We start from the raw sequence: 55,458 nt of genomic DNA, 5'->3' as shown, positions 1-55,458 counted from the left end.
TTCTTTTCAAGATACCTATATTTCTATCTACATCTGCATATCTAATTATCTATATCATTATATGTAGATAAAAAGCAAAGATATGTCATCAGAGACCCAGGCTAAGATCATCCACATCCTCCTATTCCCAATTACTATGTACAGATGTAAAAATTAGACAGTAAAGAAGACTGATGGGGAAAAAATTATTTATTTGGGCTATGGTGTTGGAGGAGAGCTCTGCAGATTCCTTGGTCTGCCAGAAAGACAAACAAGTAGGTCTTAGAGCAAATTAAGCCTGAAACATTACTGGAGGCAAAAATGACAAAACTGAGGCTGTCCTACTTTGGGCACATCATGAGAAGACAAGGTTCTTTGGAAGAGATAATGCTGGGAAAAGAGAAGGCAGCAGAAAAAGAGGAAGACCAAATATGAGATGGATTGACTCTGTAAAAGAAGCCACAGACGTGAGCCCACAGGAGCTGAGCAGGGCTGCTGAGGCAGATCATGTGGACATCACTCATTCACAGGGTCACCAGGAGTCGGAGCCACCTCCATGGCATGTAACACAGATATAAAGATATAAATAGGACAGGAGAGTAAGAAGCTAGGAAAATTTCTTGACAAGAGTAATAGAGAAACTGAGTCAGATAGCTGACATAATGGCTGAGCAATTTACAGCCAAATGCAGATGGTCACCAGGGAGAAGCATTCCCCCTCCCCCCAAGTACCTGACAGGGAGCAAAATGGAAAAACAAGGACCCCACCCCCAGGGTAACCTTTCCTCCCCTGGCCTTTCCTCCTCGGAGATAACATCTAGGCCTCCATTGTATTTCAGCCCCAGGCCTGGAAAAGCAGCAAAACCAGGTAGGTGACACTAGGACCAACTGGATGGCTAAAGAGCCCTGCCCTGTCACTGACCAATCAGTGGAGACCAGTGGAGACCCTGAAAGGGCACACCTGGAGAACTGATAAATATCCTACTGAAACTCTCCCCTGAGGCCAACCGTAAGATTCCTGCCTGCAAAAAAGAGATAAAAGCCTCAAGACCAAGGACCTAGGGCGCCTATACTCTCCCTCTGGGGAGCGTCCCCTACCATTTCCATCCTCTTCTTCTTCTCCCACTTCTTTCCCCACAAGCACACGTCTCCTAAACTGTAAGGCAATGGGCAGTTGGCAGCTTGTCCCAGGCTGATCCCCTGAACCTGTCCCCAAAGCCCCCTTTTCTCTGACTTCTCAGTGAGCCAAGGCAGCCCAGCCTAGGCTCTCCTGCTGCTTCTTCCCTGCTAAGCCCTTCCTTGTTTCACTGCCCCCAGGTTTAATAAATGTACTCTCATAGTCTCCTGGACTTGTGTTGTGAAATCTTTCCTACACAAAGTCAAGAACCCACACGCTACAGCTGGCCCTGGGCAGACCCTCTCTGGGCCAGGCCTTTTGTCCGGTAACATAATGATATACTTTGGGGAGAGGATCTGAACAAGCTACTTTTAAATGTACTCTAGAAAAAAAAAAAAAAAATGAATCTAAGAATATCCAGTAATCTTTAATAAAAGAAGGGCTATGAGAGAGAATAGAACTTTCAGATATTAAAGCATATTATACAGCTATAATAATTTTTTAAATATGATTATTTTATCAATAAATGAGATAGAGAACTGGTGGAATAGAAAACTCACAAATGCGTACATGAAGGTAGTTTATCATAAACATGGAATTTCAAATCATAGCAAAAAGAATTTTTCAACAGTGTCAGGACTACATTTGTGTAGCCATTTGGGGGATTAAAAAAAATAAAAGTCCTCAAGCATCTGGAGCCCAGCAGAGAAGGGAGGAGAGGCAGCTGAGGAGTGTTGCCCAGGGAGGCCAGGGAAGCAGTAGTTGTTCTGGGGGGGGTCCTGGCAGTGGGGTGCATGCAAGGAGGGGTTGATGCCTGTGGCTACAAACACAGCTGAAGTGAATTACAAGTGAGAATAGTTGGACCAGGGGGGGCCTAGAGGAAAAAAAAAAAATCCTCTTTTCAAAGATCCAAGAGGGAAATGGCTGAGGCTGAGGCTGGAACTGAGAAGCAAAGGAAGAAAGGTCTGGCTAGAAAGGACAGTGGGGCCAAGGACCTAATGGTAAGAGAAGGAGCCAGCCAGTCCAACAGCCACAGGGCTTGGGTCCATGTGGGCATGAGGAGAGCCCCAGGGAGGCAGCTGGAAGGAGTAAGAGCCGCAGGAGATTATGGGCCCCATGAGACCCTTTTCCCTTCCTTCTTCGTAGAATAATGAGCTGTAGCAGAGGTGGGCTCTGGACATCCATATGGCTCATAATGTCCTCCTCACAACTTAGCCTCCTTGGGAACTTCCTCTCAGAGCCACTGGGGTGAGGACGAAGCCAGAGAGGGGGCCCATCCTGGCTGTGCAAGGCAGGACACCGCAGATCTGGGCTGATCTGGGTGTCTCGTCTTGGGTGGACACCAGGGGGGTCTCTGGGACAGGTGGTTTCTGGAATGTCCATGCCCACAGGCAGCCAGTTCACAGTGGCCAACTGGGAGCAGCTGCTCAGCCTGTCCCCCTGCCAGGCAAAGCCTGTTCAGTTCTCTCCAGCCTCTGGGTCCACAAAGGCCTGTTTGAGGGACGGGGTGAACGTTCAGCCATAGGGAAATGGGAGAACTGGGCCCCAGGTGAAGGCAACAAATAACATCTCCTTCTTTGGGGGAGAAGGAGCCAGCTTTCCACACCCACCTGCTCTAAGGGTTCAGGTCCGAGCAGCCCCTTCCACCCCACCCCCCACCCCCACCCCCGCCCCTGCCAAAAGCTGTCATTCTAGGGAGGCCAGTAGAGAGGGCAAAGTGGAAGCTCTCTCCACAAGATAAGGGAAGGTGGGGTGAAAGGAACTCCCACAAACCATCTTGGAATGGAGCCACTCACCTTACCCAATGTCCCGAAAGTAATAAAATTTATGACTGCTTTCATTTGAAAGCACCTCCTGCGCAGCTGACACTTAGCTAAATCCCTAACTTAGCTCCTTGAAGTCAGGAGAGCACAATGGTCAAGAACTCAAATATAATCAGAACCAGTTGCTACAGGCATTGTGTGGCCTTGGGGGTTTCTCAACATCTCTAAGCCAAAGCTTCTTCATCTCATGCCTCTGATCCCAAACCCCACAGTATGTCCCCTGGGGTCACCTTGACTGCCTGGACCTAGCAGGGAGGAGCCAAGAGGACCAAGGAAGTGTTACACTTTTCAGGTCAGGTAACACAATCCCAGACAGAAGCCCTCTGGCCAGGAATAGGTCCTGGAGGGCCCAGGATCCTGGACTGGCCTGAAGCAGCCCCCTACACACACATCCCCTTGAACAAAGGTGGAGAGGAGGTGCCTGAGGTAGAAGCAGAAGTGGGATAGATCAGAGGTTTTAGAGATTATTGGTCTAGTGCTCCCTCCACTTAGGCCCTCAGGAGATCTGTGTTTTTTCTGACGCAGGCCACAAGAGACCAGTCTTTCCTCTTGGCTCTACCACCAGAATATCTAGAATAAGTAGATCCATAGAGACAAAAGGCAGATTGGCGGTTGCCTGGGCTGGGGAAAGATGGGAATGGGGAGTAACTGCTTAACAGGTATGGGGTTTCCTTTTGGGGTGATATTGTTGGAACTAGATAGAAGTGGTAGATGCACACATTGTCAATGTACTAAATGCCACAGAACTGTTCACTTTAAAATGGTTAATTCCATGTTAGGTGAATTTCACCTCAACTAAAAATAAGAGTACCTGTGGCTAAGAGATTAAAGGAATAAGAAGAGTGAGCAAGTGCCAAGTGGGAGAGGGAAGGTGAAGGAGGGGCTGAGGCTGGAGGCCTGAGGCGGGAGGAGGGCTTGTCAGTCTTCATTCAGCCTCTGAGCTGTTTGCTTCCTCTCCGACTTCATAGACTGAAAGCTCCTGGGGTGGGGGCAGGGACCTCATCTTTTTAGTTGTTTTTAATTTTCAAAGCAGAGTCATCACGGGTATATTCATTTTTTAAAACCTCTGGCCCACTGGAATGAAATCGAACATGTTGAGCAGTAGGAAGATTACCCACCGCCTACACTAGGGGAGTGAGGATGTCACTGGGCTGAGTTCGTGTGCTACCTCTGGGCAGCAAGGGGGCTGTCTGAGAATTCCCAGAGCAGAGTGGGCCTGCCCATCACCCCTTGCAGGCCCCAGCACCCCTAGAGGGCAGCACCCACCAGAGTCTGGGATGGGGAAGGGACTGGAGGAGCCCCATGGCTCCTTTGTCAGACCCAGGAAGGAGAGTGGGGCAGCTACAGGAAGTAGAGGGGTGAGGAGTTCCCTCCGGAATCTATCCCCCCACTTCCCTCCCCTCTGCTTGCACAGCTCCTGCACATGCTCAGTGTGCCCACGAATTGGGTTGGCTGGGGGAGGGCATTGACTGGCACCCCCACTTAAAGGGACAGTGCTACCCTTGCCTGCACCCAACAGAGGTAATGGGACCTGGCCACCCTCTTTCCTCATACTGAATTACTTCAAACACCCTCCCCCACTTCCTGGCAGCTTCTTCCTGTCCCCTAAGCTCCTCTGCCCACCTTACTACCTCTCCTCAATCCCTGACCCCATTGCCCACATGGTCTGTCTACTAAACACAGGAGTTTCCACCCGAGGTGGGGGAGTCTTGGGTGCGGAAGAAAGGGGGATCTCAGGGCAGAGTACGCAGAGGTGATGGGAAGCTTCTGCAACCACACCTGTGAAATAACTGCGTCTCTGGGCCTCCCTCCTCTGGCCCAGGTGACAAAGGTCCTGGAAAGCAAAAGGACATCAGAGAAGGAAGGCGCTGGGCATTTGCTCTAGAAAGGCCTGGGCAAAGAGTGGAGTATGTCCACCGCCACCTTCCCAGCTGAAGGGGGTGTATTTGTTGGAGGTGGGGGGCTGTGGTGGGTAGGGGAAGCTCGGGCCTCAGGACCAGGCAGTGGAGAGAGGAAAGGGGGAGGCAAAATGAACCTGGGCCTGGCCACCACCTGTAGCTGAGCCTGGAGACTCCCCAGCCCCACTGCGGTGGGGGTGGGGCACTGAGGTCAGGGAACCAGCTGGGGGAAGAGGACACACTGACTCTTTCTTCTTCATGCATCTCTTTCAGCCCCTTCTGACACTTTCCCAGCTCACACCCTTCTCCTTTGTTTCCTTCTTACCCCATCCTGTTGCCCACCAGCCTTGGGAACATTAACACACCTGGATACTGCCCTAACCAAGAGCTCTTCAGCCTTTGTGTGTGGGGGGTGTGTGTGTGTTTTGTGTTTTGGGGGTGGAGAGGGCCAGCTGGCAACTTTTCTGTCTCCAGGTTCCTCAGCTTCTAGGCCAAGAAAGGCTGAGCTTCTTACCTGCCCCCTCCCCTGGGTGAAGTTATTGCCTCCTCAGGGACTCACTGGCCCAAGCCACCTCCTGACACACCCCCACGCCCATCCCCCAACACCCCCACCCATAGCCCCCCCCCAGCAGCTTTCTGGAATCTTCTCTTCCCTTCTAGTTACTAACACACACACACACACACACACACACACTCACATCCCTCCAGGTAAACAGCCTTCTTCCTGGCCAGTGGCCTCCCCTGCTCCGCCTTCAGCTGAGGAATGCAGCAGCAGGGAGGCTGCCCAGCCTGCCCAGAGACCTGTAGGTCCCTGGCTAGCACCCCACAGCGGAAGGCAGGCCTTGGGTCAGCATTTCTGGAGCCCCAAAAGCCACTCCCTCCCTCTCTGAGCCTTAGGTTTCCCATCTGCAAAGTAGGGACAATCATTCCTCTGGCCCTTCCTGACAGAGCTGTCCCAGATAAATGAAAGGGGGCTGAAACCCTCCACCAGCGTTCCAGGGGCTGACCCCACAGGGAAGGGAGATTTTGTTCTCTTGAAACCCATTCCTTTTTCCTAGAATGTTTTTGCCTGGCTTCATTGTAAGAGGTGCTGGTGAGGCCTGGGTGTGGCAGGGCAGAAATGAACGTTGTCTTGGCAACATGCAGGATTCATCAACATTTCCATCTAGCAGGTCCCAGGCCTGAGCCCTTCTCTTGCCCAATGTAGCCTGTCAAGATGAGCTTCCCTGGAATGGGAGCTAAGCCAGGTCTCCACCCATCCCTGTGCACAGTGGCAGAGCCAACACAGGCTCATTGGTGATTTGAGTAACCTCCTCCTCCTGCACGACAGCCTGACATTCTGTGGGCCAACAAGGATGCTGGGAAAGTGATGGAAGAGGGACTGGAGTCTGCAGAAGGATGGGTCCAAGTGTGAGCTTGTTTCAGAGCCCAATATTGCTGGCATGTTGGCAGTATCCGCATCATCCAGGCTGACTCAGCCCTCTATGTGCAGACAGGTGAGGGGTTCACCAAAGAGGAAATTAACCATACAGGCGATTAGGCTAAGTGGGGCAGGATGCACAGATGCACACCCCTCTGCCTCTTGGGCTGATTTTCCATCAGGAGAAAACTTCCCTTTAGTGCTTACTTGTCAGCCCTTCTAGGAAGTAAGGGGGCAAATGAATAACTAACCTCCTATCCAATCCCTGACTGGGAGATGTGGGGGATGGGTGCCCTCAAGAACAAGGAGATACAAGGCACCCAGACCTCATCTACCTCAGCCCTCTAAACTGTGGGGGAGATGGGCAGAATACAGGGAGCCTGGGAAAAAATCCTACAGCTCCTCCCAGCAATCTGGCATCTTAAATTTGGGCTGAACCCAAGGGCTTCTAACTGGGCCCTGTCCCACCTCTGCATCCACCCTCTATAAAACTTTCAGACCGATCTGTCCCTGACACACAGAGCAGAATTCAGCCATCCTGGAGATCTTTTTTTTTTTTTTTAATCTTCACTTAAGAACATTTTTTCAATTTCTTTCAGAGAGAAAGGAACGGAAAAAGCGAAACTTAAATGCAAACATCAATGTGCGAGAAAGCACTGACTGGTTGCCTTTGTACAAGCCTAGACTGGAGATCGAACCCGCAACCCTTCGGTTATAGGGTAACACTCCAACTGAGTCACACTGGCCAGGGCCATACTGGAGATCTTGATAGGTCCCCAGTGCAGAGGTCTGTTGTCCTCCCGGGCTTGGGGCAAGGGGGCACTGGAACCTCAAGTCCCAAACCTAACCCAAATGAATGTGCTTTGAATTTCAGAGCCCTAGTAAAGTCAATCCCAGCTACTTACATTTGATTTGACCAAAACAGTTTATTTTCTTTGTGAAAAATAAGATGACATCAAAGAACAAATTGTGGAAATGACAAGGTGAAAGTCAAGCTGTTCTCAGAGGCATAGGGTTGCTGAGAGTGGTTTTCATCGGTCACCTGCCAACTTGAGACCCAGCTGGCCTGAGAGTGTATGAAATGGAACTGTCTCCTTGGGTTAACCTGGTTAAGGGGCACTCCTACGTGCCTGGCTCCCCAATGCCAAGGCTGCCCTCTCGGTTCCACATCTCATTTTCCTGCCGAAGCCGCTCGTTCTCTGTCCGGAGCCTCTCTACCTCTGCAGCCAGCTCCTCAACCAGGTGACAGGGCTGCCGGCTGGTGCACCCCTGCAGCTGCTGCAGCCTCCTGGTCTCCTCCTCGGCCAGGGACAGCCTCCGCTCCAGATCCAGGTAGTCTTGCACCAGCTCCTGCTTGCTGCGGCCCTGCAGGCTCTCTGTGTGGTAGCGCTCGTAGGCCTCGGAGAAATCCCGCTGCTGGAACTCACCATGAACTTGGCCCTGCCCATCACTGTCCCCTGCATCACTCTCCCCACTGGAGCCTGGGTGGGAGGCCCCATGGGGCACATCCAGGTCAGGCTCCTCAGGGTCTCGGTCATTCATCAGGAACTGGGTGGTGTTGTAGGGCGCCACAGGCTGGCCCTTGGCAAACATTTCCTCTCGGACCCGGGAGGCCCTCTGGCTCTGCCTCTCATCACGCTGTTGCTTCTCGGCCCAGCTCAGCTCCAGGTAGGGCTTCCAGTGCCGCTTGCGCTTTGAAGGCAGCCGGCGGTGCTTCTTCCTGCTCAGCACTGCCCCCACTGAGTAGCCCCTTGGGCTCTGGGTCTGAGGACCCCTACTATTCTGGCCCAGGCTACCATGATCTTCCTCCTTTGAGTGACTCTCCATCCTGGGTGTCAGGGGCAGGGAACTGTCAGGGTCATGAGGCTCAAGGGGTGTTTCTGGGCTCATAGAAGAGCCAGTGGTCTAAAGAGAGAACATGAGAAAGGATGGATAACAGCCAGCCTGTCCCTGGTGAAACCTTTCCTGCACCTCCACATCCCCATCCCCACCTGAAGCCAACCATCCCACACCCAGTTAACTAGGTCCCTCTCTCGTTCTCACCCTTCTGAGACCATTTATTTATGGCTTACCTGTCTCTCCCCCAACACATCCAAAACTCACAAGGAGAGCAGAAATTTCACCTGTGCATCTCACTCTGTAATTTCAGTGTGCTTCCCCATCAGAAAGGCCCCATGCTTTGCTGCCATTATCTTGAATTTTTTAATTTATTTTTTAAGATTTTATTTATTTTTGGAGAGAGGGGAAATGGGGGGTGGGGGGGAGAAACACCGATTTGAGAGAAACATAATTTGGCTGCTTCTCACATATGCCCCAACAAGGGAGCTGCCTGCAACCCAGGTATGTGCCTTGACTGGGAATTGAGCCTACGACTTTTCCCTTTGCAGGCCAACACTCAGCCAACTGAGCTGTGCTGGTTAAGGTGAATGTTTTTTAAGAGTTTATTTATTTTCAGAGAGAGGGGAAAGGAGGGAGAAAGAGAGGGAGAGAAACATAAATTAATTGCCTCTCGTACACCAACTGGGAACCTGGCCCAGGCATGTACCCTGACTGGGAATCGAACCTGCGACCTTTTGGTTCACAGACTGGTGCTCCCAGTGCTCAATCCATTCAGCCACACCAATCAGGGCTTGAACTGCTTTATGATTTTAGAATAAAGTGCCCTGTACAATGACCCCCACAAATTACGTAGCTGATCCTGCTTCCAGATATTTGGATAGCTGACTCTTTCATCCTTTAGGGCTTTGTTCCAATGCCACCTCTTCAGAGAGACCCTCCCTGACCCCCTATCTAAAGTAGCCCCTGCACCTCCCCTTCCGCTGATCCTTATCACATGAAACAGTTAACATCCCACGTTGCATTTAGTACGTTACCATTTACCATCTGTCTTCCTCCTATAAGAATGTGTCTTGTCTGTTCAGTTCACCACTGTGCCCCTATGCATGGCCCAACGTTAAGTGCTAGGTAAATATATGTTAAATGACATAAAACCCATAAGAGAGGGGGATCCAAAAATGGCACACAGGACTTTCCTGTCATCCGAGGGAGAAGAAGATGGAGTGCATTTATTCCAGGCAGAAGTTGGTATCATTCATCTACATGAAGGGCAGGAAAGAAGTCCTAACTAGGAAAAAGAAAGGTCAATCTCCAGTCTGCAGCTGAGAGAATTCTAGAACTTATCTAAGAGGTGCAAAGGATTCTGTCAAGAGTGTGTGTGTTCAGGGCATCTGGTTATCTCTGTCATGGTGAGGGTGGGGGTAGTGAGTGGGGAATGGGGAATGAGTTGCTCTATGTTTGTGGTTTGGGAATTCTAATAATAACTGCTATCACTGGTATGTTGTTTTATAATGTACAACATTGTTCAGACACATCTGAGCACAGATCCATACAAGTATAAGGTATGTATTGGGGGATGTATGCAGCCCTGTAAGAGTTGGAGGTGTGTTACGTGCGTTTTGGAGACCACGAAGAGAACTATAGGGAAAAGGAGGTATGCTGGAGTGCACGTGCTGTGTTATATTGTTACTTCACCTGCAAGGAGATCATTAATTAAGAGTGACAGGCCTTTTCCATCAGTGTCTTGGGCCAAATGAGACAGATCCGCCCCACATGGGAAGAGGCAGGCTGCTGGGAACTCTTGAGGCGGGGTGGCTTGTTTTGTGTGCACTGTAGTAACTCACCTGCTCCCAACCCTCAGAAAATACCCACTAATGATCTTTCCCCTCACCCAAGCCAGCCCTTCCCCTCAGCCCCACGTGCTGCATCCCTCCTAAAGGCTTGTCCCTCTATACCATTACCACTACTGTAGGTAAGCTGTGTGACCTGGGTGAGTCATTTGCCCTCTCTGAATCTTCTAGCCCTGGCATTCCATGAAATCCAAATTAAATAAATCCGGGGAACACTGAAAGTGGCTAGGTGAGTCAGAGGAGCTGAGTTCCCTCCTCACCTATAGGGAATTGGGGACTAGGGGAGAAAAATGGGCAAGGTGGGGTCAGGAGAGTGAGCATGGGCTGGGAGGGTTTGAGCTCCTGTTGTCAGATCAGAATGTGACATTCTGAGGGCCTGACATAATCTGTCTCTCCATCTCTCCTGGGTGATATCCACATCCCACCCCAACCGAAATTATGAACCAGTTGCTCAAACTCTTTTCCCTGCTTCAGACTTGGTTCTCACCCTGGACAAAACGCAAGGCAGGGTTCTGTCGTCAGAAGGCCCTAAGTTTAAACCCTGGATCTGTTGCTTGCTGGCTGCATGATTCTAGAAAAGGTATTCCTCTCAGAACCTTAGCTTTTGTGAAATGGAAATAATGTCCTACCTTGAAAAGCTACTAGGATGTCATGAGCTAGCAGATTTAGCACCTGGAATATTGCCCAGCGCATAGTAGGGACTCACTTAAAAAATACTGGTTTTCCAAATCTGCCAACACATCTGAGACAAGAAGCCAGGATCCCAGATGGCAGGATCCATGTTCAGGGCAAACAGGGGGTTGGGAGGGTGAGGCTTACCTTGGCCTCCTCCAGGGCTGCTGATGGCTGTATTACAGTTGGTCTGCTTCAGAGTGGCCTCCTTCTTCTGTTCCAAACCTCTCAGCAGATGCCTTTAACTAGTGACACCTGTTTTAAATAACAACAGAAACCTAAGTCCTAAAGAAGAGTCTTCAGAAGACTGGCTGTCCAGGGATTTTTCACCAAGGACGAGCAGCCATTTTGTAGCACCAGACCTCATTTTCAAATGAAGGCCCTGAAGGCGCCTCCACACCCTGTCTTTGACACCTCCAGCCAGCAAGGGGCCAAATGGGGATTAAGAAGCCATCTTCCCAGTCCTGTTTCTCAGGCTCCAGGGCCAGGCTTACACCCTGTACTGTTCTCCTGGAAGTTCCTGAGGCCCGGGCTGGTAACTAGGAAGACAGGACTAAATCTTTGTTCCCCCAACCAACGTGGGAAAGGAGGCTGCCTCGGGAGGCCCCTATATATACAGCGATGACCTGGAAAGACTCAAGAGTGGACTGGGTCAGTGGCTCCGACAAGAGGGGGTCCTTTCCACGGGCCTCGGTTTTAACTGCAGCCCCCTAAGTCTTCCCCAGGCTGGGCTCCATAAGTCAATGCCTCAAGAAACATGTCTGGGGTCTGGGCTGAGCCTGGGACTGAGGCCTTTTCTTCTACAGGGCCTGACCTGCCTCCCTCCTTCTTCTCAGGACGAGAAACAGAGGGAAAGGGGAAGAGGTCTTCACATTACATGCAGCTGGGAGGGAAACCCAACTGGGATAAGGATGGGTTCCTTGGACAAGAGGAAATGGTCCGGGAAAGGTTTTGTAAAGGCGGAACTGACCTATTTGCTGCCAAGGGCTATACACACGACTACATCAGTGTGTCTTTCTGTGCAATCGCCAGTCTGAGCAATTCCCAACGCCTCAGCCCTACCTCTTGCTGCATGCAGTTGCAGCAGCTCTCTAGTCAAGCCGCTCAGGCACTACGGTTGGGGGAAGGGAACAGCCTGACAGCGCGGTGCCTGCTGGGGATTGTAGTTCTTTTAGCCAGGGAAGGTGAACCAAAATCCTCTCACGTCAACAGCCATGCCGAGAACTTCAAAACCCATCTACCCTTGCGCGACAGTCATCCCGCGGTCACCTCTGCCTTTTTTCATTGGTCAATTCATCTGCCAATATTCCAGTTTTTGTCAACGTTTGCTGTGCGGAAGCACAATCGGCACCGCCTTCCACGCTCAATTAAAGAGTTCATTGATGGCGTTAATCTTTACTAGGCAGAAAATAGGTCCGGCTGAGAGGGGAGGGGTTGTGGGTGCGGAGGGATCCTCAGCTCTAGAGAAAGGCGAGGAGAAAGCTCGGTGGCCGTCGCCGCCATTTTGGGCTGGGAGGAGGCAGCGGAGGGACTCGCTGCACAGTGAGAGCACCCCATGGGGGGTGGTCCGGGAGTGGGGAGAGGCCGGGCCTAGTGGGTTGCCTGAAGTGGCGACGCCGGGAGACGGCGGGAAGTGGGACCGGGGGCCTGGGGTAGGGGGTGAAGGTTGGAGTCTCCCCGGCAGGGCCTGGTCCTCAAACCGTCCCGGCAGCCCTGCAGCCTCGCCTCTCACAGAGGGCGGGGTTCTTGGGTAATTACCGCGTGTTTCCCGAGACTCCATTTGGGGAGAGACCGGGTGAAATGACTCTCTGCGGCTCTCTTTCCCCTGGGGCGCACACGATGCGGCCGAGCTCTGCGAAGTCCTTTTCCCAGCGCCATTTGGCCTGGGTATAGCGGCGAGGCCCAGCGTAGCGGGAACCCCTCCCCAACTTCGACGGGCGGAGTGGGGAAGAGGCCAGATTCCAAAGACTGGCGCCGCTGGGGAGGGTGGAGGTCGTAGCTCCGGCCGTGTGTCTCCCGGGCCTGGCAATCAGCTGGAGGCTCCGAGGTCGGAGAGCCCGGTACATCCACCATCATCCCCTGCCTCTTCCGTACACCAAGGCTGTCTCGCAGCCTAGGCTGCGAAACAGCCTTCGTCCTACTGTGACAACTCCTAATTTCCCCGGGGACCAGCTGGATAAGGGGCACGTAGAAACCTTCACGAGCCCAATGCTTGAAAATCTCAGAGCGCTCTTGTCCTCAAGATGTATCCTATCAGCGCCCATTCTCTGAACGACCTGACCTCGCACGTCGCCAGCCACTTTGGGAAACTCCAAAAGTGTGCTGCTGCACTTCTCTTGAAAGTTTACAACAAAGGGGGATGGGTTTTTACCCTTTACAGGGTAAGAACACAACATAATTCAGAGTTGCCATAGCTCTGGAAATAAAGGGAGTGGCCCATTTCGGATGCTTCAGGAACATCTGTTTGCATTTTGAAATCTGAGCCATAATTTCTACCAAATCTTTTGAAGAAATGTTTGCCCTCCTAGAAAAAAACGAACGAATGCCAAAGTAATCTTTATAAGACTACAAATTCTTTCCAGTTTAACTTTTCTCCCACAAACTAAACTAAATGGAATATTTTGCCACTGGTGCATTGTTACTAGGGAACCTCTATTTTGAAATTCCAAGTAATTAAAAGTTTTCTTCTGTAGATACTAGATGCTACCAAAGTAGAAATTGCAGTTTGGAGGTAGGGGAGACCTGCTCTGAAATAAATAAATATTCAGCGTTGCCTTACAGCTGTAGTAGCTTCTTAAAGATTGAAGTTTGATGTGAAATTCTTTTTTGTGTTACAGATTAAACTATCTTGTTGCCTACTGCTGGAAATCTCAAGGGAGATTTATAGTTCAGGGATATCTTAATTCTGCAAAAATGTCAGTTAAAATTATATCTAGGTAGGTCTGGCTGTTGTGGCTCAGTGGGTTGAGTGCCAGTTCAGTTCCCAGCCAGGCACATGCCGGGGTTGCCAGCCAGGTGCCCAGCTGGGGGATGAGCAAGACACAACCACACATTGATGGCTCTCTCTCCCTCACTTTCCCCCTCTCTGAAAATAAATCTTTTTAAAAAATTATACCTAGGTAGATTATGAAGTAGGGGAGTGACTGGGCAGTGAACTTTCTCTTTGAGGGTACCTTGTTGATTCTTCTATGTGCCCTGACCGCCAGTGCAACCCACAACCTTGGCAGGTGAGGCTCCAACCAACCGAGCTACCCCGCCAGGGCAGAAGATATCTTGTGATGAATCTCATTGTCAATTACAGGTGGTCAGATCATTTCTGAGCCTTTGGCCTTAATAGCAATAACCTTGAAAGGTTCTTCAGAACTAAATCCTTGCTCCTCCTATTAATAAAGTAAATTTTTTAAAAAGTGAGAGTGACAGTTCCATAGCTTTAACTATTCACCCACCCACCATGTATTTCAGAGACGGTCTTAGAACTGGATTGCAAAGATGATCACTGTTGACTTCAGTTCTTAATCCAAAATTTGAACCACTTAGTCCTAAATGTAACCAGTACACTCAATTCATACTTTAGGTTGACTTTTGACTTACGTCATGTACATTTTACACTGTTCTTCAGATCAACAGAAGATTCAAGTTAGGAAAAGTTGACACTTACTTGGTAGGTGTTAAGTTAAATAGTCTTAGGAACTGAAAGGAGGCTCTGAAGGTTGTGGTTTTGTTAAGAATTTAATGGAGGAGGATCCCAGATTTTCATGATTCATCCTCCATTTTGAAGTAATCCAGTTAAAACTTTAGATGTTACTAAGTGGAGCATACCAGGGACAGAAATCTTACTAATTTATAAAATTGAAAGCTTATCCTCTTTAAGGTTGACCAATAAGCTTTCCATTCCTTGATAAGAAAAGTTGGGAATAAAACAAGTTTGTTTACTGAACAAAATGTAGGACTGGAGGTTAGGAACTGCAAGTTCTGTTTCTCTGTGCTACCACTGACTTGGTTGGCTTGGCTTGGCTAGAGGCCAACACCTGAAGATTAGGCCAAACTTGTTGCTGAGTCTATTGTTCATCTAATGTTCAACCAGAGCTTTGACTTCTTCCCTTTCAGATGAGTTGCTTTGTAGTTTATGTCTAATTCTACAACAGACTATATTGTATATGCCTCCATTTCCTTTTCTTCATTATTTTTTATTGAGTTTATTGGACATGCCTCGGTTTCCTAATTTGAAAATGGTATCAATGCTGCCTCCCTCATAAATAGTTTGAGGAGTAACTGTTCTTCATTAACTATCTAAACATTTACTTGCTATAACTTTGTTATTTGGGAACTTTAGAACTAATACTTCAAAGTTTACTTGGGGTAGTTGGGAGGCCTACCTTGCTGAAATGTGCCCCCTGGCAGTAGTTCAGAGTATGCCCATTCAAATAGACTGAAGGAGGGTCAGTCTCTCAGGGTACCAAGCAGTTGTTACCATGAAGTTATGGACATTTAACATTTGTCTGATGGCCCACTCTTGGGGACTAGTGGGTATTTGTTAGCAGGATTCATTGGTTCTTTGTAGCAGTCCTCTTCAAGATGAAGATGCTTGCTTCTGAACTACTTGATTTCCACGAGCGATTTTTTATTCTTTGTATTTAGCTCTCATCATGCTTCTCTATATTTTGTCTTTCTAAGTTGTTATATGTTGACTGTTTTACTAAGTACACTTTTAGTAATAACTAGAAAGGAGAGTAGAACTAACTTCTCAGACATTCCCAGACATTCTTTTCCACCCTCCAGTTTGGTCCTCTGCCTTTGCCTGAAAGTTGTACTGGAGTTATCTATCTATATGTGCAGAATTAAATGTTTGGAGCAGGCTTCAGAACTTCAAATTAACCTCCTCCACTGACTGGAGATTAGGACAAGTACAGCTGAGTAGCTTACAAAGAGCAGCTATCATTTTCTCAAATTCTTTTGCATGGGGTATTCTAAAGCTCCCACATTTTCCTTCAGAAGTATTCTTTCTGCTCACTACAGACCCAGGGCTTTTTAACACTTCACACAAAGTCAGTGAATGTGTCGAATAGAATATGACTTCAGACGAGTGTTTACAATTCCCTTCTGAATGTTTGCTCTTGAAGAAAAATTTGTAAGCCACTGTTAACTCCTCTTGGTGCTGTATTGAAAGATCACACTATTTCAAAAGACTTGCCAACAGTTTCCTGTAGCATCTCAACCATTTGAAAGAATTTTGATAATTGAACTGCCTCTTAAAAATAATAAAAGTTTAGTCCAGAGCATTTGTGAGAGCTACAGCGTTGATCTGTAACCCCAGCCTTTGTTTTTTCAACGATAGAATGAGGTTGTAAGCTTTCCAGTGTTCAAAGAAACTGGCAAAAATTGGCCAAAGATTGAATCTTTGCCTCCTAGACCACAGATTTTGTCCCACTTGCAAAGTATGACTATTATAGTTTAGTCAGCAAACCCCACTGTGTTCAGGTTCTGAATTTGACATTTTCTTTTCTTTTAAAAATTACTTTTCATCCTAGCATCAATGATTTACACTTTATGTGAGAAAGAATAGTAAAATGGAATTTTATTCCAGTGATCTTGTCAAATGTGAAAAAAAATTATTTTAAAAACCAAAACCCACACAGGCAAGTGTACCTAATTAGGTACAAGTACTATCTTTAGCCAACTTTTCTATCACACTCTTGGGAATAGTTGTTGCCAGCTGTTCTGCATGTAAGTGGCCAGGGGTACACCTGTAGTGTATTACCTGTTTGACTACATATAGCAAGTTCTTTGTTTCAATCCTCACGAAAGGATATGTTTTTATTAATTTGAGAGAGAGATATAGAGAGGGAAACATTGATTGGTTGCCTCCCACAAGTACCCCAACCATGGGTCAAACCCACAACCTAGGTATGTGCCCTGACCAGGACTGAACCCACAGCCGTTTGGTGTATGGGATGACGCTCCAGTCAGCTGAGCAACCCTGCCAGGGGTATAGCCAGTTCTTGATTCTCTGAAGGTAAACTCCTGGATTGTGGATTTGTAAAATTTCTTGAGTTCACTCTGGTTTCTCTTAACTTTTGAAGTTATTAGGATAAAGTATATTTATTTGCATTTCCCCAAGCAATTTTTTAATTCATATAAAATTTGTATTTTCATAAACCCTGGATGAAGTGAAAGTTAAAAATATCGATCAAATGGGCAACTGCTATATGCATATGTAGCACATTTTCATACTATCTCGTTTACTCCTAACAGTTAGGTAAAGTAGGCATAGCCCCATTTTGCTGATGAAGAATGAGTCTCAGAGTTTGAGAGATGTGTTCAGGATTGCACTGCTAGTATATTTTAAAGGTATGACTGGGACCCTGGTTCTTTTGACTCCTAGTCTGGTGTAATTTCCTCTCTTTAGAGAGAACCTGGTCTATTTTTCAGAACTAAACCAATCTGAAACTCCCTGACTTTTTCTCTCCAAACTGAAATCCAAAGGGACCTGTCTCCTGAGAGCCTTTTTTATATTATAGGCTAGCCCAGAAAAAGTTTTCCTTACTCAGAGAATTAAACTGTCCAGCCAACTGTCACAAAGTTTGGGAAGTGCTTTGCCCTGGCTTGATACCCATGCCCCAATAATAGAAAGCGAACAAACTGAAATTGCTAATGTGTAAGTTTGGTGTTTTGTGCACTCAGTTGAAATGCTTGGCAGCAGCACTTCAGTGAAGGGCTAGAGTGGACTTGAGGATCATTTGTCATCACAACCCCCTGTTAATATAGGTAATTCAGTCTTCTGCCCTGAGAGCAATATGCTAGTTGTGTTTCAATGTAGAAAGTGTTGATGAAAACTCATATTTCACACAAACCTCATCATTTGAAGACTATAAATGCAATACAGTAAAATGTCAGAGCCTTTGAAAGCAAAATTCAGAAAGTTATATAGCTCAAGGTAAATAATTTATGAGTTACTTAAAACCAAGTATTTGTATATTTTAAAAAACTGGACTGCATTTGTCTCCTTAGAGTAAAATGTACACTTTTTTTTTTTTTTCCTGATGATAAACATACTTATAAAGTCTCTCCAAGGGAAACAAGATTTCTGTTCAGGTTGTGAAATCATCAGAGGTTATCACTGCTGTATCTCAGTGCAATCAAAATGAGGCTTCTGGTCTGCACTGTCAAGCCAGAGGGCAGTGTTGCTTCTTTTCCACCAAGCAGCCGGGTTTCTGAGACTGCTGCATGATGTCATAGCATAAGGAATATTAAAAACAGGAAAACTATTTCAAATTAGACATTTAATGTAATTGTTAGGCCAAAGGAAAAGTTGATGATACATTGTCTCCAGTGAACCATCGGCCAGAGTATGACCAGCTCAGTCTAGCTTTGAGGGCCCTGATGCAGTCTTGACCAGCATAATTTCCCTTGATTCATTGATTTGTGTATGCTACTTATGCATCATTAGGTGCATTTTGCTCTTGAATTTCCCATCACCTCTACTTCATTTAGCTGCAAAAGGAAGCTTCTCAATGGGAAGTTTCCCTTTCCCCACAGGGGTTATAAACCTTCAACAAGTTTGACAATCTCATGATTCTTTTGAACCCCTTTCCCTGAAAAATGTACATAGGAGTCTATATAATATTACGGGGTTTGTGGACCACAAGTTAAGGAACCTCTGTGCTAGTGACTTGAGTAGTGAATTGCCTTGAAAAACACACAGGGCAGGTGAAGATGGGCTGTTACCTATGCATTGATGACAGGAGGGAACAGTCTTATAAGTGCTTACTATTTTGATTTTGAGGCAGAAGTTAATTCCCAGGGCCTCCCTGCACTTTCAAGAGTAGAGTTATTCGAGAACTGCTGCTAATAGCACAGTTTAGTAGACAGAATGGCTGTACCAGGAATATGTGCAGGGTAACCACTCGGTCCCCAAGGGGTTAAATTTAGCTGTTTAACCAGAAGCTTTGTTTGATTTGGGGGTGGGGGGGGCACTTCTAATTTTAGTTTGACCCTCATGGAAAGGTGGATAGCTCCTGTTCCTTTTTTTGTTATAGAGAACACCTATATTGGATAGTTAGGGTAAGTCCTTGGAATGCCCCAAACAGCTGTTTCCTCCACAAATCCAATATCCCCTATGTCTAAATATCTTAACCTAAAGAGTTGCCCCACAAAGTTATACAACCATTGCTTGTGCTAAGCAGTAGGTTTACCAAGAGCCTCTTCCAGGAATCCAAGAACTCCTTCCTTCTTCAAGGGGGGGCGGGGGCGGGGGATCATTACTAAAAACCTACTTGTAGGAATGAAATGAGGCTGTCGGTTGTCTAACAAAGTGCCAAATTAGATTTAATTTTTGTTAATAAGACTTTCAAATGGCTATTGAAAAGCAGAATTAAATTTTAAGCTTCTGATTGTAGCCACTTTCTATTCCCCAAACACCCAATACTGGTTTATTTCTCCAACATCAGGAAAGAAAAGCACGGCACTAGAAAACAAGCACATTTAAGTTTGAAGCTAGTTAAATCTATATTGTGCCTGAACTATATTGTAGCACACTAAAACCCATTCAAGGAGAAAAATTTAAGTCTTCTATTAAAGATTTTTTCCAAACTAACAAATTTAGTGATTTCTTTACCCCCCTATGCAATCGCATAAATCAGTTTTTTTATTAGCTCTAGAAATCACACTTAAAAACTAAGTAACATTTACAAATATTAAATTTATTATAACTAGAATGAGTTTAAAGGTTCTCAGATTTGGCCACCTTATAGCTCTGTTTAAGGAGAGAATTTTTAACAGAAAATGCATAACTTGGTCAAATTACTTACACATAAAAAAAAAATCTCAAAAGTAAAGCATCCCTCAGATTCACATAATTAAAGAACAGGAGAAAGCACGCAAGCTACATCACAGCTAAATTTACCAGACCAACCAAAGCCAGGGGATTTTCTCTTCTGATTATGTTTCATAATAAAAAGGTCCACTGTCTTATATACACATGTATATAATGTTACATTCCATCACTGTAAAAAGTCCCCTTTGCCCCCCCCCCCCCCCCAAAGTTTTAGTCTAGTCTCCAAACTTGGAGAGCGGTCCTCGCTCCTTCTGCCGGTGCAGTTCATTCTCCGTCAGCAACTGGAGATTCTCGGCGCGCAGTCGCTCCAGCTCCAGCTCCAGCTCCCGCACACGCGCGTCTTCGCTGCCCAGCCGCTTGCTTTCCAGCCGCAGCCGGTTATTCTCGTCCTCCATGCGCGAGAGGCACTTCTCCAGCTCCAGGTACTCCTTGATGAGCTCCTGCTTGCTCATGTTTTGCAGGCTCTCCGTGTGGTACCGCTCGTAAGTCTCCGAGAAGTCCCGCTGCAGAAACTCGCTACCGTCTCCTCCCATTCCGTCGCTGCCCCCATCCTCCTCACCCGCCTCTTCCATAAACTCTTCATCGCTGGTATCGTCGGATTTGGCGGCAGCCCGCTTGGGGTAGATGCCGGTTTTGAGATCCGGCTCTTCCTGGTCGTGGTCATCCATGAGGAACTGCGTGGTGTTATAGGGCGCAACCGGCTGGCCCTTGGCGAACATCTCGGCTCGAATCCTCGAAGCTCGCAAACTCTGTTTCTCGTCAAACTTTCTTTTCTCCTCCCAGGTCAGCTTGTAGTAGGGTTTCCAAATTCGCTTCTTCTTGGAGGGACGTCTTCTGTGTTTTTTCTTGCCCAGTTGTCTCTGCTGCTGTTTCCACGACTCCTCGCCCCCAGCGGCAGGAGCCCCCAACTTGTTGGCCTCGGAGTCATGACAAGGCTGGGCGAATGGTTCGGCCTCAGGCCTCGGTTCCCCTCCTACTGCCAGTTGGGGTGCTCCGCCGGCGGACAACTCGTCTCCATTCTGACCCTTTTCGTCCGCTGCCGGGCAGCTAGCTTCTGGACAGATCTGGGTCTGCAAAGGAGGCGAATGGGGTTCCAGGGTTCCTCCTTCCCCCTCCAGCCCTGGACGGCCACCCGACTGGGGGAACGCTCTCGATTGCCACCTACTGTCCTCCTCTGGCACCCGCTCCTTAGCGCCTGGTGGGTGCTCGGGGTTCCGGTCTTCTTGGACAGCATCAGCACCTGTACAGTTGTTGGTTTGAGCCTGCTGCTGATATTCCGACAAGAGTGGCTCGGCCATGGCTAACACAGTTCTCTTCTCGAAGTCTGAAGAATTTTGGCTGTAAGTCCTTGAGGAAAAATGGTTCTTCTTTTCTTTAAAAAAATGTCCAAGAGTCCACTTCGGTAATTCCCGTAGTGATGCCTTTAGCCAGTTCTGTCAGCAAACTTCAAAAGCAACTTGGGGGAGCTCAATCAGTAAAGGGTTAAGCGCCACAGCGCGACCAGCTAGCAGGTCCAAGGGGGAGCAGCAGCAGGAACAGTACGTAATGTGCAAAGAGGGTCGGCCTCAAGCCTCCCCCGCAGAGCACCCCCACGACGGAGGAATGCGTGAGCTATAAGAGGAGGTTAAGTCCAATGGGTTAAACCCAGTCCCGAAGGGGTTAAAACTACCCGATGACGCTGCCTCCGAGGGACCGGATCCACAAAGGGTTAAATCCCCTGCCGCAGAGCCCACAAGGGGTTAAGGTCCCAGAGCCACCTCCTCCCACTTCCACGGGTGTCGCTCCAACCCGAGGTTCCAGTTCTTTAGGCCAGGCCGGAGCTTCATCCGAGGACAGACAAACTCATCTCCCCTTTGGCTCGATGCTCTGCTCAGCTCAGTTCTCCTCAGCCTCCTCCTCTTTTCCTTCCTCCCTCCCCCTTCCGACAGCTCCTCTTCCGCCTCCTCCCCTAACTTCCCCTTCCAACCAGCCTCTCCACCTGCCAACTTCCAACTGCTACCTCCCAGCCCGCTGCGCCGCTTTTATATAGATGCTTGTCCGCTCCGCCCACGCGCATGCGTAACGGGGCCCCCATTGCAGGAAGCTGGGATTCGTAGTTTCCATCTTTCGGACCCGCCGTCCTCATGCCCCTGACGACGTAGCCAATCCCAGAATGCGTGGGGGGCGTGTTCCAGGCCACCTCCCTCCATCCCCTATCCCTCGCTGGAGAAACGTGAGCAACCATTGGCCAAGAGTCACACGTATCGAGTTGGAAGGAATACCAATCACAGAGAAGATGGGGCGGGTTCTGGGCCATACCATTCTGTTTGAAGAATACGAGAAGATTCCATGGTCTCTGAAGGCCCACATAGAGTATTTTCATGAAAAGGTGCGTCTTAAAGCCTGTTAATTGTTTTCGATTCTCAGTGGAAGGGTTCTGAAGGTCATAAATATTTGTTAAATGAAGAAAAATGGTTTATTCCTAAAAAATAGTCCCTAAAGTGTAAAAGAAATTAAACCTAATGAAGAGAGATGTTGGCATAGAGCTGGTAACTCTCGATTCTTAATATTACAGAAATGGTTTCAAAGTGTGTGGCTAGTGCCTGGGACTGACGTTTGCGGACGGATATTTCAACACATTTTGTTAAAAAAATGAAAAGCGCATGAAGAAGTAAACAAATGAGGCATAAAAAGTGCCGCCTTAAAGGGACAGTGTGACTACGTTAGCACAGCAATCGCGTACTAGGCCTCAGAAGATGAGAATGCAGGTTCGAGTCCTGAGTGACGTCCACACTCAGACTGGTCTCCATAGCTGTGGGAGAAAATGACGAATCCCAGCCCCAGTGTAACCTTTCAGGACCGCTGCCGACCCAGGGAACAGTGCAAAATGGTGGGCCGAGACTGAGCCTCTCCTGGGCTGGGATCCGGGAAACGCGGGGTGTGCACTCGGAGCTCCCTGGAAATCTTGGGCAGGAAGAAAATGGCCTCTTGGGGATAACTTGGTTTGTTCACTTCCAAGCCCACTTGGAGCATTTCCTGAGATGGACAGGGAAGTCCGGGCCAGCTAATTAACCTTGTTGGGGAGGGGTTTGAAATGAATTCTGAATTTAAATAATCGATCCTGGCTAAGTGAGAAGGGGATATCACTCACAGAGTTTCTTCCTCATCTTCGGGCATCACCAGGAGGGAAGCAAAGCCAGATAGTGAGAAGGGGGCCTTGCCCAGAAACGAGGGCAGGGAATTTTGGCCCAGGACTGTGGGGTAGGCTCATGGGGAGAGGGGAGACTTGTACTTGAGAAAATTCTCCAGATTCTAAGTATCTGCTTGAGGGACAGGGCCTCAGAGTAGCCCAAACCCTTGGTGCTAATCACTTAGTTCCAAAATCTGGTCGTAATCTTCTTCATTTTGCTATACACCTAGTGACCCGTTCTTACTATTTTTTCCTTAACAGCAATGGCTGACATTCCAGCCACATTCCACTGTATAATGTGCTTTTACCACAGAACCATTTGACCCCACCACGGCCCAGTAAGTAAGGATAGGAATTATTGGCTCCATTTTAGAGATAAAAAATTTCTTAAGATTCAGAGAGATTTAAGTGACTTGTCCAAGGTCACATGACAACTAAGTTACAATTCTGGCTAATGTGAAGGTCTTTGTGACCTCCCATGCCATTTTTCTTTGTGTCCCAAATGCAAAATGCCCTTCTTTCTCAAGAACTTTATATTTAGTTATTTTTCATTCTTAACAGCTTCAGCCTAAATCAGACCGTTATTTCTTCGTTTAGCAAAGACTTGTTAGGAGGGTATGATGATGAATAAAAAACGTCATCCTTGCTGCTCATGGACTGTGTAGAGAGGCCATCAAACCATACTTAGCCAAAATGACAAGTGACAAAAATCTGGTAGAGTTTGTGAGCCAAGCTGCTTAGGAGTTGGGCATTGTGTACAGGTTTCAAGGGGAAGTGACTTACTGGTTGTCTTTGAGGGCTGAATCGTTTTCAGGCAAAGTGGCGTGAAGGAACCGCATTTTATCAAGAGCAAAGCATCAGGTCCAAAGAAAGGACTTGTCTGGGAATTCCAGAGTCGCTCTGTGAGAAAGTGGTGATGGATGCCCAAATTGATGGCAAGCAAGAGTGCCTCTGGGGTATAGCCAGATGTTTTGAAATTGACCATCCCATCCTGTTTTCCCTGAGCTTCCAAGAACTCAAGTCCCTCTGAAGAGCTTGCCTTCTGTGCTGCTTCATCAAACACAAGGTTCCTTAGGAGCAAGAGCTGCCCCTCATGCTGGAGGTCAGACCTCCAATTTGTTACCACATCTCAGACTCCAGAGGACTGATGTGTACTCTCAATCACAGGCTTTGGAAGGTACTAGCTGAGTCCAGCATCAGTCTGCTGGACAGGGCTCAGCTGTATGGGCTCATTTGTCATGTTGGGGAGGGGTGCACAGACTACTAGGTTGTGGAATTCTAGAATTCTATCAAACAGGAGGTCAGGCACCTTACTATTAGCTGCATTTTAACCCTTTGCCTGGTATTTCAAATGCCCTGGTCATTTAAACCCCAGGACTGCCTTACAATAAAGAGATCATCATCCTTATTTTGCAAACAAGATAACTCAGAGCCAGTCTTGCCCAAGTCATACAACTAGTGTGTGCAAGTGGTAGAGCTGGCCTCTCTGCCCCACACGTGAATCCCCAGCACCAGTCTGGTCCCTCTCTCACTGCCTTGCTGTTGCTTATATCCCTCGGTCAGCTGTGGAGCCACAGGGCCGGATGTCTATTCTGAGGGTTACCGCCTTGAGAACAGGACTGAGGGTCAAAGAGGGACCAAGGCTTCCAGTGGGGCAAGTGATGGCCAAGCCTGGGAGAGTTGGCAAGGACAAGAGTTGCCCCAGGTAACTCAGGAGTTTAAGGATCTCCGAGGAGGGGCCTTCAGAACTGCCTCTTTCTCACCCAGGGACATGCCCTGGGGCCTAGGTAGGAGAGCAGCTACAGGGGGCTCAAGGCTGCTGCACCCCTCCACAGGTAGAGACCCTGGCCAGTGGTCTCTGAGGCGCCAACACGGCCCAGACAGGATTGGTGCTGACCAGAGGAAGGCCAAGGTTGCCAAGCAGTGAGAAAAATTCCGTGGCCTAGCAGCCAGCATCATCCAGAGGGCGCTCTGCCCACCCCCACGGACCGGGGGTCGGGGGGCTTACCGATCCCACGCCTAAGGTCCGGGGGTGGGGGTTGGCTCCGGCTTGGCCCATGCCTTCCAGAAAGTTCCCTGGGAAAGGCCCAGCACGGGTTTCACGGGAAGGGGGCACCGGGAGCGAGCAGCTGAGGGGTAAGCGGGCAATGGATACTTCCGGGGCTGGGATGTCAGGACCCCAACCCTATGCTCAGTGCGGGGGGGCAAGGAGCGGCGGTCCTTTTCTAAGGGCAGTGACGGAGCTACGCCTGGTCCCACAGGGCCCCCGACGGGGAGGGGCTGGTAGGGCTAAGCCCTTGGCTTCTACCCTGCAGTGGGTGTGGCCCGCGTCCCTACCCCGCAACGCCCCAGCCCCAACCCTCTCGTGACACTCTTCTCCCCTCCGCTTCGCCTTTCCTCGAGAACCCCTGCTCTGTCTTCCCTAAACTTGGCCACGAAGGAGGAACAATCTTCCTCCCTCAGAAACACCAACCAGCAGCCTCTTGTGCTGTCCGACGGGACATGGGTGGTGGGGAGCAGAGAAGAGACTGCCTCACGCGCTCCAGACTCGATTTCTGCTTCACTTTGTTGACAGATGATTTAGGTTTTATTTTATTTCGTGAAACATAAGTGAATCTTCAGTAAGGCTAGCAAAGGGAGCGCACGCCCCTCCCCCAGGGCCTGTCCCCTCTGCCTTCCCCAGCTCGGTGGGGTCTCCTGGCCTCGCTCCCAAGGCCTCCTAGCCAACCAATCCCAGGACCTGCCCAAGTCCCAACTTGCCCAAGAGCGGAGCCGCCACAGGGAGAGGCTGGGGCAGGAGAAGAGTCAGGTGACCTATGGGGTGGGGAGGGCAGGGGCTGAGGCCCGGCAGCCCCGCCCCCGAGCCGCCGGCCAACCCAGAACCTAGGAAGTGCACCGCAAAGGCAACCTTCCAGGGGAACCTGGGATGGGCTGGGAGCGACGGAAGGTTGGGGGAAGCGTCCTTGTGAAGCTTCAGGGAAACATGGGGTCTTATTTGTTCCCTTCCCCAATAGGGGAGGGGTGCCAAGCCAAACACTGATTGGTGGTGACGGTGTAGGGGCGGGGAGCACGGCTGTTCTCCTAAACCCTAGGAAGGCTCAGGGCACGGCAGAACAGGGCACTGAGTCTCCTCCGTTGGCTGCAGACACTCCTTCACTGAGAATCACCTCTTCTGGGTTCGAAACTGTCTGACGAGCCACTGGACAATGAAGGGCCACAGGAGGAAGAAGAGCAGCGTAGGTCCCGAGAGCCTGAGGGGCCAAGGCCGAGCTCTGGATGGGGGCCTCTGCTGCCAAGAGGGAGGGAGGGAGTCAGGGGCCAGCCCACGCCTCAGCACTGACTGGGCCCTCCTTAGGCACCTGATTGCAGAACTCAGTGGGAGCTTCTACTTCCTCAAGATTGTGAGGACTGGGTCAGAGAAGCCCCTACCCCCATGTCTGCACCACTAGAAGGGAAGGGGCCCTGGGGTTCCTAGTGTGTCCCAGACAGATTAGCTCCAGGGCAATCCCAGGTGCCAAGAGGGCTGGAGGTTGGAGGGGCTGCCAGGTCGAGGGACTGCCTTGTGGGCTGTTTCCTCTGGGCCACGAAGCAATGACCCTGCTGGTGTGGCCTCAAGACCCTATATTGTAAAGGATGTGCCACATATTTTAAATGAGGACCCGAGTGTTCACATTTTAGCCTCTAAATATTCTTTGCTAAAAGGAGCCAGGGTTCTTTGGAGAAGTGGATGATTCCAGGTCTGGAGTAGGAAAGGTAAAGGTAAATGTGGAACATCTTGTGCCAGAAAGCAAGGAAGCTTTTAAAGATTAATGAGGTTATGATAGGACCCAACTTGAAAGGGTCTCCAGTGACCAAACCTGTGACAATCTGAGCATTAAAAAGGATGATGATTGCAGTTGATTGAAATACTGAATCTTTAAAATCAACAAGCCCACCCTGATACTCAGAAAAAGAGAAAGTTGAAATTTATCACCATTGAAACTGTTAAATCAGCTCCTTACTTTAAAAAGAGATAATTAAAGAGAATTAAGCACTTATTCTGCCTTTTCATAAGGCACTGTATTTCAGGGAAATCCTAGATGATCAAGGAAACTGCAGAAAACTAACAGCTAATACATTTTAAAGGAATAAAAGAATTTAAAAGTAAACTTTTTTGGCAACCACTAAATAAATTGTCGATTTAGATAAGGATTATCTATCAATTGTCAAAACCTGTGTGACAAATGGGGAGGACAGGGAATTGGACATTCCCTGGCTGCAAGAGAAAAACATGACTATGATGGTGGGATGAGACTGTCATCCCTTAATCCACACAAGTGGTCAATGATAAAATCATTAATGGCAGTACATTCAGCTATGTATACCCTGGTGTGAAGGACATGACCTCTGATGAAATCTGGTGATGTAAACCAGGATGTAGATAGACCAAAAAAGAAAAATAACATTCCTACAGGACCACTGGCTGAGTCTCATTAGTAAGTCAATAGCAAGGAAATGGGACTGGTCTGGATTATAAGAGTCTTAAAAGGACCAGCAGAACCAGATGCAGCAGGTGCTCCTGGGCTGGACAGACAGAGCAGCTGGAAAAGGAGAGATTTTAGTTTGGATTGGCTATTTGATGATATGAAGGAATTATTAGGTGTGATAAAATTAGGTAGTAGAATGTTCTTATTTTTAGAGATGCAGACCCAAGTATTTCAGAGTGGAAATATTTAAAGTCTTCGGCATATAAAATTAGTAAAAGGTAAACAAAATTTAAAAAGCCAGGGGAAGGGGTGTTGAAATGTTAGTCACCATGGATGTGCAAAAATTCCTGACACCCTGGTTGATACTGTGCCAAGGGTATTAGGGGTCACCCAAGTGACCCCATCCAGCAACTCAGCCCTCGCCTGTCCCACCACCTCAGGCTTCTCAAGAACAGACCCACTCAGAATTAGTGGTGGGTGTTGGTTTGAGACAGGCCTAAAGCCACTCCCAGCTCCATCATGTAATGTTAATAATAATACTAATAACAATGAACTGCATTCCAGGAAGTCTGTATGTGTTGGGTACTGGGGGAAGCACCTATATGCATTATCTCATCTAATCCTCACAGTGGCTCTGTGAAGTTCTTTCAGGCTGTGTGTCACCAGGTAGATTACTCAACCTCTCAGAGCCTTCGTTTTCTCATCTGTAATAGGGAAGTAAAAATCTATTTCATAGGGTTGTTTTGTGAATTAAATGAGATAATACAACTAATTGTATTTGGAACACAGCTGGGACTCCAGAAATGGGAGAAGCTAAGGTATAAGGCAGACCTTAGAGCTGAGGGGAGGGAGTAAGGGATGCAAGGGCTGAATTGTTTGGGGGTAGATCCTAACTCTGGGAACAGAATTCCTGAGGACCAACAGGGACCCCCAGCCCCAGTGCAAAGGCCAGTTGGAATTAGTTCTCCTGCTCAGTGTCTCTTCAGGCAAAGGGAGGTAAGGAGGAAAAGCAAGCCCTTCCCTCCCTCCCTTCCAGGAGGAAGCACTTCAGATCCTCTGAATTCCTGCTCCTGAGTTACACCATTCTCTAGAGGAGGCAAGAGGGTGGGCAGGTAGAGATGTAGGGACAAAGAAGTGGCTGGATGAAGAGCCCAGAAAAGACCTTCAGAGTTCTGCCCCAGTCTTGCCCTGGGTCTTCGTGGGGGGGCTTACCTGCTTGGGGGGTCCAGGCATGTTCTCCAGGCTTTGCAGTCTCCCCTGGACATCCCGCATGCTCTCCTGTAGTGCTCGAACTGTCCCCACCAGCCACCTGTCCAATTCCTGGGGCCCCGGCAGGCTGCCTTTCACCCCCTCTGTGGAGAACAGACACATACAAAAGAGAACTCAGGAGGCCACTCAGCTAGGGGCAGGTTGGTGGCAGGCTGGGGCAGGTCCAGCAAAGAGTAAGAAGAGGGCACAATCTTGTATCAAGTGGGACTTTTGTAAAGTCCATCCACGTGGCTGAGTAACAGGCTACCAAGAGTAGCTGTGCAACTTTGGGCAAGTCAGTAACTGCTGAGTCTCATTTTGTCATCTGAAAATTAGGAGACGATGTCATCTCCCTTGCAGGGCTGTCAGGAAGAATAAAGAATAAAGGAGATAATATTTATGAAAGTGTCCTGTTTGGCACACTGGAAATTATAGAAGGGTATAGGGCAGAAGTCATTGTTGTCCTTTGAGAGTCCCAAATGGGAGGCCCAGAGAAAGAGAATGACTCCCCAAGGCCATGTAGCTATAGCTGTGTGTGGGGCCAGCACTTTCTTCCCCAGCTGCCCTTACTCAGTGCCTGATGGCTCCTGATTGATGACCCTCAGGGAGAGGAGGTCAGGCAAGGACTTTGCCCATCTGGCTGTTTGGCAACCCTCCCTGGGCAGAGGCTGCTCTCTCCAGTGCCCAGAGCTGGACTTTCATCTCTGCCCCAAGAGGGCAAGCAGTAGAAGGTCCGGGGCACTAGAACCATGGGGAAGGGCAGAAGGGGATTAAGGGTCAAGCAGTGGCTCACCTTTCTCTGTTGGGGGCACGGGGCTGTTTCTGTTGTCAGGCTCTCCTCCAGGGGCGCCTTTCTGCTCTGCCCAAACCTGCTGAGATTAGTTATAAGGTCCAAGGGGAGCAGTGAGAACAGCCAGAACAGAGTAGGGTGGGAATCTCACCAGCTCAGGCTCCAGCTGCTCCAGAGAGTCACAGAAAATCTCGGAGTCCAGGTCCCTGGGTGGTTGAGGCTCTAGGGAGGGGTAGGTAGGTTAGTGACAAGAGGAAGGCTATAGACAGAGGGGAGAAGTGTAGAACTGGGCAGAGGCAATAGAGATACTGCTACAAGAGACACAGATGAGACGATCCCAGAAGTGAGGCCCTGGAACAGGAATCCCAGAACCTTCCTCCTGGCTTCCCCTGGAGCATAGGCGGTCTCTGTGGGCATGAGGTATGATGGGCACAGTATGGCATCCAGCCTTCTCCCCTTCATCTACCTGGAGGTTTCCCCATCCCTGGCCTGTGTTTGGCCCTCTGCCCCTCCTGTCCAGCCACTGACCTGGGCTTGGGGGTGCTGGTTCCTTGGGGAGGCAGGCAGGCTCGGGGGCAGCCCCAGCATCTCCATTCAGTACCTGCTCTTTCTGACCTGCACAGACATAGCACCCAGGGATAAAGCTGGAAAGAGGCTGGCACCTCCCAGTGAGATCAGACCCCTATTTCCCATTAGCTGTGGACTCTGTCTTGAGACCCACTTCATCTCAGGGGCAATGGCTGGAGTCCTTACAGGGACATCACCTGGGGCCTTCTGCCCCCAGGCCCCCTCCAACTGAGCAGCCCCCTCAGCCTGAACTTAAGACAGTTTACTCAGCACTTGCAGAACTCCCATCCTGGGGGCCTGACCTGTGACCCTTCTCAGGAAGGCTTCCGGGGGCCTCGGCATGTCAGGGATCAGCCGGTACAGGGGCTCAAAATAACCAAAAATGTCATCTGCCACCTCACCCAGTGGCACTGTATCGATCACCTGTAGGGAATAAGGTTTATTGGAGGAGCAGCTGGCCCCTTCCACCCCTGCCCTCCTATCCCTTTGAGCTAGGACCCTTCCACCCTGCTCCTGCCATCATACCCTCCACCTGTGCCCAGAGACCAGAGACAGGATTGAGGGGGCAGCATGAAGGTGGTAATTCCGACCCGGTGTCCACATGCAGGAAACATAATGGGGGGCAGCCTTGGAAGGATGACAGGCAGGCCACCTGGCTGGGAGCTTAGGGACAGAGAGAAGCCCACAGCCTATCTCTCCCTACCTTCTGTGCCACCACCTTCATCTCAGTGATGTAGGCAGACATGGCCTCCTCCCTGCTCATCTTGCCCAGGCTGTTCCAGGCATCCCTGAGGGCAGAGAGCTATGAGAAGCTGGTTGACAGCTGAGGCTTGTTTGCCCAAATGGTGGGGAGCTCACCACTTATATCTTCCAATGGGGTCCCAGAACCCAGGCCGGGGAACCTGGCAGGGCCCCATGGTAGCCTGCTTGTAGTAGCTGTAGAATCGAAGCATCTCTTCGTAGGAGGGGCGGTAATAGCCTGGGCAGGAAGTTGGGAAGTGGAGGGCAGAACATCACCACCAGCTCCAAGACGTTGGAGGTGGGGGGAGAACCACACTAAGAGAGGGCAGAGATGGTGAGGGGTCTAGCAGGGGCAGGAGGCAGAGGGGACCCACCAAGTGGCCCAGGCAGAGACTTGGCTGCAAAACTGAAGGGATCAGAGTCTCCTGGGAGGTGGACCCTAGCCATCTTGACCCCAAAATGCAGGTCCCCGTGCCCTCACCATCACTGTTCTTAGGCAGGTTCTGAATGACTCTGACTGCGGCCTGGAACTGTTCCTGGCAGTCCGGTTCTGGAATTTCATTCTCGGTACCCATACCCAGCTGCTCCGAGCACTGGGGCCCTACTTTTGAGCAACTCTGCAAGAACAAGCCTCTATGTGAGTAAGCCTCCGGGGTCACCCCGGTACACACCTCGGTAAGCCACTGATCCACTTTCCAGAGGGGTAAACTATGCTCTTGAGAGGCCTGAGATACCCGGGGAGGTCAGAAGCTGTGGCTGAAGAGACAGACTCCTTTTTCTATCCAAGGCAGCGTTATAGTGCGGCTGGGGTGGGTGGCGAAGATCTTGGTGGGTGGGTGGAGAGGAAAGCGGTAAGGGGTCGCAGTGCCCCTCTAAATACTCATCTCCAACTCCTAGACAGGCGAATGGGCAAGCCAAGAGGAGTCAGGCGGGCGAACAGTCCTCCCACCCTGGCCTCCGCACCCCGGTCCGGCAGCCCGACACTCACCCCGCACAGCCCCCTGCCCGTAAACCTGGGTCCTTTCTCGGCACTAGCCGGAGGCTTCCTACTGACCTCCCGTCCCAGTGTGACGAGAATGGAAACGCGGGGCGAGAGAAATTTAAGCCAATGAGAGAGCCCGTTTTAGATTCGGCTTTTATACATCAGCCACTCAGCGAGGTCCTTTCAAGATTATGCAAATAGTTAGCACTGCCTCTCCCAATAAGGCAGGGCGAATCCTACCCTACACTGCCAGAGGCAGGCGGAAGCGCCTCCTGGTGGACGCTGTGAAGTAACACGGAGTACTCGCGCCCCCTGGTGGAATCATATCTGTCAGCTAAACCCAGGTCTCGTCAGACACCAGTCGCAGTGGATAAAATAAGGAGTCCTGTCCTGGCGTCGCCCGTTGTTCTGGTGGAGAGGCATCGGAGCTGAGTTTTGGAAGGCTTAAGCCAGGAGAAGGATGAGAAAGGAATTGCAGAATCAAAAGTGCAGAGGCGAAGACTTGACATTCAGAAAGAATATCCAGAGAGGGATGAGGACCCAAACCAGCATGTGGAATCTCTGGGTCGAGGATATGAGCCTGGGGCAAGTATTTGGCAAATCTACGTCCCGATGCCACGCTCTTGGCTGCTGCGGAGTGGCAGTGAGCGACCGGATCTTCGCCCCCGACCCAGTGCACTTGCGATAGACAACTCAGGCGTGCGCGCGCACATGCAGTCAGTCACCTGTCCATCCCACCCTTCATGAACAAATGCGCAGGTGGTTTTATATATAGTAAGTGTACACAGGACACTGTCACTAGAACCATGGATTGATGTTACAGGTATCTACGCAGGTGCAGCGCCTGTCCCGGGACGATCAAGCGTCCGGTGAGGGTGCCAACCCCTCCAGGCCTCGAACCCCAGAACCCAGCTATGCCAACGACTGTAGACTCCAGACCAGTCAGCTTCGAGACTCCTACAACTGAGAAGTCGGCAGCTTGCCGGGCGCGGAGAGGGTTATTCCTATGAGGTCACAGCAAGAGCCTTTCCGCGCCCCCACCCACTACTTCCCGCTCCCCAGCTCCCCGACTCCTCCGGTTCAGGCGGCCCTGCCGCCCAGCTCTGCTTCCAGGGCCCTATCCGCTTTCCAGGACCCAGTACCCTAGACCCGGGACGAGCCGCCCTGAAGACCCCGTCTTCTCTCTGGCACCCTTCTGAGGCCTCCGGGTGGGACTGGACGAGAAGATGGAGAGGGGTCCTGAGTTCGCACTAAGTTCAGGGTCCAGGGAAAAGTGTCTGTGCGGGAGTACAACCCTCGACCCTTCCGGTGCCCTTGATGGAGGTTCAGGTCACCGATGAGGCTAGGATCAGCTTGGCAAACGTGGAGTCATGAGCCGGGGGAGAAAGCGGAGGCTCGGGGGACTCAGATCGGTCTCCTCCCTGTACTCCCCGGAGGGCCCTACTCTCGGCCTGGAATCACCGCCCCCTCTCCTCGCACCTCCCCCGCGCCGTCCTTGGCCCCGCCCCCTCCCTCCTTATCCCTCCTTCCCAGAATCTCCTCCCTTCCACTCTCCCTCCTCCCGACACCTAGTCTTCTCGACTCCCTCCCAGCGCCGCTAAGTTTCTTCCCGTGCTACGGCGCCCAGAGCCGGGGCCGGGCTGGAGCGGCGCCCCCGCTGCCCCGTCCCCGTGCTCAGACGCCCGGCCTGCCCGGCCCGGCTCTGGCTCCGCAGAGACATGCTGTGCGGTCGCTGGAGGAGCGGCCGGCGCCAGGAGCCCCCGGTGCCGGCCCAGGTCGCAGCGTCTGTCGCGCTCCCGCCCCCGCCCGCACCCCAGGACAGCGGCTCCAAGAGACCCGGGCTGCGAGCGCTGAAGAAGATGGGTCAGTGACCGGCGGGGGCGGTTCGAGTGGGCACGGACTGTCTCCCACGGTGCAGTCTGGGAGGGCCGGGGTGTTCCGGCGAGTCGTTAGTGGGCTTTCTAGCTTGCAGGGGGTCGTGGGTAGTATGGCGAGGTATGGAATGCCAGCACCATTCCCTCTGGGGGTCGCACCGGTGGTCACCCGAAGTGCCTGGGCCCAGGCTTGGCGCCCAGGATGGCCTTTGTTTCCCACCAGGAGGCGGTCGTGGGGCGTGCTGGAGTGAGTCTGGGCGACGGGTGCGGATTGGGTGTCCCCGAGGGCCCAGAGAGTGGAGTGGGAGACAGGCTTAGGGCGTCCACCTTTCCAACACCTCGTGTCTTCTGGGGTCTGCGAGGGTCCCAGGGCATCCCGGGTCCTTGGCCGCCCATAGGAGGGCATAAGAGCTGTGGAACAGACTGACCTCTCAAGCCAGCCCTCCAACCTAGCAGCCGTCACAAGGGGCTACAGCAACACAGCACTGGTAGGACTGGTCTAACTGTTGAGGACACTGTCCTTAATATCAGAAAACCAGATTTCCCAATTCAGATTTGGGGGCAACCCCTGGGGGAAAGCAATGTAACCGTGGCTTATTAAGCATCTACCAGAGACAGGCAGCACTGGGTAGTGACATGTGGTGTCATTCAGTCTTCACCTTCCTGACAGGTGGATGGTGCAACCCCCATTTCGCAGATGAGGAATCTGACTCTGATAAGTTAAGGAATTTGTCTATGGCTACTCAGCTGGTAAAAGGCAAAGGCTGGCATATAGGCTGTGTTCTTCCACAGTGCCACTGGGACCCTCAGAGTCTGGGCAAAGTGGGCCTGATGAGGTGGTCAAGTGGCTTGAAAGACAGGGGCATATGTGTATTTTGTAAAATGTAAAGTACTGTGAAACTGGTGTTGGAACTGCTGTTCGCAGAATAGTTAACGATGGAGAGATGGAGTGTGGAGCTGAGGGAACAGAAGGATGGGGCTGCCCAGAAGACCTGTGTGAATCTTGGGGCAGAATTTAGGGGTCTCAGTTGCTAGTCTGGCCTTCTTTTTGCTACTGCCCTCTACCCACTTTTTCTTACTTCTGCTTCCTCTCACTCATTCAATCTGAATTTATTGAGCACTGTGTTCTGAGCAACGTGCCTGGCATTCTCCTTATGAAGACATAAGACGTGATCTCTGCTCTCTATCAATCATGCATACATTCAACAAACATTCATTGAGTGCTTATAATATTCTCTACCTTGGGGATTCAGCAACGAATAGCACAGTCCTGGCCCTTAGAGAACTGAGCATCAGGAAGGAGGTCAGACAATGAAGCAAAGAACAGAGACTAGGGAGGGAGGGGACAAGTGAGATGCTGGGGAACCAAGCACCCAAGGGCCAGAGACTGGAGTGGGACAAAAGGGGAGAGGCAGGTAGGGCCAGATTGTCAAGGCCTGTCCTTATAGAGTTAGGGACCATTTGTGGAGGGCAAGAGTTGTGCTGAGTAGGGCTGGGGTGGCTAAAGGCAGGGGTGAAACAGGGAGACCCATAGGAGGGAGCCTGAGGGGTCAGCTGGGCAGACAGACTTGGGCTGGTGTAGCCGAGGTGAGTTCCAGAGCCACTTAGGATTTAGACTGGACTGGACTTTACAGTTGGTGAGATTGGAAAGGTGTCTCTGTTGGGTGGCAGTGTAGTTCTCTGGGCTGAGGAGCAGTGGTGGTTTGGGGAGAGGAGGAAAGCCAGGGGGAGTTGAAGTGCCACTGAAGAGAGCCAAAGGATCCAGCCACTCGCAGGGGCTCTGGGTGTCATGGAGGGCAGAGGTGATGCCCTGCACACCTGTCTGCCTCTTCATTCCACACGCGTTTGCTCAGCCCCATCGGTGTGCCAGGGTGCTGCGCCAGGGGCTGGGACTATGGAGATGAATAACACGGCACCTGCCCTCAGGGAGCGCACAGTTTAGTGGCAGGAGACACCTGTAAACAAATAATGACAGTTGAGTAAGGCTTCACCGGAGCTCTGGGCACTCTGTCACAGTGACACTGTCAGGAACCATGTGGATGTCAGAATGTCATCTGGCCACCTTCCCCCCTCACCACTGCCTTGTCCTGATGAGTGACTGCTGAGAGAGGAATGTCCAGTGTGTGGGGAATGTCCCTTCCCCAGGCTTCACTGGGTCTAAGGACAGGGTGGAAAGGAAACACAGGTGTCGTGGGGCCCAGTCCCACAGTCTGTCAACACCCAGGCCTAGACTTGCCGCCAGGATAGTCCTTCGATGACCCTCAGGGCCCTGGCCACGCCCCTTTAGCTAACAGAACATATTTTATTTCAGATCAGGTCAAGAGAGATACTAGGGCAGGGAGTAGCTCTGAGGTCAAAGGTTCAGAAGGGCTTCAAAGAGGAAAGGGCCTTTAGGACCATACTGGGGGGAACAAGGACAACGGCCACCCACGATGAGTGGGAGTCACTTCTGGAGCCTGGGGTCCTTCTCCTGGCCCTGCCTCAGGATAGCTGCTGGCTTGTCCTGCCCCCAGGAAGCAAGGGAATAGTGAACAAGTGGGAAGAGAGAAGAGGAGCCCAGTGAGCACCTGTGATAGGCCCCACCCAGCTCAGTGCCTAGGTTGCATCAGCCCTGATTGTACTTCATCCCCAGCAGTCCTGAGGCAAAGGTGCAGCCGCTGTCCTCACATTACAGATGAGAAACTCACGGCAAAGGGGGTGAAGACATTGGCCCAAGGCCACACAGCATATCTCTGCCTGCTGCCAAAGCCTAGATTTCAGTGATGACTATTGCCAGAATGAATGGGCACTAACCAACACCTTTATAACACTATGCCGAGGCATTTCACATATTAGCTCATTTAATGGTCACAATCATATGGTGCAGGTGGTACTATGAGCCTCATCTTACAAATGAGGAAACTGAGGTTCAGAGAGATTCAAAGCTGGGAAGTAGCTGAGAGAGGATGTGAACCCAGGCAGTCTGGCCCAGAGTCCAAACTCTGAACACAATGAATGAATGCGTGACTTTTCCTGGGGAGGACCGCTCCCCCTTGGTGGCCCTGCCAACCTCCAGGGGTGCCCTTATAGACTTGCCAAATGAAATACAGGATGCCAGGTTAAATGTGAATTTCAGATAAACAACGAGTAATTTGGGACAACTTATACTAAAAGATGATTAGTTGCTTATTTGAAATTTGAATTTAACCAGGTATCCTGAATTTTATCTGATAACCCTGTCTCCCAGAACTCCTTTTTGACTGTGCTCCTAATGCTCCACCCTGCCCCTAATCCACCCAGCGAGCAGGGCACTGACTAGGCCGGATCCTGCTCACTGCCCTCTCTGGCCTGCATGCACTTGGTGAAGTGCCACAGGGCAAGATGACTCTCCCGGTGGCCTGCCCAGGATATCTCCTGCGGGGTGAGTGGGGCTGTCCTGATTGGCAGGTAGGGGTCTTCAGAGCAGCCCCCAGTGCTGGCAGGTGCCTGGCCTGGTGGTGGAGAGGGCAGGGCATCCCCATTGGCTAAGCAGGAGCATTCCAGGCAGGACTGTGGGGCTGACTCTGTCATGCCTTGTGACTCCCCCTACCCCCTGGCCTCTTCTGCTTCTTCAGCTCTGGGGAGCCCCCTCCCACAGCCTCTGCCCCCAAACAGGCTTCATGCCTGTTCTGGCCCTGCCAGGAAGGGTGCTGCTGCCTTCCTCTCACTGTGTCTGGCCCCGGGGCAGGGAAGCACCGCCTGCCTTGCCTGACTTTCTTGGTTCTCCAAGGAATGTTGTGGACGCTGGCTCTGAACTCTGCTGGGCTCTAGCCCTGGGTGTGGCAGCAAGTGGGGGCAAAGGGGGTGTGCTTGGTCCCTGAGGTGCTGCCTGCTAATAGATTTGGGTGGGAAAGTGTCTGGGACCCCTCGCCCTTGTGTGTGCCCTCCCAGAGCCTCATGACCCCAGCCACCAGGAAAAGCTGCTCTTCCTCCCCTCCCCCATTGGCATGAAGCCGTCGGCTGTCGCTGTTCCCTGCGTGTCTCACATTCCTGCTGGAGCCCCATGTGCCCTTCCTGAGTGTGCACTGGCACACACGCACATTGTCTATTTCCCTCCCCAAGCCGACCCACCTTTCTCCCTCCCACCAACCCTGTACACACACACACACCAGTGCACACACCCTATATGTACACACTACCCTACACACACTCTCACTGGATACCTACCACTCCTTTTACACCATGCTCTCTGCATCTTACCCCTCTGTCTACACGCCCCATTAATTCACAGCCGCTCCTCCCACCCCCACCACCAGCCTGCTCTGGTCCCGCCTGTCCCCTACACAGCCCCTGTGTCCATCCCTTCCTTGGGTGGCCCACACTGTTTTCAGCATCCACGGCTTGCCTTCTCTGAGCTTGTGGCCCATCCACGAAAAGGGTGTGATTTGGGGGTCAGTGATGAACGTGTCCTTCCTCACAAACACTTCCAGCTCTGCTGTTGAGGCAGTTGCCTGCCTCTGGCTTTTGGCAACGGAGACAGAACTGCTCAGACCCCACACAGCCCACACCACCCAGTTGGAAGGTGGTAGTTGGGAAACCGTGGGCCTGCCCACCCCTCACCACCTCCTGGCCCCTCTCTGGAGGCTGAGATAAGCCATAGGCTCAGGGAAGGTGTCTGAGCCCCTAGCTGACAACACAGAACTGGGAAGGAAAGGGGGCCAGCTGGAGGCCATGGGACTGAGGAGGACAGAGTCGCGGAACACCTGGATCCCTTGTCTCTCCCGGGGCACTGCCTCAGTTTCCTTCTCTATTATTATTAATCAAGTGCCTCCTGTGGGCCAGGCCCTAAATGGAGCGCTTTATGTACTTTAGCTCATTGGAGCCACACACAGCTCTGGGATTAGGTCTCCCCAACTCTCACGTATTCCAGCTCCACCTCTTACCCACCCGTGACCCTGCACGAGTTAGGCACTATGCCACTTTAACATCTTTATTGAGAATTCACATACCATACAGTTCACCCATTTAAAGTATGCAATGGTTTCTGACATACTACATTCTTATTTTTTTTAAATTCTGTGTGTGTGTATAAAATAAAATTGGCCATTTTAACTATTTTGAAGTAGCTTTTTGGTCACAGTATTTACATTCATAATATTCTAAAAAATTCTATCATCCTAAACAGAAACTCTGTAATCATTAAGTAGTAATTCCCTATTCCTTCTGTCCTTCAGCCCCTGGTCCTCTAATCTACTTTCCGTCTCTGATTGTGGGTTTTTGTTTTTTTTTAAAGATTTTATTTATTTTCAGAGGGAGGGTAAGGGAGAGAGGGAGAAAGAAAGGGAGAGAAACATGATTGCGTGTTTGCCTCTTGCACGCCCCCAACTGGGGACCTGGCCTGCAACCCAGGCCTGTGCCCTGACTGGGAATCAAACTAGCGACCCTTTGGTTCTAAAGCCAGCACTCAATACACCGAGTCACACCAGCCAGGGTTGTCCTCATTTTTACTGCCATTATGTCATGATTATTCCCCCACCTGCTCATGGTTGAGGTAGCCATGGTGCTGCCCAGCCCAGCCCAGCTTCAAGGCAGAGATGTATGGGCAGAGAACCCACAGAAATCACAGGAGGTAGGCTGCTTGTGCACCTGCCCCAAGTAGGTAGGGGCAAGGTGGAGGAAACATTCATGGGTTTGGCCTTGGCAGGACCTGTAATGTTTACTGGGTAGATGGGCAGAGAGCCAGGCCTTTCCCAGCCTCTCTGACCAGGGGCTGGGCCCTCCTCCTGACCTCAGCCCCTTATCTCTGTTGGTCCTTTCCCTTTTGTCTGATACCCCAGACCCCTCACTATCCCAGGGTTCAGAAGCTCAAGCAATGGGGAAATAGACTCAGCACCTGGCCCAGCCTGGCCCTGCACCCTCATTCTGTTTTTTCCACTTGGGGTGTGGCTGGGGGGATAGTGTGAACCAAGGGGCAGTGTGACCCAGGGGCCAGTGCCAGTTGGGTGGACAGACTAGAATATCACCCTTTCCCCCAACAGGTTCATGGGGAGCCGGGGGTGAGGGCCAGATGCAGGGACACCCTTAATGTGGGAGGCTGGTCAAGAGTTCAGGCTGCCTGTCTCCATGTCCTATTTGCAGAAGACTCAGGACAAAGCAGGCCCTCGGTGACTCACCTCCATTTCTGACCTTAGTCATTCTCTTCCCCTCCTTCCAACCCCGCCCCGCTTGGCATCAGAGGGCTGGCCAGGTCAGGGGAAGTGGCTGCAGCCACAGAGTCTGGTAGTCATGGAAATGAAGGGTCCTTTCCCCACAGCTGAGGAGGTGGGGGGCGGGGGCTCAGCTTGGTGGCCTTGCAGGTTTCTCTGACTGTCCTGCCCCCACCTCATTGTGTCTCAGGATGAGAGAATTCAGAGGTTGCTCAGATGTGGGAATAGGGCTCTGAGGTCCCGGTGAGCCTCTTGGCCCAGTGCCTGCTACAGTCCACCTTCCCTTTCAGGCTAGGGGGCACCAAGTAGGCACTGACCCTTCCAGAGGGCCACAGTCTAAACCCTGAGAAACCCCTTGGAGCCACTGGGGCCACAGGCTGGCCTCAAGGGGGACCTTAACCTCCTAAGGATGGCAGATTTCTCCTGCCCCTGATACCCTGATTCTCAATCACAGCTGCCTTCAAAGTCGCAGATGCTCAGGCCCCAGCCTACTCCTGCATGATGAGAATCTCTGGCCCGTGGGGTTTGCAACCTTCCACAGCTGGTAGTGATGCACAGCCAGGATTGAGAAGCCCACACCCACAAGGCTTCTGCTCTGAACTCAGGACAGAAGGGGCGGGGCTGGGGGTAGAGTGCACTTAGTCCTGTCTTTCTGCCTCCCCTTTCAGAAAACACTGACTGCAAGTGTGGCTCTAGGACATGCACTGAGGTGAGGACTAGGTCTCATCGCTGCCCCTGTGTTTATTAAAGTCCACTGAAATTACAATTTAGGCGGGATGTTTGTTTTAATTAAAGTAAAAAGTGCTGTTAAGCCTTCCTAGAGGAGGTAATGCCTGAGCTGGACATTGAGGACTAGAAAGGAGAAGGTTACTACAAAGGCTCCAAGAGCGAGTGAAAGAGGAAGGCCCAGGGATTAGACTTGATTCCTTACGTCACAGTTTGTAGTTGGGCAAGCAGGGGCCTTGGGGCCACAAAGCCTAAAGCCAAACCCAGATTTGGAAGCTTGTTAAAATAAAGGGAGGGGCCCTGGCTGGTGTGGCTCAGTGGATTGAGCACTGACCTGCAAACCAAAGGGTCACTGGTTTGATTCACAGTCAGGGCACGTGTCTGGGTTGTGAGAGGCAACCACATATTGATGTTTCTCTCCCTCACTTCCTCCCTCCCTTCCCCTTTCTCTAAATATAAGTAAATAATATCTTTTTAAAAAATAAAGGGAGAAAAAGAAGCCCACAGTCCTGTTTCCTTTGGCTCACACAGTGGTGGTTTTTTGGGTTTTTTTTTTGTTTATTTGTTTCAATTTGATTTATTTGCCAACATGGAAAAATCTGGAGGCCTCACATAAATCTAGATTTGGGTTCTCTGAAAATTCTGGGACCTCATCCACCCTGGCTCCCCTCTCCTTCCAGGGGACGTGGATGGACCCTACAGTTTGCCTGGCTCCCACCCCTTCTTTTTATTTATTTAGTTAGTTGTTTTTTAAAAATTTGAGAGCCCTACCAGCCAGCGCATTTTTAAAGATTTGATTTATTTTTAGAGAGGGGAAGGGAGGGAGAAAGAGAGAGAGAGAGACATCAATGTGCCCTCACTGGGATTTGAGCTGGCGAACTTTCACTTTGTGAAACTTTCATGTTGTGGAACAATGCCCAATCAATTGAGCCACACTAGTCAGGTTATTTTTATTTTATTTATTTATTTATTTATTAGAGAGAGGGGAAGGGAGGGAGAAAGAAAGGGAGAGAAACATTAATGTGTGAGAGATACATCAATCCTCCTCTCCCCCAACTGGGAACCAGGCATGTGCCCTTGACTGGGAATCAAATTGGCAATCTTTTGGTTTGCAGGCTGGCACTCAGTCACTGAGCCACACCAGCCAGGGCATCCCACACCTTCTATTGTCCCCTTTGGTTTTGACCCCTGCTGAGGCAACTCCAAGCAGGATGGGGCACCACCAGGATGGGCAGCATCTTGACTGAATTTTGGATTTTGTAGCAGGTACTACTGTGGTCTCCAGTGAATGAATGGAGAACATGAGGCTTAGAGCAGTCACAGGTTAGTGCCACCAAGGCTGTGTTAGTGGGAAGTGACAGAGTTAGGACTTGACTCCCTGAAATGCTGAATTTAAATTCTGCTCCTTCCGAAATATTTGCAAATCATGTATCTAATAAGGGGCTACTATCCAACATATATTTTAAAAAATAACTCAGTAGCAAAAAAAAAAAAAAAAGAAATCCAATTAAAAAATGGTCGAAAGGTCTGAATGGACATTTTTCCAAAGAAGACATACAGACATACAGATGGCCAACAGGTACATGAAAAAATGATCAACATCATTAATCACTGGGCAAATGCAAATCAAAACCAGAATGAGATATCACCTCACACCTGTTAGAATGACTATCATCAAAAAGACTAGAAACAACAAGTGCTGGAGAGGATGTCGAGGAAGGGAAACCTTTGTGCACTGTTGGTGGGAATGCAGACTGGCGCAGCCACTGTGGAAAACAGTACAGAGTTTCCTCACAAAACTAAAAACAGAACTCCCATATGATCCAGCATTTACATTTCTGGGTACTTTTCCAAAAGAAATGAAAACACTAACTCAAAAAGATAGCTGCACCCCCATGTGCATTGCAACATTATTTATAATAACCAAAATATGGAAACAAACTGTCCATCAGTAGATGAATGGGTAAAGAAATTGTGGTATATATAATACAGCCATAAAAATAAATAAAATCTTGCTATTCACAACAACATGGCTGGACCTTGAGGGCGTTGTGCTAAGTGAAATAAGCCCGACAGAGAAAGACAAATACCATAGAATCTCTCTTACATGTGGGATCTACAAATAAATAAATAAATAACCAAGCTCATAGATACGAAGAGCAGCTTGGTAGTTGCCAGAGGTGGGGACTGGTGGTTGAGGGTGTAGGAGAAATGGTTTAACTCTTTTTTTTTATTGTTAAAATAAATTGAATATAAAATGAACAACTGACTAAATTCTGCTCTTCGCTACCTTTCCTGCCGAGGGTGGTGGTGGTGGTAGGGGAGAAGAAGGGCAATAGGAACACAGGGGTTCAATATCGTGGCCAAGGGCAAATGTCCTGGATCCTGACCGCCAGGGCTTTTAGCCTGTTTCCACCACTTCCTAGCCTTGGAATTCCAGCAAGTGACTGAAGCTTCTCTGCTTATTTCCTCGTGTGTTAATACATGATGAGCAGGGTCTGGGGTGTGTGCAGTAGGTGCTTTGTAAGCATTTTGTCTTGTTAGGGAAGGTGGACACTGTGACCAGAGAGCATATGTGGGCTGAGGAGTGACATGGGATTATGACAGTGGCTGAGCAAATGCCAAATGTCAGAGGAGTCCATGTTTTCAGTTGGGCACCACCAGGGCACAAAGAGGATATCTGGAGATCAGCTTCTGGTTAGCCAAGGCAGGTCCTGGAGGCTTTGATCTGTGATCCTGGAGCCAGAGTGACCTCTGCAGTCCTCCCTTCTCTTTGGGAAAGCAGGGGTGAGGAGCTTGGGTTGCAGCAAGAGAGATTTAGGTTAGATAATGAGACTACTTTCTTGATGGTCAGGGTTTCATATCCTGTGAAAAGGCTGTGGGTGACGGATTCTGGGCTTGAAGGCTGGAGAGCATGATGGAGGAGGGTGGCAAAAAGGATGACAGTGAGACCTGAGACTCACACTCTTGCCAGAGGGGTGGTTCTGCTCTAGGGCCTCCGGAGACCACTGCAGGGAGGAAGGGCCTGTTACTGGCACACCTCCCAGGGGAACTTGGGTGGGGCACTCCAAGCCTCAGGTCAAACCCAGTATTGAGGGCATGTTCCACTAAGAAGAGAGTCCTGTGTGGGTTCGAAGAGGCTCAGGGAGGGAGGCCATAGCTTCCACTGGGAGGAGGATGGAAGGAGGTCCTGGAAGGGTCAGGCTCTAAAGCACCCCGGCCTCCCACCCCGCAGGCCTAACGGAGGATGAGGACGTGCGCACCATGCTGCGAGGCTCTCGTCTCTGCAAGATCCGCTCGCGGAGGTGGCAGAAGGAACGACTGTACCGGCTGCAGGAGGACGGCCTGAGGGTGTGGTTCCAGCGGCGGATCCCGCGCGCGCCGTCGCAGCACATCTGTGAGTTGGCGCGGGCCGGCGCCGGGTGGGCTAGGGACAGTGTGCGACAGGGCCGCCGTCTGACCTGGCCGCGCTTGTCCATCCCTTCCCAAAGTCTTCGTGCAGCACATAGAGGCCGTCCGCGAAGGGCACCAGTCTGAGGGCCTGCGGCGCTTTGGGGGAGCATTCGCACCGGAGCGCTGCCTCACCATTGCCTTCAAGGGCCGCCGCAAGAACCTGGACCTGGTGGCGCCCACGGCCGAGGAGGCGCAGCGCTGGGTGCGCGGCTTCGCCAAGCTGCGCGCGCGCCTAGACGCCATGAGCCAGCGCGAGCGCCTCGATCAATATCCTGCTCTGGAGGGTGGCCGGGCACGTGTGCTGGGGGGTGGGGGGTTTAGGGAGGCCGGCCCTGTCCCTGGAAGACCCCAGGTCGAGGGGAGGTATGCCCTGTTCTTCAGAGGTCCACAGCCTGAGCCGAAGTCCCTAGCCCCTGTCTTCAAAACTGAGGGTGGTGACATGGCCTTCTGATGCTGAGAAGCCCCAGTCCCATGGGGGGAGAGCTTGCTGCCATGCTCAGGGAGTCCACAGGCCCCTACATGGGGAGCCCCCAAAGCCAGGTGGCGGTGACATACCTGTCAGTTACCTGTCAGCTGAGGGCAGTGCCCAGCCTGTTGCTGGTATTTCCTGAGCACCCACACCTGGATCCACTCCTACCTTCACCGGGCAGACTCCAACCAGGACAGTAAGATGAGCTTCAAGGAGATCAAGAGCCTGCTCAGAATGGTCAATGTGGACATGAATGACATGTATGCCTACCGCCTCTTCAAGGTGGGCCCCTGCCACCACTCTGCCTCTGACCTCTGCTGTCTTCCCTCCCCTCTCTGAGTCATCAGCTTTCCCCTTCAATCAGCTTTTGTGGAGATAGGGTCTCTCCCAGCAGAAAGGCCACATCTGGGCCTACTTACCCTTTTATCAGGTCCTGAGGCTATGGGGCTAGGAGGACAGTGCTGGCCCAGAGCTTCCCTCCTCCCTCTCAGGCAGACCCCAAGGGTAGGGGGGGCCTTGGGCCTCCCCACCTCTCCCAAGTGAACAGCAAAGCTATAGTTCTCATTTTCTAAGTCCAGAGGGCACCCTTTGCCCAGGTGACCACGTGTGATTTGCACATGGGAGCAAAGGGAGCAGTTGGCTCACAGGCACGTGTGGCACCTCCACACCTGTGGGACCACAGATGGGGCACACAGGCTTGGCTGGGCTCTGTGTCCATGGCCCAGTCAGAGCACATAGCAGACCCCTGTGTGCATGTTGACTGTGTGACCAGCCTGTGACACTGAAAGGGAGGAGAGCCATGGCACCTGTATCCCTGGTCCAGTAGTTCCATGTGGATCCTCAAGGGCCCAGGGGTTGCTCACTGACCCTGGGTGTGAACATGGGGGTATGAATGTATACACACTGGAAGAGGGGCTGTGGCACAGGGGCTCAGTCCTGCCCCAGAGTCACCATTTTTCCTCCCACATCTTGATTCTTGGGTTAGGTCATCGTACAGAGGGGTAGGCACTGAACCCAAGAGACCTCCCGCAGCATCTCAGCCCTGCAGGTCACCAGCTTTGTGTGCTTGAGCAAGGCCAGCGCCTCTCTAGCTCTCAGTTTCTCCACCTGTGAATGGAGGACATCCACCTTCCTGGCCATGGGGGGTGGGTCAGTGCAGGCCAGCTTCCCCAGGGTGTCCCGTCCTCTGAGTTTCTCCCTCTGTTTTCTAGGAGTGCGACCACTCCAACAACGAGCGGCTGGAGGGGACTGAGATTGAGGAGTTTCTGCTGCGACTGCTGAAACGCCCCGAGCTGGAGGAGATCTTCCATCGGTACTCGGGCGAGGACCGCGTGCTGAGTGCCCCTGAGCTGCTGGAGTTCCTGGAGGACCAGGGCGAGGACGGTGCCACACTGGCCCGTGCTCAGCAGCTCATCCGGACCTATGAGCTCAGTGAGACAGGTGAGGATCTGACAGATGGGTTGGGGTCAACAAGGCCCAGGTCTTGGTGTCTGATAGGCCTGGGTTCCCAGCTAAGCAGGCTCTGTTATTACTGGCTGTGGGTGCCATCTTGGGAAGGTTGTCTCACCTCTTCCAGACTCAGCAGCCACGTCTGTAAAATGACATATGAATGTACCTTCCTCACAGGGTTTGGCTAAAGATTAAATGGCATAACTTTGTAGAGTCCAGTCAGTAGACAGGAGCCCATTATTATTAAGTGGAGTGAACTTTGGGGCATTTGGGACTGGGTACAGGGGTCCTCTGTGTGGCCTGATGCTGTCTTCTGCCCATCCCTGCAGCCAAGCAGCATGAACTAATGACGCTAGATGGCTTCATGATGTACCTGTTGTCACCCGAGGGGGCTGCCCTGGACCTGGTGCACACGTGTGTGTTCCAGGACATGGACCAGCCCCTCGCCCACTACTTCATCTCCTCCTCCCACAATACCTATTTGACTGACTCCCAGATTGGGGGACCCAGCAGCACCGAGGCCTATATTAGGTACCCAGTGGAGGGATGGTGGCAGTGAACACTTCTGGGAGCCCAGTTTGGTGGGGAAAGGGGGCCCAACTCCCACTGTCAGCTTCCTGGGGCCCACCTAGCTCAGCCTGTTCTTCTGATCTGTGCCATCCACATCCACAAAACACGTTGCCTGTCTGCAGGGCCTTTGCCCAGGGATGCCGCTGTGTGGAACTGGACTGCTGGGAGGGGCCAGGAGGGGAGCCCGTCATCTACCACGGCCACACGCTCACCTCCAAGATCCTCTTCCGAGATGTGGTCCAGGTCGTGCGTGACCATGCCTTCACGGTGAGCCCAGCCACCCTCAGTCTTTCCAAAGGAAACCGCTGCCCCGAGAATCACTCATTCACCAGGTGCCACTGGAACAGCTGGCCAATGGGGTAGAATAAAGTTGAGTGAGAGGCTTCCTTCTGCCACCCTCATATTTAGTAAATGTTTAAAAGCACAACATTTCCAGAAGAAATCCTTGGGGTAGGAAAGGACATTTCAGTCATTACTCCGAAGAGTAAGCCGTAAGAGAAAGTTAACATGGCATCTACATAAAACTGCAATTATGGTCAAGCTACAGAAATCTTACTGCCAACAAATGAACTGGGGGGGGAAAGTTTGCATCGCAATGACTTGGTGAATGTCATTAACATATAAAGAGCATTTATAAAAGAAAACCATTCCTGCAGCTGCCCTCAGCCTCCCAGACAGTCCACCCTTTCCCTGAGGCCCGACATCTGACCTCTGCCCCTCCATGCACACACCAGGCGGCCCCCGTGTGTGTCCCACATCCCACTGACTCAGTCCCCGCACTCCCCGGTGGGTCCTCCAGAGCCCTGCCTTTGCCTGTCTGTCCTGAAGGGGGCTGGGGGCTGCATGTAGCAGGGGTCCTGGTTGGGATGGGAGGAGAGAAGGAGTGAGTGACTCTGAGCTGCTGGTTCTCTCCCCCAACAGCTGTCCCCATATCCCGTCATCCTATCCCTTGAGAACCACTGTGGGCTAGAACAGCAGGCTGTCATGGCTCATCACCTCCGCACCATCCTGGGGGACATGCTGGTGACGCAGGCACTGGACTCCGAGAACCCTGAAGAGCTGCCATCCCCAGAGGTGATGCTCCCAGAGCCCCAGCTTAGGTGGGGAAGGGTCTGTCTGCAGTTCACTGTCCACCCCCACCCATGCCACCGCCCTCGTTCAGGCCCCTCACCTCTCTCTGCCTTAACCTTCCCCTGCTCCTCCCTTCATCAGACATCTGCCACCCCATGGTCTTATCAGTTTCCTGCCCTCCATCTTTGACTAGACTGGCCCCACCCTCTAGCCTGGCATTCAAGGCCTTCAGTGACCCGGCCCTGACCCCCCTGCTTTGCCTTGCTGCCCACAGAGTCCCTGTGAGCTCAGCCATTCCCACCTCGAAGGCCTTGGTTGATACCATCTCCACCTGGAACTCCCTTCCCAGCCATCTGGCTTGCTGAGCACGCCCTGCTTAGAAACCTAGTGCAGCTTAAACCGCCTCTTCTGTGACCTTAGAAACTTCCCCAGCATTCTGGCCAGAGGTGGGCTGCCTCCTCTTCTCCCAAACCCCAAAGTATTTTATCTGCCCACAATCCCAAATTTGTAAAATATGTTGATTCACCTTTGTGTAATTTGATTTTTTTTATTAGCATAAGAAACATCATATGGTAAAAAAAAAAAAAAAAAAAAAAAAATCGAGCTGTACCTAAGTGTATACAATGGAAAATGGGTTTTCTTCCACTTGAGCTCACCCTCGTCCTATTTCACACGAAGTAACCATCTCCAGCAGTTTCTTGTGTATCCTTCCAGAATCATCCCATGCATATATACCCCGGTCCATAGCTCTCTTCTCTTTCAAATGGTACACAAAGAAGATCATGTGATTCCATGTTCTACAGTACTTCTTTCATTTGAGATCTTTTTTTGAAGAGGGCGACTTCTCTTACAAGCCCGAGTTGCCTCCATCATTTTAACAGCTGCTATATAGTATTCTGATGTTTGGAGAGACCTCGTTAGCTGGTGCCCTGTTGATGGCCGCATAGGTTGTGTCCTGTTTGTTTTTTTCTATTGGAAACCACTCATCTTTGTGTCTCTTTTCTGGCCTCTCACCACCAGCCAGCCTCTCACATGGCAGTGGCTGAATGGCTGACCAAATGGGCTGACATAGGAGCAAGAGGGCTTAATCCTTCCCTATTGGCCTCTACAGCAGCTGAAGGGTCGGGTCCTGGTGAAGGGGAAGAAGCTGCCAGCTGCTTGGAACGAAGATGGTCGAATTCTATCAGACCGGGAGGAGGACGAGGAAGAGGAGGAGGAAGAAGAGGGGATGGAGGCTGCAGAGCAGAAGCGGCGGGTGAGCAGGATGGGCTGGACAGCAGCTCCGTACCACTGCAGAGTGCGGGGCAGGTGGCCAGGGAGGGAAGGGAGGAGGACTAGAAGCTGGAGCTGGAGGAACCACTCTGAGGCTCATCTCCTAGGCCAAGCAGATCGCCCCGGAACTGTCGGCCTTGGTTGTCTACTGCTGCGCCACCCGCCTTCAGACCCTGTGCCCTGCCCGTGTCCTGCCCCAGCCCTGCCACGTCAGCTCCCTCAGTGAGCGCAAGGCCAAGAAGTTCATCCGAGAGGCAGGTAGGAGCTGGGGGACTGTAGGCTCCTTGTGGGGGGATATATCCTGAAGATGATCTGGAAAGGAAATCGAGAGGGTTTGAGGGGCAATGAAGAGTTCAGGAGGACCCCGGAGAGGGGGCTCAAGGAATGAGTGCGCAGCACATGCCGCGCACCGGGCCCAGGCACACATGGAGGGGACCCAGGGAGGAGTCTGCTGCTGCCCTCACTGGACGTGCAGCCTTGTGGTGGAGCCGGACATAGCTGGGTAATTATGATGTGGGTGTGACCAGTTGGGCCATGATAGGGACTAGGGAGCACAGCAGAAGGGGGTGAGATCAGGAAAGATTCTTGATCAGGTGATGCTGAGAAGACACCTGGAGGAAGGATGAGGAGGGAGCAGCCAGGTGACCAGGTTGCAAAAAGGCCTGGAGGCACAGCACACAGTGGGTATCAGCTGAGTCAGGAATGCGGGAGGGCGTCCCTGCCCCTCCCTGGACTTCAGCGACCTCCTCAGGAGGTTCCCCGACCCACTGGGTCAGAGAGAAGAGGAGCTGGAGTAGAAGCTGGGGATGGGAACTCAGCCTCTGTTCCCAGCTCATCTCTGCACTTGCGGGAGGGGTTACGGGCCCTCCAGGTGAGGGCTACCCCAGGAGCCTGTCACAAACCCACCCCAACTTCCCACCAGGGAACAGCTTCGTCAGGCACAATGCCCGCCAACTGACCCGTGTCTACCCATTGGGGCTTCGGATGAACTCAGCCAACTACAGCCCCCAGGAGATGTGGAATGCAGGATGTCAATTGGGTGAGTGGGGCTGCAGAGCAGTGAGTGGGTGAGGTGGCCTCTGGGGTGTCACAGCAGGACCCAGCAGTGATAGGGCCTCACAGCTTCCCAGGTGGAAAAAAGTTTTTTTTTTTAAAAATGGTTATTGATTTGAAAGAGAAAGGAAGAGAAACATTGATTTGTTGTTCCACTTACTCATTCATTGGTTGATTCTTGCATGTGCCCTGATAGGGAATCCAACCCGCACCCTTGGCATAGTGGGACAGTGCTCTAACCAAGTGAGCTACCGGGTCAGGGCCAGTGATGTGGCCCCGTGGATTGAACACCAGCCTGCAGACCCAGTCAGGGCACATGCCACATCCCCAGTGGGAGGTGTGCGAGAGGCAGCTGGCAGCCAGTCGATGTTTCTCTTGCATATAAATGTTTCTCTCCCTCTCTCCCTCCCTTCCCCTCTCTAAAAATAATAGTCTTTCTAGAAAATTGTGAGCGGGGTATGTAGAAGTTAAAAATCTCCACCCCCATGTACCCCCTTGATACACACATGCACACATACCCTTGGCAGTCCCACAGAGCCCTCCAAGGGTAGGGAGTGTGGTCCCCTTGGGGTAGGTATAGATAGAAACCTCAGACCTCGGTTCTGGGGGCTTCTCCAGCATGCCCCACATTCCAGACTCAGGTGATACCAGGTGACAGTGGAGTCTGGATCCCTTGGCTACCATGATACACCCCCAAGCCACGGTGGGGGCAGGGCAGCACTACCTGACAGTGGGACCCTGGGCTCTTTTCAGAGAGGAACTGAGTCCTCTGCCTATAGGTCTGTCTGGGGGAGGGGGCAGTGAGGCTCCTGAAACTGAGTAGTGAGGAGAGGGCCTCTAAGAGCCCCTGTCCTGACCCCACTGTGTCCACAGTGGCCCTGAACTTCCAGACGCCGGGCTATGAGATGGACCTCAATGCTGGGCATTTCCTCATCAATGGACAGTGTGGCTACGTCCTGAAACCCGAATGCCTGCGGCAGCCTGACACAGACTTTGATCCTGAGCGCCCCGGACCTCCCAGAACTACTCTCACCATCCAGGTTAGCAGCCTGGACAGAGCCCTACCCGGGGCTTGGAGCGGACTCTGGAGGCGCTAGTACTTGGGGCGCCAGCCTTAAGTGGAGGAAGACAGCAGAGGCCTGCTCGGCGAGAGGGCAGTCTGAGCCCTGAGTGGGGAGGGTGAGTGCTGAGGGCAGGAGCGGGGCCCCATCGGGGGCCAGGCTGAAGCCCGTTCATCCCCTGCAGGTGCTGACTGCACAGCAGCTGCCCAAGTTGAATGCCGAGAAGCCAAACTCCATTGTGGACCCCCTCGTACGTGTTGAGATCCACGGGGTGCCCATGGACTGTGCTCGGAAGGAAACACACCATGTGCTCAACAACGGTGAGTGGGCCTGCTGGTGGAAGTGGGGTGGGGCAGAGAGTAGAGGTGCAGGAGGTGCAGGGCACAGGCCAGCAGGCTCTGACTGCCATGCCCATCTGTGCCCTAGGCTTCAACCCGCGCTGGGGGCAAACCCTGCAGTTCCAGTTGCGGGTTCCGGAGCTGGTGCTGGTTCGGTTCGTGGTAGAAGATTATGACGCCACGTCCCCCAATGACTTTGTGGGCCAGTTCACACTGCCTCTCAACAGCCTGAAGCAAGGTTGGTGGGACTGGTCCGGGCCCCTGGGCTGCGAGTGTCCTGTGAGAGCCTTTCCTGAGCCCGCCCAGAGCTGGGACCCAGCCCCCAGGAGTGGGCTGTGGGAGGCGCCCTGAACAGCCCTGCAGCGTGGTGGGCAGCAAACCTGATGCCTGGCTACCCTCTCAACAGGGTACCGTCACATCCACCTGCTATCCAAGGATGGGGCCTCACTGTCACCAGCCACACTCTTTGTCCATATCCGAATCCAGCGCTCCTGAAGGCCCAACCGACACACTTTGGGGTTCTGCGGACACCAGTCAGCATGCCGTGGCAGAGGCCTTCTCCCATGGGCGGTGGGAGTACCAGCCCATCCAGCTTGCCCACTCTGCCTGCTCACCAGGCTCTGGTTTCAACCCGGTGCTGAGGGCTGCCTCAGCCCCTCCTGAACAGGTGGCTGATCTTTGCTGTGCAACCCGGAGATGGCCCCAGCTCCTTGAGTCCCTGGCCCACCTTGCATTGTGGCTTAGGAAGAGCCAGGCTTGCTGCCACCAGGAGACTTGGGGAGCAGGACATATGTGCCCTCATCCCCTCTGCCCCATGAAAGGAGTCCAGTCACACCCTTTGCCCCCCACTTAGGCACTGGCCACTCCTAAGGACCCCCTCCTCAGGTTTTCCTGGGCTCCTCCCTCCAGTTTTTGAACCTGAGCTCCTTTCTCTTGTTAAAACAAGAAGGAAGAGCTGAGGTTGGGAGCCCTGGGGACACTGAGAAGTAGGTTTTAGCTCATGTCGTACAAGAGTCCTGGAGAGGACAGTAGAACAGAACTATTTTTAAAAATAAAGAAGGAAGTTTCCTTTACCACTGCCACCTCATGCACCTGAGGTTACTACCAGGCCCATGAGAGGTAGGGGCAGAGAGCCCCTTGGGTCTCTTCCTCCAGCAGGCTTTGAATTCGTCCGAGACTACCGGGGGTGCTGGAGATGCCACAGCTCAAAACCGCCTCTGCCCCTCTTAGCTTAAAGCTGCTGCCAGCATAAGACTGAGGACACCAATCACAAGCTGCCCCCAACTCTCAGAGGGGCCTTAAACTGGGAGGCAGCTGGATGGGCTTCTGCCAGGACAGAACTCTTAGGGCCCTAAAGGGGTGGGGACAGGACCATGAGGAGCCTCAGACAGATCCCCAACTTTCCAGACTCAGTGGGGTAGACAGATCCCAGAAACCTGGGGCTCACTTTCCACCAGCCAAATAGCCTTTTAGAGGAAGGCCCGGAGGCAGTGGTTGCTCTGGGCTGCCTCCAAAGATTCCAGGAAGAGTGCGTGCCAAGACACCAGATGACAGAATCTGGAGAAAACTGGGCAGAAAGGTGCTTTTCTGGGGTTAAATATGGAGCCCTGAACGTTGGGTCCCACCAGGCAGCAGCACTAACACTGAACAAGGGCAGGGCTTGACAGCAGTTCCCGAGAGCAGGTCACGTCCTCTCGGGCTGCAGCTCAGGGCCCAGGTTCCCTGGAAAGGGGCTCAGAGGTACCACCATGGGGCCTGAAAGGAGCATAGGGTCAGGGAATGAATGAAAGTCCCAGAGGCCACCATGGCCACGTGGCTCACTTGGTTGGAACATTGTCCTGTAAACAAAGATGTTGCAGGTTCCGATCCCTGGTCCAGGTGCGTATGAGGTAACCAATCAGTGTTTCTCTCTCACACTGATGTTCCCCACCACACCCCTTTCCTCCTCTCTACGAAATCAATAAGCATGTCCTCAGTGAGGATATATATATATAAAAAATATATATTTTAAAATATTTTAAAAGACAGTTCCAGAGGAAGGCAACAGGGGACAGGGCACAGGAAGTCTACACCAGCTACTCAGGCCTTTCCACAGAAGCCGGCTCAGTAGGTGGGCAGTGGGGCCTGGTGACGTGCGATGCTGAAAGCATCCCTGGCCCAGGAGAGGTGTGGCACCTGAACGAGAGGGAAGGGACGGGGTCTGACCCAGACTGGGGGTGCTGATCTCCCACCTGTGGAAGCCCAGCCCAGGAATGGCTCCTCTACCAAGGTGCCTGGTGTTGGCACCGAGCCCCGCTGCTCCCCTTACGTGGAGTGAAGCTGGGTCCGTACTCGCTCCTCAGTGGTGGGCAGAAGTTTGGGGAAGAGCCAAGTCTGCCTTGAAAGGGCAGCCTTGCGAAGTGTCTTCATAAGCTGCCCCGTGCTGTGGCCACAAGAGCGTTTCCTGCAGGGCGCTCTCACTCAGGGGGAGAGGCCATTCCAGCCCAAGCCCGGGACCCTCTGTTTCACTACCACCTGCTGTCCAGAGGAAAACTAGGAGGGCAGAAGGGTTTTTTCAGCTGCTTCCTTTATTAGAAACAAGTGAGATGTATCACGTGGAACAATGCATTTCTTCCCCCACCCTGGAAATGGATGCCCCTCCCACAGCCCAGAGAAAAGCCAAGACAAAAAGATGAAGCGTCCCCCTTCCCTGCTCCCAGATGCAGCACCTTGCCTGCAGTCAGTATTTCTGAATTTAGTTGAATCAAACTGTCCCACGAAGTCTCCCTAGGGACAGGAGCAGTAGGGTTGTTTTCACTTTGCAGTAGGGCAAAACCAAAGCGTTGGGTCTCCTCTGTCCAGGAGGGTGGGCCAGGCTAAAAGGCGGCTGTCCCCTCAGCAGGTAGGAAGTGGCCAGAGACACACTCCCAGCCCCCTCCCCTGGTCTGAGCCCCTCACCCTCTTCTAGACTTCAGCTCCCTGCAGTCCAGGCCTTCAGGCCATCCCTTGGGTTGGTTAAATGCTGGTCTTTGAGCAAAGACTTAAAGACCACTGGGACACCCCACCCTTGGGCTTCAATGAGCCAGCAAGTAAGGGGGGAGGGGCAATGGCAGTTAGAAGGGAGGTGCAGGCAAGGTCGGAAATTTTCCATAAACCTAGGTGCTTAAGTGGCTTGGTGTGGGCTACCCTTCAAAGCAGACATTAGCATCTTTGAAATTAGGCATGTGTGGGGTAACAAGCCCTATACAGACCTCCGTCCAGAGCCCAGGCCTCCTTTATCCCCAGCTCTCTCCCCACAGAGATGGGAGGCCATGGGAATTTGCCTCGGGGTCAGGGGTCAAATGCAGAGTCAACCCAAAGGCAGGAGATAAACATTTAGAAACACAGGAGTCCAAAAGCCCAGTGCCAGCAAGCAGTACTGGAGGCAGAGTAAGGGCCGTGCCCAGGTGGCTGTCCAACAGCGGCTGACTGAGAAAGGTCCCAGGTGAGGAGGTCCCAGGCCATTCCCTTGTTTGGTTCTAGCCAGCCAGGGCTCCACCATCCTGCAAGGCTCCTTGTGGGGAGGCCCTGAGCCCCAAACAATGGTTCTCTCTGAGCTCTCTGACCTGAAGTCCTGAAAGGGGTTGAGTGAAGAATTCAAAGACTGTTAACAGGACAAAAACGAGGCTAACAGCAGCCACCGAGCCGACTCCCAAAGACCTGGGTGGTAATGCTGGGGGTGGGGCAGGGGCCCCACCATGAACAACAGAGTCCAATGGAGCAGGCCACATGGTTTTGGAGGGAGACACTGAGGCCTTTCCAGGAGAGCTGTTTCTTCCAGAGCAGCCACAGGCCTCACAGTTTCCATTCCATGACATGGATCAACCAAGGCAAAGCTCACTTGAGGGGCTGCTGTGCACCCCACATTTTCGAGCCAGTTCGGGCCTCTGACAGGGAGTGTTTCCAAGTTCCAGGTCCTGCCCAAGGTAGGAAAGAGTCGGCACTTTATTCTTTGATATCCTTAGAAGCCTGAACAGGGCGAGCCGCTCTGGGACTCGGGGCATGTCTGATACCTGGAAGGCTGGCAGGCGAGCCCCTGCCTCTCCGACTCCTGTCTGCGGAATGCAGTGAGTGTCTTGCTAAGAACAGCAGCTTCTTTGGTCTGAGTATCTTGGAGTCAAGGAGTCAAAGGTCAGCCATGATCTTTGGCGCTTGCAGGTTGCAGCACAGGGACAACAGGAGAAGGGAGGCCCCTAGAGGCCTCTCATGAAAACCCAACCCAGTCTGCGACATTCCAGCAGGTGGGTGGCGCAGCCCCATCCCAAGCACACAATTTCCTCCAGCTTTGGGGCCTGCAAAATGAGCCTCTGGCAAACTTCACCAGAACCTCACAGCCTGAAACAGAGCTCTGCTGGCCTGCAGAGCATGGCTTCACTTAGTGAGACCAGACTGACCCTGGCCTCCTGGCTGAGGCTTCCTTTCCCCCGCAAGGAGCCGAGGTGAAAGCTGCCAGGAAACTCCCACACCATGCTATCCACCCATTTACCTTCTCCTAGAGCAAAAGTTACAAGCCAGGATGTGGGTTGCTGACAATTCCACAGCCCAGTCCC

General features: G+C 51.7%; 4 protein-coding genes and 2 long non-coding RNA genes across 14 annotated transcripts; 2 read left to right on the top strand and 4 right to left on the bottom strand.

Moving 5' to 3' along the window:
* Positions 1-4,401: 4,401 nt before the first annotated feature.
* LOC149998600 (uncharacterized) lies at positions 4,402-7,147 on the top strand. Its single transcript, XR_016514159.1, has 3 exons — positions 4,402-4,439; positions 6,088-6,312; positions 6,836-7,147. It is a non-coding gene; the product is annotated as an uncharacterized LOC149998600 (long non-coding RNA).
* HEXIM2 (HEXIM P-TEFb complex subunit 2) lies at positions 7,143-12,830 on the bottom strand. 3 transcript variants are annotated; one of them, XM_090292024.1, is made up of 3 exons: positions 12,353-12,830; positions 10,742-10,849; positions 7,143-8,141 (listed from the first exon to the last, which is right to left on the bottom strand). In XM_090292024.1, exon 3 carries the CDS (start codon positions 8,124-8,126, stop codon positions 7,359-7,361), a length of 768 nt encoding a protein of 255 aa, XP_090148150.1. In that variant the 5' UTR covers positions 8,127-8,141; positions 10,742-10,849; positions 12,353-12,830; the 3' UTR covers positions 7,143-7,358. The 3 variants fall into 3 exon arrangements, with proteins under 3 accessions (XP_090148150.1, XP_090148149.1, XP_090148151.1); XM_090292023.1 differs by lacking the exon at positions 12,353-12,830 and adding an exon at positions 11,565-11,748; XM_090292025.1 differs by lacking the exon at positions 12,353-12,830 and adding an exon at positions 11,657-11,681.
* A 6,794-nt stretch (positions 12,831-19,624) lies between these two features.
* On the bottom strand, positions 19,625-21,425 carry HEXIM1 (HEXIM P-TEFb complex subunit 1). Its single transcript, XM_090291448.1, has one exon. It carries the CDS (start codon positions 20,723-20,725, stop codon positions 19,643-19,645), a length of 1,083 nt encoding a protein of 360 aa, XP_090147574.1. The 5' UTR covers positions 20,726-21,425; the 3' UTR covers positions 19,625-19,642.
* A 4,276-nt stretch (positions 21,426-25,701) lies between these two features.
* On the bottom strand, positions 25,702-31,481 carry ACBD4 (acyl-CoA binding domain containing 4). Of its 5 annotated transcripts, XM_090291725.1 has the most exons (11): positions 31,397-31,480; positions 31,143-31,301; positions 30,890-31,025; positions 30,526-30,646; positions 30,371-30,455; positions 29,970-30,090; positions 29,629-29,715; positions 29,252-29,322; positions 29,104-29,182; positions 28,275-28,414; positions 25,702-25,885 (listed from the first exon to the last, which is right to left on the bottom strand). In XM_090291725.1, exons 3-11 carry the CDS (start codon positions 30,981-30,983, stop codon positions 25,760-25,762), a joined length of 924 nt encoding a protein of 307 aa, XP_090147851.1. In that variant the 5' UTR covers positions 30,984-31,025; positions 31,143-31,301; positions 31,397-31,480; the 3' UTR covers positions 25,702-25,759. The 5 variants fall into 5 exon arrangements, with proteins under 5 accessions (XP_090147851.1, XP_090147853.1, XP_090147854.1 ...); XM_090291727.1 differs by having other exon boundaries at positions 25,702-25,882; positions 30,890-31,301; positions 31,397-31,481; XM_090291728.1 differs by having other exon boundaries at positions 25,702-25,882; positions 29,104-29,179; positions 30,890-31,301; positions 31,397-31,481.
* Positions 31,482-32,951: 1,470 nt separating this feature from the next.
* Positions 32,952-51,963, top strand: PLCD3 (phospholipase C delta 3). 3 transcript variants are annotated; one of them, XM_090291540.1, is made up of 15 exons: positions 32,952-33,253; positions 43,390-43,551; positions 43,646-43,874; positions 44,229-44,358; positions 45,288-45,516; positions 45,855-46,056; positions 46,218-46,362; positions 47,017-47,169; positions 48,281-48,421; positions 48,546-48,696; positions 49,361-49,477; positions 50,365-50,531; positions 50,737-50,872; positions 50,979-51,128; positions 51,297-51,963. In XM_090291540.1, the coding sequence occupies exons 1-15, from the start codon at positions 33,109-33,111 to the stop codon at positions 51,383-51,385; spliced, it is 2,346 nt and encodes a 781-aa protein (XP_090147666.1). In that variant the 5' UTR covers positions 32,952-33,108; the 3' UTR covers positions 51,386-51,963. The 3 variants fall into 3 exon arrangements, with proteins under 3 accessions (XP_090147666.1, XP_090147665.1, XP_090147667.1); XM_090291539.1 differs by having other exon boundaries at positions 48,278-48,421; XM_090291541.1 differs by lacking the exon at positions 32,952-33,253 and adding an exon at positions 36,587-36,664 and having other exon boundaries at positions 48,278-48,421.
* On the bottom strand, positions 41,662-45,636 carry LOC149998596 (uncharacterized). Its single transcript, XR_016514066.1, has 3 exons — positions 44,883-45,636; positions 43,418-44,282; positions 41,662-42,949 (listed from the first exon to the last, which is right to left on the bottom strand). It is a non-coding gene; the product is annotated as an uncharacterized LOC149998596 (long non-coding RNA).
* Positions 51,964-55,458: the final 3,495 nt, after the last annotated feature.

Source organism: Furipterus horrens, unplaced genomic scaffold, assembly GCF_987537825.1.
Source record: "Furipterus horrens unplaced genomic scaffold, mFurHor1.1.pri manual_scaffold_11, whole genome shotgun sequence".
Lineage (NCBI taxonomy): Eukaryota > Metazoa > Chordata > Mammalia > Chiroptera > Furipteridae > Furipterus > Furipterus horrens.
Note: the sequence above shows the minus strand (reverse complement) of the source record. Positions and strands in the feature narration are given on the sequence as shown.

Excerpts from the sequence above, each read along its gene's own strand:
- HEXIM2 (XM_090292024.1), bottom strand. The coding sequence starts at position 8,126 with ATGAGCCCAGAAACACCCCTTGAGCCTCATGACCCTGACAGTTCCCTG.
- HEXIM1 (XM_090291448.1), bottom strand. The coding sequence starts at position 20,725 with ATGGCCGAGCCACTCTTGTCGGAATATCAGCAGCAGGCTCAAACCAAC.
- ACBD4 (XM_090291725.1), bottom strand. The coding sequence starts at position 30,983 with ATGGGTACCGAGAATGAAATTCCAGAACCGGACTGCCAGGAACAGTTC. Across the intron at positions 29,183-29,251 it reads AGCAGCTGGAGCCTGAGCTG|CAGGTTTGGGCAGAGCAGAA; the intron begins GTGAGATTCCCA and ends AACTAATCTCAG. Across the intron at positions 28,415-29,103 it reads CGTGCCCCCAACAGAGAAAG|AGGGGGTGAAAGGCAGCCTG; the intron begins GTGAGCCACTGC and ends TGTTCTCCACAG.
- PLCD3 (XM_090291539.1), top strand. The coding sequence starts at position 33,109 with ATGCTGTGCGGTCGCTGGAGGAGCGGCCGGCGCCAGGAGCCCCCGGTG. Across the intron at positions 46,363-47,016 it reads TGCGTGACCATGCCTTCACG|CTGTCCCCATATCCCGTCAT; the intron begins GTGAGCCCAGCC and ends CTCCCCCAACAG. Across the intron at positions 48,422-48,545 it reads CTGCAGAGCAGAAGCGGCGG|GCCAAGCAGATCGCCCCGGA; the intron begins GTGAGCAGGATG and ends CTCATCTCCTAG.